This window comes from Silene latifolia, chromosome 1 (genome assembly GCF_048544455.1).
Source record: "Silene latifolia isolate original U9 population chromosome 1, ASM4854445v1, whole genome shotgun sequence".
Classification (NCBI taxonomy): Eukaryota; Viridiplantae; Streptophyta; class Magnoliopsida; order Caryophyllales; family Caryophyllaceae; genus Silene; species Silene latifolia.
In genome coordinates this window covers 197,389,894-197,461,982 of record NC_133526.1, presented here as the reverse complement: position 1 = coordinate 197,461,982, position 72,089 = coordinate 197,389,894, and the positions used below count along the sequence as shown (strand labels likewise).

The following is a 72,089-nucleotide window of genomic DNA, read 5'->3' as shown; positions in this document are numbered from 1 at the left end:
TGGATTATCGGGTTTTCGAGCCTGAACTGATCAATGAGGTCATTAGGCGCAAATGGACGACTAATGGTGCAATTACAGTTTTTCGAATGGGGGAGGTGTATGTGTTTCATTGCGTGGCTGGGGAGGATATGGAAGCTCTACTGCAGAGGACTTCAGCAACTATCGATGGGGCAGTCATGGTGTTTTCCAAATGGTTCCCTGACACTATCCCACGCACTGTCAGATTCCCCTATGCGGAGGTGGGAGTACGGGTTTGTGGTCTCCCATTTGAGTATCTGACTATGGATGTTGCAAACATTGCGGGTAAGCTCCTTAGTCACCATTATCAAGTAGAACCTTTTCATATTGTTCCTGACAATGACTACCTGAGGTTGAGAGTTTACCTAAGGTTGAGTGAGCCTTTAATGCCTGGCTTTTTCTTAGCCATGGAGGGGGGGTATCTTCTATGGGTACAGTTTAAATACGAGGAAGTTTTCAAATATTGTATAAGGTGTGTTAAGATTGGACACAAAGGGGCTCAATGTAGAGAGTCACTGATGACAGTAGTTTCAAGTATCAATGGGATGTTGGATAAATCAATGGCAAAAGGCTTCCCGGTGTATCAAGCTAATAGCAATCACACGATGTTTAATCTGGATCTGAGAGCAACACCATCCACTACCAAGTTCTTGTCTTCCAGGGTCAAATTGAGCTCTGACACGGGTAGGAACAGAAGGAGGCGAAGGTGGGAATCACCTGAAAGAGGGGTTGAATTTGATCTAGGAATTACCCCAGGGGGTAGGGTACTCCCTGGAATGACTTTTGCCATTACTGCACAGCCCTTTGCAGGGCCTGTGGTTTTCCAGGGGGGTGCAGGTGAGGGAGGCCATAGGGAGAGAGGTATGGGGTCAGGAGGGGATGGTTTGGGTAGTCAGGCTAGAAATGCTGACCACAATGGGGCATCTAATAATAATGGGGATGCTGTTATGGTTGAGGCACAGGAAAATTTTGTACAGGGGGAGGCAGGTTTGGGAGGAGTACAGGGCCCTGGTGGAGGAGGTGTTCCAGGTGCAGGGGGTTGGCTTGATGAAGATGCTATGAATGTTGAGATCTTTCACAGTGCAGGGGAAGAGTTAGAGGTGCAGGAGACTCCAAATCTGCTTCAACAAGGGGTCCTTAGTCAAATTCAGACTGAGGATCCCTATGTCATTTACTCAAATCACGATTGCCTGAGTGGCTTGGTTGACAGAGATCAAAGGAGGCAGGAAGCCGTTATGTGCAGAATTGAAGGGGATGTGGATTGGGCTAGAATGGAGGATGAACAAAGGGGTTATAACCAGACCTTTGAACCACTAGTGGGGGGTATTCCTAACTGGTATCACTATCCTGAGGGGCATCATGCCAGAGAGGTGGGGCAGGGATCAAGACCAGCAAATGAAACCAGGGGAGGAGTGGACATAAGGGAGGAGAGGAGAGCTGGGACTGAGGTTGTAGAGGAGGAGGGGGTCAATTTGGTTAACCCTGAGGATGAAAATATGGCTGATGCTGATGATGAAGCTTCTGCAGATACAGGGGGGCCTGTTCAACAAGAAACAGATGAGTTTGAGGATGTCTCTTCACAGGATTCACTGAGTTTCAGGGAGGAGGAGGTCATCATTATTTCGTCAGATGATTCAGCTGAGGTCCAGGATGCAGTGCAAGCAGGGGGAGAGGTTTTTTCTGATAACGAAGCAGAGTCAGATTACCAAGGCTCTAATGGTGATCTGCTGATGATAGGTGATGCAAGGGAGCCATCACAAATGGCTTCTCTTGCATCAGATGCTATTCATAGGAAGGGTAAGGAGCTTTATGAGGGGACGTCTAATCTTGTCCCACTTGACAAACTGATCCAGGAGGCATATGAGGAGGAGGTGAGCCATAACAATGAGAGAAAGCTGGCTAGAAACAAAGGATTCAAGTTATTTGATATTCCTGAAGTTGGGGCCAAAGCAAAGCAAATTGCGTCTATTCCAGTGGGCAGTAATTCAGATGGACTCCTTGGCTTGGCTGATGTGTACCACTGCTCTGATATGAGGGATACACACAGGGAGGAGATATGTGCTGCAAGGAAGCGAAAATGTTGCACAGAGGCAGGTGACTATATCATCCCTGAGGATGCACGCCAGTCTCTGGAAAATGCGAAGGCTTATCTTCATCAGCTGGCCAAGAAAAGGCGTTGGGAGAAAGGAGGTGAAGGGGATGAATTCCCTCAACAGAAATGGGGTTTCAAAATCAATGTGGCTGATATAATTATGGTTGATTCAAGTGATTCTTCGAACCCGTCCGTCAATGGTAGGGCGAATGATTGGAATGGCTTTGCGGAGGTTGGGCCTTCACAACCTCCTCACTCACCATGATGGGCCTTGTATGGAATTGTAGGGGCCTTAATAATACGCTCTCCCCTACAATTCCGAAGCTAAGAGCGTTATTAGGTAGTAAGTGTTATGATTTTGTTTTTTTAATCGAAACTAAATGTAGTACAAGCCGAATTTTCCCTATGTTTAGAAGTCTAGGTTTTGTGAGGGCTTTTGGGGTTGATGCCGTTGGGGCAGCGGGTGGGCTATGGGTAGGTTGGAAGAAGGAGTCTTATATGTCCCTTGTTAAGGCTTGTAATAATTATATGATCCTATTAGTTGAAAAATATAATGGACGGTTATGGTATCTTGTTCTTTTTTATGGTGCCCCGAGTGTTAGTTTGAGGGCATCGGTTTTTGAGGATTTGGAGCAATGGTTGATGAATTGTCAATACCCTTTCTTAATAGTTGGGGATTTCAATCAAGTTGGGTATGCATGTGATAAATTAAGTTCTAGTCAAAGACCGATTGCAGGGGCGGAGGAGTTTAATTTATGGACAATACGGAATGAACTGGTGGATATTCCGTTTAAGGGTCCGAGGTTTACATGGTGTAATAATAGAAAGGGGGATAAGAGAGTGTATGAAAGGCTGGATAAAGCCTTGGGATCCAAGGATTGGCTGTCTTTTTTTCCGGATACGGGTATTAAACATTACCCTATCCAAATTTCGGATCACGCTCCCATTGAGGTGGACTTAAATTTAATCAACAACAAAGGTAGCAGGCCTTTTAAACTTGATGCCTGGGCTTTGGGGTATGAGGACTGTTTGGAGCGGATTCGCGGTGCTTGGACAGCTGTGGTTTCTGGATCGCCGGCTTTTCGGGTGGTTAAGAAACTGGCGAGAGTGAGGAGCAGTGTTAAAAAATGGACTCTGGATAAAAAGGCTGAGTGGCAGGATAAGTGGGATGAGTTTGATCGGAAGTTAGAAAATGGGATCAACACTGCTTGTAGGGGGGGGAGAGGAAGAGTATACTCGTGTGCACGAGGAACTTCAAGCTTTTTTTTGGCTGCAGTTTATTGGAAACAGCGAGCAAAGGTCAAATGGACGGTGGAAGGGGATACGTGTACAAAATTCTTTTTTAATTGGGTCAAAGGTAGGGCGGGCCGAAATCTCATTCATGGGTTAAAAGGGGAAGATGGGCAATGGAATTATGATGATGAGCTCGTGGGTAGTGAATTTCAGCGTTTCTACATGGAGCTGTATCAGGCTTCCAGAAATGGGGGGACCCCTAGAGATACCACTGGAATTGAGTATGCATTGAGTCATGTGCAGAGTCGGGTGGCTCATGATGAAGCGGACCGGTTGTGTAGACCTTTTACAGCCAAAGAGGTACGTACCGCTGTCTTTCAAATGGGGGCTCTCAAAGCCCCAGGACCAGATGGTATTCCGGCGTGCTTCTATAAAAAATGTTGGTCTCTGGTAAAGCATGATTTTACTTCTGGAGTTCTTTCCATTCTTAATTCGGGGAGGGTGCTGAAAGAGCTTAATAGAACCTTTATTACGCTTATACCAAAGACTGAGGCTCCGGAGGGTGTTTCAGACTACCGACCCATTAGTCTTTGTAATGTGATGATGCGTGTCGTGACTAAATGTATTGCAAACAGGCTGGCAAAGGTGATGGGTTCACTCGTCAGTGAGTCACAAAATGCCTTCCTTCCGGGTCGAAGTATTAGTGATAATATTCTCTTGGCACATGAGGCAATACATCATATCACGCGACACAGGAAGGGAGCTCATGGAAGATGTGCTTTTAAAGCGGATATGAGCAAAGCGTATGACCGAATAAAATGGGATTTCCTGGAAATGACCTTGGTAAAATTCGGTTTTCCATTTAAGCTGGTCCAACTAATTATGAACTGTGTCAACTCTGTAAGCTACGAAATCCTTTACAATGGGAAGCCATTACCGCAGTTCCGACCACAGTGCGGTCTGAGGCAGGGGGATCCTCTATCTCCGTATCTCTTTTTACTTTGTATGGAGGTCCTTTCGGCAAATATTGATCGGGCTCGGGACTCAGGTCGGTTGGAGGGTTTTAAGTTATGCAGAGGGGTTCGACCAATGACACATCTGTTTTTTGCTGATGATGCGGTCTTCTTCTTTAAGGACAAAGGCGAAACGGCCGATCATCTCAAGAGCATCATTGATGGATACTGTGCGGCTTCAGGCCAAGTTTTAAACCCGACAAAATCCGGTCTCATCTTCAGCCCGAACACTACCCTTGCAAAAGCACAACAAATCCTTAGGGTGTTCAATGTGAGGTCTAATAGAGGTATTGGGAAATATCTTGGAATACCAGCAGAGTTTCAGGAGTCGAAAAAGGGTATTTTTCAATCCTTACTGGATCAAATTGCGAAGCGGATCTCTTCATGGAACGGCATCTTCCTATCTCCAGCGGGGCGGTTAACTCTAATTTCTTCTGTCCTATCCAATCTCTCCAATTACTTTCTATCGGTTTTCAAAATTCCGGTAAGTGTGGCAAAAAAGATTAATTCTCTTTTGACACAATTTTGGTGGACGGGATGTAAACTGGGATCGACTGTTCACTGGTGTAGTAAGAATTTTTTAAGTCTTCCAAAAGGGAAGGGAGGACTTGGGATTCGCAATATTGAATGCCTTAATCAAGCACTGTTAGCAAAGCATGGGTGGCGGTTGGTTTCGGGAGAAAACTCCTTTTTTAGTAGGGTCTTTAGGCAGAAAGTGTTCGGGGACGATATAGTTGACCCGAATAGTTTTGAAAAAAGTGTAACCAACTGCTCGTGGGGAGTCCGTAGCATTATCCATGGTTTTCAGGCAATAAAGGACTACTTGGGTTGGAAACCAGGTCGAGACTCAAGACTGAATATATGGGTGACACGATGGGTGGGAGGTGCATGCCCGGAACCAAGGGACCAGCGGTTGGGGGTTAGGGACATGCACTTGGCGAACTTGCAAGTGAGGGATCTTTTGCTTCCTAATGGTGAGTGGAATGAGAGGTTCATCAGGGCGCTGATCAGAGAGGAGTACGCGGCAAGGATTCTGGCAACCAGGGGACGGGAGATGAACGTAACTGATGTTATCTTCTGGCCGTTTACAAAGGATGGGGTTTATACGGTTAAGAGTGGCTACGGTTTGATTTTTGATGAGTATATGAGTAGGAAGGGTTCAGGTAGAGATAAAACTAGGATCGGTGAGAGGGAAAGGATATTCTGTCGGAAACGACTATGGACACTTCCGGTCCCCAACTCGTGGAAAATTTTGGTCTGGAGGATCATTACGAACACACTCTCAGTTGGAAAAGAGTTTCAGTGCAGACAACTGGCAGGTGATGTTCTGTGTGGTTTGTGTGGAGAGAGTCAAGTTTGTATGGAAACTCTTGAGCACCTGTTTAGGGATTGTGAGGTCTCAGCTAGGATCTGGGCGGGATCTTCGCTTGGTATTAGAGTTGGTGGTGCGGAATCGGTCGGGATGGCGGCTTGGCTAACTGATTGGGTTCAGTATCTTTGGAAACAGGATGAGGGACAGGTACGTGTCATAAACTTCGTCGCAATCTTATGGGGATTATGGACTGTCCGTAATAAAGTCAAGTTCGAAGGAATGACTAAGAACCCTCATGTGATTGCTGATTTACTGTTTGGTTCGATTAAGGATAAAGTAGGGATCTTTAAGGATCAACTTGAGGGAAAATGTAGGATAAAGGTAATAGGAGGGGGTGTCGAAGAGCTTATGGATCAACGTAGGATGGAGATACGGTCCGGGTATCCTGTTCAACTGATTGGATGTCCGGATCGGTGTAATGTCATCAGGGTAAAAGTTGATGCCGGATGGGAACGAAATTATGTAGCTGCGTTCGGATGGGTGGCCTATGATGGGCAGGGGCAAGAACGTATGCGACGTCAGGTGAAAACTAAAGCTGAAACAGCTTTGCAGGCTGAGGCGCTGGGCGTCAGGGATGTGTTATTGTGGGCTAGTGCTGAGGACTGGTTACATATGGACATATCGTCAGATTGTCTACAACTTATTAATGAGCTGGCAGGAATCGATAAGGTTGATCATCTGATTGCAGGCATCTTGGAGGACATACATAAGATCGCAAGCTCTTTTCATTGTTTATGTTTCAATTTTATTCCTAGATCTCTTAATAGTATTGCGCATGGCTTGGCTAGACAAGCCATAAAAATGTAAAACCTTTCTTTACGGCTGCCAAAAAAAAAAAAAAAAAAAAAAGTATTATTTACAGAATTTGTATTCTATCCTATTTTTATTAGTATTTTTGATGGTTATTTGAGGGTTAAGCATGTTCGGGACTTGTGAATGTGCATGAAATAGAGACAGAAATAAATTAAAACAATTGGTCTCCCTTGTGACGGGTTACCATTTGTGGCGGATATTTTGTGAGTTAAAATGGTAACAAAATGGGTTAGTGGAGAAAGGGGACCACATAAATAGTGTTGCAGAGAGAGAAAAAGTGGGTACTTTGTGAGATAAAATGGTATCCGTCACTCAAGAGTGACGGATATGTGCCGTCACAAACAAGAATTTGTGAAATTGAAAACTGTATAATCGACAATTCCTAACTCTAATTGAAAACTGGGTCTCAAATCTCAATCCTGTAACTATGATCTGACCTGTATGATTCTATATTTTAGTCGACTAGCGACCAAGGCCTTTCAAGATTGATTAATATACAAAATAATTGATTACGATTTTCTTTACTCATTGATGTTTGTGATTTATGTACGCTCTACTGCCATCTTCATTGGTTTTCAGCACGAGAAATCGGTCTAATCAACATTTCTTGTTGTTAGTACTTTTCTACCTTTTAGCTTGGATTCAGAATTATTTTTTTTTCCAAAATGGGTTTATTTATCAAATTAATTACCAAAATAGGTTGGGTTTCAAAATATTAACCAACAATGGGTTCACGTAGGATCGGTTTTTGCGAAGCTAGGTGAGGAAGTCAAATTGCCCACTTTGTTGGCTACTTTAAGTCAAAACGCCAACCGGCATGGCGACTTGACAGTGAGAGATTTCAACCTAAACCGCCAGCCCCATGATGACCTGAGAGATGGATCCAAATTTGCAAAAAATTAAGTTAAATTCTGACTTTAGATCGAGTCGCCAAGCGGGACGGCGTTTTGAAGTCAAGTCGCCATTCCCCATTGAGATTTGCTTTGAAATACAAAAAATGAGGTTTGGTTGGGCATTAAGTGACACTTTCGGTATGGTCGCCGACCAGCTTGGCGACTAGAATACGAGTCTAGCTTTGGTGATGACGTGGACCTATTTTGGGTAAATATTTTAAAACTCTACCTATTTCGATAATTAATTTGTGTTTGATGGGGTAGTAGCAGTGGCAGTTTATGTAAAATTTTGTTTCAATTAGGAGCATCAAATGTTTAGTGGTCTAGTGGTTGGATACTTAATTTTCAATCTGATGATCTTTAGTTTGATCCCTAAGGCAATCATTTTTTTTACAGGATTATTTAGAGTTTCGACTGAATTTCACAATCGCTGGAGCCTGTCATCCTTGGGCAAGGGTAAATGTTAAACTAGAAGAAGGGTACAATGAATTTCTGATGCCCTGCTCTTACATATTTTATTTGCTTTTATACTATAAAAGTAACTATAACTAGATTGTTCTATTCCAACCATCATCGCCAAGATTTAGGATCGTCAATTGGTGATTTTGGTTTGATATGCTCACTATCAGTGATTCTAGGCTCCCTTAATTCAAGCTAATTGTTATATTCCTTGATTCTTGCTAATCATACTCAAAGTCTGGATCCTTAGTTGATTTGCGGAGTCTTAACGAGCGCTTCGGGCATGTCCCTTGTTGTAGCAGTTCGTTGGTTGGAGTTATAGGTAATTATTACTTGGTATATTGGTTTTTTGAGGACTTGATGTCATCGTTTTATTGGTGTATAAAGACCGAGTCCTAGTTACGAGTTAGGTTATAATAAGCTAAGTTGATTTAATTAGTTACTAGAGTGAATGATATAATTCGTTTGATGGGTGTATCGATTTGTAAATCCTCTATTTATTCAAGCGTATCGGCCAAGTAAAATGAGTAAGTACTCGAGTTATATATTATTTTTGGAGTAATTATACCATTTTCTTCATAATAAGACAACTCAAGTTTGTTTCGGAATTTTACAACTTATTTACCATATCCGCTAAAATTATAGTTTGGCTCATAACCCGCAGTGGCGAGCCGGGCATAGACAAATGCCTATAGAAGATTAGAGTTTGGAGTTTGGCTCATATAACCCGCCGTGGCGAGCCGGGCATACACAAATGCCTAGAGAGGATGGTGTCTTGTGACATAAAAAGATTTACATTACTGAGCACTTGAGCATGATTCACAATAAGCCATAGTCGTCGCTTATACTCGACATCATATATACTATGTGGCCTGGTCTTCCTTTTAGAAGATTTTGCTCTAAGGTAATGATATTAATCGACATCATCACGATAAAAAGATTTTGCATTGCAATTGTTGGTTTCTGTTAAAGGAGGGGATCAAAAGCCTGATATTAATCGCATAAGGTCATAATCTGGAGCATTCGTCCGTCCTCATAAATGGGAACGAAATATACAAAATAAGATTTCAAATGATCATATATTTTTTATTTATATATTACGAATAAAATAAGGAATAAAATAATAAAATATAAATGCAATCGATTTCACCATATTAATAAAAATTTCCTTTCATTTACTTCTACAAATATATCATGATCATCATCATATATATAAACTAAACTACCTCTATGAGATTAAAGTTTAACCTAAAAAAAGTTGACAAAAACCCCTAACCAAAAGCATAGCCATGTCGACTAGTAGATTTGTAGGCATCTTTTTTTTGCATGTTCCTTGTTCTCTCCCTCCTCACCTTCGTTAATGGTAGATTTCTATTTTCTTTTGTTTTTTAAGTAGTTCCACTTTTACCCTACACAAATTCTTACTTAAAGACACAATTGATTTAAATAATTTTAAAAATGAAAGAGATTGGGAGAGGTTTTAACTTAAGACCGTCTTAACATATTGATGGTTTTAAGTTGATGATTTACGTTAATTGATTGACTGAAACAATTTTTTATCATTTTTTACTTGTGTATATTTTCGTTTTTGTTTTGAGATAAACTATTCACGTATTCTTATCAAAGTTAATTATGCAATAATATACTACTAGCAAAATTATGCAATGATCCAAAGTTTTTTTAGGATAATAAGTTTGTAATTGCTATTGTTAAGTAATTTATTTATCACTCGTAAGTATTACGCTCTTTTTACATAATTTTCTCCGGTGGTGTTACTTGCAGGCGAGCGCGATCCAATATGCGAACCTTCTGTGGTGGAAAATAAAAATCATAAGTTAGGAAGCAGGAAATTGATAAATTTAAATAATTGCAACTACTATAGTAGAGATAGATGTTCCACTGGGTATGATTGTTGGTGTTGCATGCAATGGCCAGGCAGTTTAGCTATATGTTATGCAACTCCAGATTTATGTCAGTATTGTTGTGTCCCACCCTAAATTGTTAGTCTGTATCACTTTAGGATTTATATAATAAAAACTTAGTATTATTTACAGAATTCGCATTCTATCCTATTTTTATTAGTATTTCTGATGGTTATTTTAGGTTAAGCATGTTCGGGAGTTGTGAATGTGCATGAGATAAAGACGAAAATAAATTGAAAATTGTATTGGTTTCGATTTTGGAAGACTATTTCTTTACTCTATTAAATCCGATTAAGCCTACTTGTAACATTTTATTCCAGGAAAATTACCCAATAAAGACTGTCGCGTTGAAGCCTTGTCGAGGTTGGTTGTTCGTCCGTATTCAAGACTGTAAAGATGCAAACTTCCATTAATAAGTTCCCTCCCTCTGAATTTTAATGAAATAATATCAATGGTGGTTGAACAAGCAACACAGAAAAAACAAAAAAAAAAATACTAGAGTAGCAAATAGTCTATTAAACTGCAAAAATATCTAATAATCAGAGGAAAGCTGATAAAATTCTGGATAATAGATGTAATTCAATTGAAACTAAGCTGATAAAATTCTGCAAGAATATTACAAAAATGGGATGCATTTCAAACTAACTAATTCGAACTAATCTCGCGTTTATTCAAAGATTGTGAAATTATATTTTGGCATGTTTTCATTTGGTAGTTCAAGCTAAGAATCCATATAAAGACGAGGATTTAGAAGCGATTCAAGTATCTCCGCTGTACAATGTTCACTTAACGGCCCGACCAAGGCCTTACTATTATTGTTTGTGGTTGCAGTATGTACTTGTGTCGAAAATTGATCAAGAAGTCCCAAGAAAACATTCATGGTGTCCAATGTTCTCACCCGTGTTGGCTGCGTCACTTACAAGATTTTCAGGTTGATTGCCCTTCCAATATTCCCGATGTAAAGGAGAATTTGGCAGCGTTGCCGGAGCAGTGTCAAACTATTAACAACAATAGTGTTTGTTTTAAATTTCTGTGGTAAAGCTAATCTTTGATGTAGTGTTCACTAACATTCCTGTAACATCGGAAACGATAGGAAGTGCTAACAGACCTTTTTATTCAAGTAACCTAATTAAAGATAAATACCCTAATAAATACAAATGAATGTAGTAATATGGGTCGAACACAGAGAGACGGGAGTTGCCAAACAAGTTGTCATGGAGTGAATTCTATCAAGATCGGTTATCGTATGAATGTTTGATCGAGTTTGTAAAACAATGATAAAGAAAGAGTCTGGGAGGTCGGGTCACACATGTAAATATGTTAATGGTTATGTCAAACTAGAAATGCTTAATAAAGATAATTGTATAGGTCTTATGACAACCAACTCTCGGCCTTATTGTCGACCATAGAACGGCTCCTAACGAGCTCTCGCTATGGCTAGGTCGGTCTACTAAAACATGCGTAGTCTAATTTATTTTAGCGTCTCTCGACTTATAAAAGTGAATTAACAAATTTAATCAAGAATTATGGCCAATAATCAAAAACTAACAAAACAATGCAAGCATGTTAAAGAAACAATAAATTGACAATTGGAAATGAACTTGGAAATAAAGAACAAGATAGAGCAAATGGAAATAACTTGAAATGTAATTATATATAACTTGAATGAAATTGTTTATAACATAAAAGAAATGCTAAAAGGAAAGCTAATCTAAACTATACTAAGAACTTCAAATAGTGTATGAAAAACATGTAAAAGTGGTGTAGGAGTTGTCCCAAATGACGGATTCAACACCCCTTATATAGGAATAAGAGGATGAAACGTAAATGACATAAAGAGAGGCAACCCCTATCGGAGTCACCCAACCCCTATCAGGGTCGTGGGTATTTCAGCTTTTTCTCTTAATTCCGTCTTAATTGGCATAGGGAATCCAATGTCCCTTCTTAATGCCTCTTAATTCCTCCGTCTAAATGCACAATTGAGAATCCTAAGCTTCAACTTCCACTTGATTATTTGGACTTTATTTGGGCTTATATTTTATTTCTTTACTTGTGCATCAACCCAAGATAATTTCGTGCTCGGGATTTTCCAATTCTTCCCAAAATGCCCCTATACTTCCCGGAATGCCCTTGCATGGTCAAGACTTGCTCTCATTAGCCTCGTGAACTTGGGCGAATGCTAATTTGACGGGAAATAGCTACCAAAGGCTTCATTTCCAACAAAATGCAATGAATACGAGCAAAATCACCTAGAACATGGAATTAGCTCACAAATACACTAATAGAAGTGCAATAATCAAATAAACCGAGCTAAAATAGGGGGTTAAAGTATATATAAAATGGACCTATCACCGTCTATTGTTATAGACGAGCCAAATATCTACCCACTTTAAGCATAAAACATGCAACAAGTTGCATGTTGGGGTCCAAAAATATCACCACTTTAAGCATATTTGACCCGTTTTCACTTAGACGGATATATTCGTCTATAGTGAGACTAATTGCTCTTAATGCTCTTTATCTCAAATATTGGACCCAATTTTATTTATGTGTACATTAAAAAAAATTGTAAAATAAATTTATCCTCTCACAATTTTACTTTTGAGGGTAAAAACAAAAAAAAAGAAACTCCTCCCAAGAGCACCAAGAGAGTTTCTCTCAATTTTTTTTTCATGGAGAGTACATAAAAAGTACTTGGAGAGCTCATATTGTAGGAGAAAAACACATGTTTTGTGATTTCAATTGTGGGGACCAGTTGGAGAACACGTTGGAGAGCACTTGGAGAAACTCTAATATACATGCTCTTATGCATTTTTTGAACCCAAATTCTTATTTGTGACGGAGGGTATCCGTCACAAATAAGAGACGGGTACCATATTCTCTCACAAAAAACTCATAGGGGGTGAGAGAAGGAGCATATGGGGTGGGTGCCCACCTTGTCCCCTCTACCCATTTTCACTCATAAAATACCCGTCGCAAGATCCTACCCGTCACAAGCAAGACTTATTGTTTTTTGAAACATTAGATTTTGTGTTAAATAATTGGATTTTGGATATTAAGTTTTACTTGTGTTTATTCATTAGCTTAATTCTGGAATTGTGTACGATTAACAAGCTTTTAAGTTTGTGGTTTCACCTTCGATTATAGTAGAGGTGGAAATAAAAAAAGGAAGGTTGATAGAGGTTCTTAGTTAAGACAGTTTTAAACAAGACAATTGTTTAATATATCTGAAATAAGAAGCTTTCCGACTAACAAAAAATTCAACCCACCTTAAAAAATTCAAACTTTTTGTCAAAATCACTTATTTTCATACAAATGAGAAGGTAAGTGAATAATGAGTCGTGTAGGCCAATGTAGAGGTTTGGAATTTCCGGGTTGTCTATTATCGGGTTTGAGAGGATGACTTTTCTAGACAGTAAAACGAATGGTGTGATTGAGAACTTGGATCGCATTTTGGAATTGTCGGCACCTATCACCCTCCACATATTATCTTGTTCTCCACATTTCTTGTTGTTAATAGTTTACTACTCCGTACCTTTTAGCCTGGATTAGATTATAGTAATGGGTAGTAGAGGTCGAAACAAAAGAGACTGGAGTCAAGCAGGGTGGTGAAAACCCAGTACCCTCTATAAGTCTATAGTCCATATGGGGTAAGCACAGGGGCGGATCCAGGATTTAGAAGTAGATTGGGCTAGCTAAGTTAACATCCGCGGTGATTAAACTTGTAAAACCGGTAAACCGTATAATCGGAGTCGCACATAGTGTATTGCATAACTAGGCAAAGCTATATGTTTTTGGGCAGAATTACCATATACGGAATAAATATTATCTTGTAAAAATATATGATTAAATATTGCAAATTTTATACTCCCTCCTAGTCTCTATTTTATTCCCTTGTTTGTGGGCACGAGTATTAAGGCGAGGAACAAAATAAGAGTAAAAGAGTTGGGTGGGGTTTGATGATATATGAGAGAGATATGAATAATTATGAGTTAAATAAGGAATTGTGAGCCAAAATATTAAAGAAAGTAATAAAATATGGGTAAAAAAATTGGGTGGAGTTTGGTGATAGGAGAGATGAATTAATAAAATAAGAGTACAAGTTTTCAAAATAAGAAAGAGGAAGAAAACCTGAATAATCCTTTTAAGGAAATAGGGAAGAAAATAGTGAATAGGAGGGGGTACTTGTTTACAAATTATTTTTAAAGTTCCGTTAAATTTATCATTTTTTATGAAAAAAACAAAGACGTCCTATTATCTTCGTCTTTTTGAGATATGATACTATTTTATTCTCGAATAGACGGGTGTGTACGAATTTTTTTAAAATTAATTTTAACAACAATCAAATTATTATGTGCACTGTATTAATAATTTATCATAAACATTATTGAGATTTCTGCACCAAAAAAATTTATCATAAACATTATTGAGATTTTTGCACCAAAAAAGAAACATTATTAAGATTTATGATGAAATGTCAACGAAAGGATATTTATGAGGAAAATAAAGTGCTTGTTATGGGGTTTGAACCTTCGCTGTCTATGATGTGAATCGCAAGCGGAAGTCTTAACTTGTACTAGCAAATAGACGAAGAATCCGAATGCACTAGGTGCAACCCGATCAATCCGTATATTCGTAGCGAGATTTGAATGAAAAGGAAGGGATATTTGTCGTAGCTAGACCTATAGCTACGCCAATGGGTGAATTGTTTGAGACTCGTCAAACAATCCGACTTAAACATAGGATCACGTCCCTGGTTCAAGCAAGGTGCGAAATCGCGTTTCGACCTCTTAAGCCAAACTACTCGTGTAACAACACAAGAAGACAAGACAAGTTTTAGAGAATACTCTCAAGTTTTTACTTCAAATTGGATGATAAACAAATGAGGACTACAAGCCTTATATAGGCCGAAATCCTTGATGCCCAAGGCTACTCTTTAATGCCTTGTTGTGAATTCTAGGCTATGTGGAAGAACTAGGCAAGACTAAACCAAAAACTAGGTAAGACCTTTGTAAAAACTAGGCTATGACAAAAACTAGGTGAGCTTATTCCATGCATTTGGTCTTGCCCATTTTCGAGGTCCATCCCTGGCTCCACACGGATTTACCCGTCCCATTGGCGGGTGATCATGCACTTTTCTTGACTCTTATTCGAACCGATCCATGCTTGGTGACTCGGGTTGTCTTGGTTGCTTGTTTCGAGAATTATTTCATCAAGGTGATTCGTATTCACATCAATTCCTCCCCCTTTGAAAGGAATTGTCCTCAATTCTGCAATCCCATTATCCTCGATGTAAGGAGAGAGGTCACCCACATTGAAAGTGGCGTGGACACCGTAGTCTCCTGGGAGTTCGACCTTGTAGGCATTGTCTCCATACTTCGAAATCACCTTGTAAGGACCTTCTGCGCGTGGCATGAGTTTGTTCTTTCGTTTGCCCGGGAATCGTTCTTTCCTTAGATGCACCCAAACCAAATCTCCTTCCTTGAAAACTCTTGGTGGGCGGGTTTTGTTGGCTCTTTGTTTGTATACCTCATTGACGGACTCAATTCTGGAGCGAACTTGCTCATGTAGTTTAATCATGGATTTTACCTTTTCTTCCGCGCTTTTGTGGACTAGCTCGCCCTCGGGTAAGGGAATGAGATCGAGTGGTAGGTAGGGATTTATGCCATACACGATCTCAAAAAGAGAATGCTTCGTTGCGTATGATGGAGACCTGTTGTAGGCAAACTCGGCATGAGCGAGTTTTAGATCCCAATCCTTATGTGTCTTGTTCACGAGGCCACGTAGTAATACCCCAAGAGTGCGGTTTGTCACTTCCGTTTGACCATCGGTTTGAGGATGGTGAGAGGTACTAAATAACAGTTTGGTACCCACCTTCTTCCACAGAGTGTTCCAAAAATAGCTCAAGAACCTTGAGTCACGATCGGAGACTATCGTCCTTGGGACTCCATGAAGGCGGAGTATTTCTCGAAAGTACAAGTCGGCCACGTTGTTAGCGTCATCTGTCTTGTGACATGCAATAAAATGGGCCATCTTGGAAAATCGATCCACTACGACCATGATCGCATCCTTACCCCTTTGGGTTCGTGGTAGAGCAACAATAAAGTCCATGGACACGTCTTCCCATGGTCGGTTAGGCATAAGTAAGGGCGTGTACTCCCCTGGCTTGAAGGTACTCTTTGCAACGTGACAAGTGACACACTTACGAATCACATCTTGCACGTCCTTCAGCATTTGAGGCCAATAGACATGCTCTTTAAGGACCTTCATAGTCTTAGTGACACCAAAATGTCCACCAAGTCCTCCCCCATGAGCTTCTCGTACCAATAACTCCCGGACTTGATGCTTGGGTACACATAGCTGATTTCTTTTGAAAAGAAATCCATCTTGAGTTATGAACTCACCTCGGGGTCCTGTTTGGCATATCCTAAACATTTTACCAAAGTCGGGATCAGTTTCGTAGTAATCTTTCAAGGTCTCGAATCCAAGTAGGCGAACATCAAGCACGTTCAGTAAAGAGTAGCGTCGGGAAAGAGCGTCGGCCACCACATTGCTTTTGCCATCCTTATATTTCGAAGAGAAATGAAAGGATTGAAGAAATTCAACCCATTTGGCATGTCTTAAGCTCAACTTCTGCGGTCCATTAATGTATGTTAAGGATTCATGGTCCGAATGTAGAATGAAGTGATTTGGGCGAAGATAGTGGATCCAATGGTTGACTGCTCTCACTATGGCGTAGAACTCCTTATCATATGTGCAATACTTGAGCCGAGCTCCACTTAGCTTCTCGGAAAAATAAGCAATTGGTCGCTTTCCTTGGACCAACACAGCTCCAATTCCAACACCGCTCGCATCACACTCTACCTCGAAGGGTTGAGTAAAATCGGGAAGTGCTAGTATCGGTGCTTCACAAAGCCGTTGGATAATCGTCTCGAAAGCCTTTTGAGCAGCCTCAGTCCATACAAATGTTCCCTTTTTTAAACACTCGGTGATGGGACTTGTGATGGTGCTGAAATCTTTTATGAATCTTCGATAGAACGAAGCAAGTCCTTGGAAAGACCGAACCTCTGTGACGGACTTAGGCGTAGGCCATGACTTAATGGCCTCGATCTTTGCTTGGTCCACTGAAACTCTATCTTTAGAAACCACATAGCCGAGAAATATGACACTCTCGACCAAGAATGAACATTTCTCCTTCTTTCCATATAGCTTTTGTCCTCGGAGGGTTTCGAACACTTTGCGAAGGTGTTCGAAGTGATCTTCTTTGCTTTGACTGTAAACCAAGATATCATCTAAATAAACAACCACAAATTTTCCCAAGAATGGTTTGAGTACCTCGTTCATGAGCCGCATGAAAGTACTCGGAGCGTTGGTTAACCCGAATGGCATGACAGTCCATTCGTACAACCCATGTCTAGTCTCGAACACGGTTTTCCACTTATCCCTTTCTCTTATTCGCATTCGGTGATAACCACTCCTCAAGTCGATCTTAGAAAAGGCTTCGGATCCATGTAACTCATCAAGCATGTCGTCAAACCTTGTGGTAGGAAAACGATATTTGATAGTTATGTTGGTCATGGCTTGACTATCAATGCACATTCGCCACGTCCCATCCTTCTTTGGGACAAGTAGAGTAGGGACGTCACATGGAATCAGGTTTTCACGAACATAGCTTCGATCTATTAGCTCCTCCATTTTTCATTGCAACTCTTTTGTTTCCAATGGGTTGCATCGATAGGCCGCTTTGTTCGGTAACGAGGCTTCGGGAATGAGATCAATTTGGCGTTCGATCCCTCTAATAGTTGGTAAACCAGCGGGTAGGTTCTTGGGAAAGACATCCCCGAATTCCTCATCCGAGTTTGGCACAAGATTAGGATTGTCTTGAGTTGCATCGTCATAACTTGTATGATCACTTTCTTCCATGTGAGTTTCGTCATAAACTTCTTCCAATTTTTCATCAAAAACAATTGGTAGATTTGGATCAAATAAAGAAGTACCTCTTGTATGAGGTTCATACAAGTTGGAAAATATGTCATCTTCGATCACATCTTTAATTTGATCATCATCACTCAATGGCTCCATAATCTCGCCTTTTTCTCTTTCTTCGAGTTTGAACACATCACCCAATCGTTCCTCCTCATCAATCAATCGTTTATTTGGACACTTGCTTTGATAATGCCCAAACCCCGGATACTTTAAACATCGTGCTTTGGAGAGACTTGTTTCCTTAGAATCGGGCATTCTTGCCGTGGAATTAGGGGTGGCAGCCGACTTGGGTTCGCCAACACTACTCGCCGGACTCCCTTGGTGGAGATTGGCGATCTTACGATAAGTCGCAAGCGTATAAGTTGTTGGAACATATTTCTTGCGCAATTTGCGTTTAAGAGAATCCCAAGATGATAATTTCTCTTTTCTAGCGCGAGCACGCCTTGCTTTCAAACTCTCGTACCATAGTGAAGCCTCTCCACTAAGTCTTCGAATAGCGTACTTGCAGCATTTTGCGTCATCTAGACCTTTGAAATCAAACATTCGTTCGATTTGTCTCTCCCAATCGAGATAATCCTCGGGGTCCGTGCCTCCCGTGAACTCGGGTAGTTCACTGACCTTGAACTCTTCAGCGGCTCGTTCTCATCTCGGCATCCACTTGGGATCGTTTTCTTGTAAATTATGTAAAGCCCTTTGAAGATTCTTGAGAAAGTTGGGATCGTCGAAATTCATTTTTGATGTTGATTGCTTGAAATTTCGAAACTCTTTTTTTTTGTGTGTGTGTGTGTGTGTGTGTGAAGAAATCAAGACCCCTGGATCGTCTCGATTAATGGAAATCAAGAGCCGAAGCTCTGATACCACAATTGATGTGAATCGCAAGCGGAAGTCTTAACTTGTACTAGCAAATAGACGAAGAATCCAAATGCACTAGGTGCAACCCGATCAATCCGTATATTCGTAGCGATATTTGAATAAAAAGGAAGGGATATTTGTCGTAGCTAGACCTATAGCTACGCCAATGGGTGAATTGTTTGAGACTCGCCAAACAATCCGACTTAAACTTAGGATCACGTCCCTCGTTCAAGCAAGGTGCGAAATCGCGTTTCGACCTCTTAAACCAAATTACTCGTGTAACAACACAAGAAGACAAGACAAGTTTTAGAGAATACTCTCAAGTTTTTACTTCAAATTGGATGATAAACAAATGAGGACTACAAGCCTTATATAGGCCGAAATCCTTGATGCCCAAGGCTAGTCTTTAATGCCTTGTTGTGAATTCTAGGCTATGTGGAAGAACTAGGCAAGACTAAACCAAAAACTAGGTAAGACCTTTGTAAAAACTAGGCTATGACAAAAACTAGGTGAGCTTATTCCATGCATTTGGTCTTGCCCATTTTCGAGGTCCATCCCTGGCTCCACACGGTTTTACCCGTCCCATTGGCGGGTGATCATGCACTTTTCTCGACTCTTATTTGAACCGATCCATGCTTGGTGACTCGGGTTGTCTTGGTTGCTTGTTTCGAGAATTATTTCATCAAGGTGATTCGTATTCACATCAATCTAAACAGAGGCAAGTTCTTCATGTTAGCACACAAACCAACAGAGGTACATTGAATCAATGAACTTTTGGTAACAGAAATTAATTTTATTCTTAGAAATTGGTTGGGCTCAAGCCCACAAAGCCCTTTACCTAGATCCGCCCTTGGGTAAGCATTACCCTCCTCGATCCACAACCTTCTCTTTTCCTTTGCCTTTCCTTCTCCCCCTAGCCTTTCCCCTAATATTTAACCCTTAATCGGCTGTGTTGTATTGCACCTTTGTCTTAACCTTTGAACCATGTAATGTTAAAGCCCTATACTGTAGAGGCTTAGCTTCCAAACATTTGGATTTCGTAACTAAGCTCCTAAAGACTTCGAGATTACTTTGAAAATTGAACCGAGCAATAAGGGTGTCAAGCGTGAGCTCTACTCTTTAGTTGACCAATTAGCCGTCAATCTTAATGGAAAGCGGGTCACTTTACAATTCGACCCTTTGGCCACAAACAAGCGAGGCAAGAGTCATGTTTCTAGTCCTGAAGTTGTAGACGAAAGTGTTATTCCTCTTGAGGCGGGGGAATATTCATGCAGGTCAAATAAGTCGTTTACCGCTGATCTCGGTGGTGATCAAGTCGGGTTTGTCACTAGCTCCGAAGTGATGCACTGCTTGACTGATTACTTCCCGTCATCGCCAATTGAAGATGAATGTAGTATAAATACTACTCATTCCTCTGCTTCTATCTCGGAACATCCTCAGTTTGTCTTCATCACCAACAAAAAGCATGCCCATAAGAGGCTACATCTTCGGCTCATGACTATAATAACTTGATGCTCGGAAAAAATATCGAGTTTTTTTACCCCAGATATGTGGCTGTCTTGAGGGTCCGACCCCTTACTCACAAAACTTCTACCCCTCACTCACAAAACTTCTACTCAGCCGGGGACTCTCCATAATGATATGTCATGGGAAGCAGCAGTTCCGACTTCTCTTCCTTTCCCGGAAATATGCTTGTCAAATGAAGCAACGGTTCCCATATTTTGTCCTCTGCTATAGGATTGTCATCTGAAAACTGACTCTAGTTCTGCGGAAGAAGCGTTGGCTAATGGGAATGCTTTGTCCAAACAGATAAGAAGAAACGCCTTTCTTCAGACAATTCTTATGCTAGTAAAATCTCCATTGTCCAGTTTAAATTTGAAGTAGTTAGGATGCATTCGAGTGAGCAAGTCCGCTGTAAAAACAACCGTTCTATTGCTCGTGGTCAAGTGGCTCCAGCGACTATTAATTTAAAGAAAAGAGCTTCGGTTTCTGTCACCTGTTTATCTTCTTGTTGCAGGTACACCAAGACTAATACTGCCGTAAGGAAGACTAAAAGGTGCAAAGATTACCCTATTCAGTTCGACGACTACTACCCACCATTCAAGAAATGTCGTCTTGTTGTTTCTGTTTGGTCTACATCGCAATTTAGTTTGACTAATTGGATGTCAAGTAGTTTAGGGCTTTTTCATGCCCGCCCATTTGAAAATGGTTAATATGTAACTGAATGGTATGTAGAATTTCTTTTATTTATATCAGTTTATCGTCATCAAAAAAAAAAAAAAAAAAACTTAGCAAGGTCATCCCCTACTACTAAGAGAATAAAAATTCTCTTAGTTTTCCCGCTTAAAAGACTTCTTTTTAGTTGGGCCTATTTTTCTGGATACTGCTAACATTACAAGATTTGATGGATTGTAAATTGTGGATCTTATACGTAGTCCACTTTTTTCTATCTCATATATCAAAATAAAAGCTATTAATAGCCCACAATTTTGGACTCTACATGTCATCATATTACAAGCTAGATGAGTGAACTTATTTTCTTATAAATTTAAATTTATATTATATTTATATGTTACCTCTTTTGTAAGAAATCATCATTTATTTATTATGTAAATTTTTGTTTTAGCAATATGGACTATTTTTTTTAAGGATGTAAAACCAATTATGTATTTTTTTATTAGAAATAAAAAAGTGAAAACATTATTTTAATAATTCGTAAATCGTCTTTTTAGAAGCGCGGAATATTGTTTTTACCGCTTTTTATTTTAAGGTTAATACACGTTTTAAAAAGATTATACAACTAACTTAATAATTGTACTATTAATGTCATAAATTAGTTGTATGCAACGGTATAAAATTATTGTGTTATTTTTAATTGTAATAAAATAACTTAACTTAAAATGTCTTCTTATGGTAGTAAACTTTTTTTTTCTACCTCTTATTAATATTATATTTAATAAATTATAATATTAAATTAAAAGTACACTTCATTTATGCAAATAATTTAATTGACAATGCCTCTTTATAAAAGAAATCTAAAAAATACCGTGCTATAGCACGGGAACTACACTAGTTAGAAATAATAGAACAAGAGTGTAGTAGGCTTAGGTCATTTCGGGTTCGCTTCATTTTCGATTTAGTTATTTTCAAATTTTTTTAAGGATACTGGTTCATATGTTGTAATAAACATTCGGTCCGTTCGTATTAGTTCGGGTTACGAGCCAAACATAGGTCTCCGGTTAGCGTGTCGAGTCGGTCTAGTTCGGGTTAAGAATTTTGTGTCGTTTTTCAACCAACTTGGCACCGATTATGTGTTTTTTACCAATGCGACACTAAAATGATACTTCCTCTGTTCTTTTTTTTTTTCCTTATCATTTCTCCATTTTATGTGAGGTGTATTTTATTGAAGTGGGAAGAAATTAGAAGAACGGAGGAAATACTTTTTTCTTTTTACCAATCTAACGCATGTGATAACTTTTTTTTACTGATTCGTCACTTAGATGCCACTTTTTTTTTTAACCCAAAACGGAAATAAATAATAGTTGACTGGGACGAAAGAAGTAAAAATTAGTGTTTATAAAATACACATACTAAAACAATTGAAACAGTAAAAAGAGATATATCCCACAATGTGACAAATATTTTGCTAATTTCAATGTATGAGATTTCAATTTTTTATCATAAAAAATAATACACATTGAAATTAGCAAAATATTTGTCACATTATGCAAATAGGATGTTATTGCACCCATTTTATTCTACCTACTAATCAAAATTAAGACAATAGTGATTTTGACCTTTTTACCCTCGTAACACTCCCTTGTTATTCTTCTCTCTACCCTTGGCCTTACCCGTTACCCAACACTTCAACACTACGCTTATGGTATCCCGTGATTAATTATGTTTTATGTTACTCCTACATTTCTGGTACTTAGTGTTAATTCTCCCTTTTATGGTAAATGTTTCAAATTACGGAGTATGATTCATTTAGCCGACCCCTTCTCATTTGGGACTAAGATTATTTTGGCGGTTACTCTTATTGATGTTTGTCATAATATAATCGGGTACAGTCGATATTTTATAGACTTACTTTTTTCCTTTTGTCCACTTATTATGAGGATAGACATGATGACATCTTGCGACATTATAAATATACTTTAATGGTTGGGAGCTTGAATTGCTTTTCAGAGTTTCCCAGTCTATCATTTTTCACATCTTATCTTATCTTCCTTTAAATGATTCTACTAGAGCATTCATCTTATCGAAAAATTTGAAAAGCGTTTGCAACTTAAACCCCAATCTTAATTTTGACCATAGCTTATTTGCATTGCAATTACTAGCTTATAGTCAAGAAGGCGACATAGGACATGGTTTCAATGAAATAAGAGATTTGTTCATGGACTATGTGGATAATCGTTTGACTATAGCTAGCCAATCAGATTCACCTATACGAAGATTATTGTTGTATGTGATTATTAATGCTTTCTAGTACTCCTTTCGTCTTGATACATGGTTGTAGTTGATAAAACGAAAGATGAACGTTGAGAACTTGTGTATTATTGTTGATTACTTCTAGCCGAAATAGGTCGGCGCTGAATTATATGAGTTTCCAGTTTTATTTTTTTTGCTTCAAAAGGCTTACCTTCTATTCATGTTGGAGGGTCCATGTTGGGCCATTAGACATTTGATGATGATGATGTCTCATTTTCGTTTCTACAATGGTTGAAAATTTTAGTAAACCGTATCACCATGTTTTTATTTTTTTTCAAAAAAAAAAGAGAAAATGTTTAAAGAACTTCTAACATTAAAAACAATCATTATAATTTGGTTTTTCATTTTAAAACTAAATTAAACATTCATTAAACATCAAAACAAGTACTACGTACTAAATAAATTTTACGGATAAAATCATCATTTATTTCTTCAACATTTATAGTTCACACTATATTCTTTCAAAACAATGCTAAACATTTAATCTACCTAGAATTATAAATCGCAAATAAAAATATACAAATTTCTATTGAAAAATTTGTTTTATGTTGAATTAATTACGGAGTTAAGCTGCTTTTAATGAAAAAACAATAAAAGATATACAAATGACCGTCACGAAGGAAGTATAATAAAAAAAGAAGAAAAAAAACCAAAGATAATAACAACAATAATAACAATAATCGTGACAAAATACTAATAATCCGTGGCAAAGTTTAGTAAATTGTGGTCATATATACATTACACCACACCAACATGACAACATAGTTATCCTTGTAAATTTCACACAAATACTATCCTACAACAAGTTGTATGATAACATTATACAATCGCCTCAGTTATTGGCCTCTTATACAAAGTTGTTGAGCTATTTTACAAGTTATTGAGCTATTTTGCGAAGTTATTGAGCTTAATAATTATTCTGTTATGCTCAATAACTTTGTACCATAGCTCGATAATTTTGTTAATATGACTTGAAAACTTTATAACAACGCTCAATTACATTAACTAAGTTGTATATACAACCAGTTGTATAATACATTAGCTGTAAATTTCATTGGTAATATAAAAGTTACCTGAATTAAAATGGTTGAAGGAATGCATTTATATAGAAAGGGGAGTAGCTTTTTGTCGAGCTTCAGTACAGTGTGGGCCCCTTTTCTATTCTATTTCTTTCTTCAAATATTCTTTCTAGCTAATTAATACTTCTTTTTAATATTTAAGTAATGGGTAATGATAAATACAGTCCTAGCTCTAAGGGTTGTGTTTAAGCATTAAATATCTTCCAAATTTGGTATTAATTTTCGAATGTTGTGTATATCGTTGACGTTATAGCTCATTATTGCAATTTCCCTTTACTATGTATATAAGTTTTCAATTTATTATTGAAATAGTTATTACCCCGAGGTTCTCAGGATCAGCAGACGGAATAGACGGGTCGAGTTCTTTTGTCACCGTCATGTTACAGCCAAGACAATAAAACTGCGGAATGATTTTTGTGAAATAAGTTTATAAATATTAAGCACATACTATGTGTATGGGTTCTCAATTTATTTCCGGATTCGTTAATATCGACGACGTTTTAGTAAACGTCGACGACGTTTTTCATAAAAAAGACGCTCACTGCCCCTCATCTCTCACCAGCCATTCTTCCTATTCTCTCTATTCTCTCTACTCAACCTCCAACTTCCACCAACACTCAACACCACCACCACACTGCCACCACAACCACACCGCCACCACAACCACCGCCACCACACTGCTTCCATCACCACGCCGACCTTGCCGCCTCCACCGCCACCACACTGCTGCCTCCCACGTTGCCAAGTAAGTGTGGTTTTTTTTTTTTTTTTTTTTTTTTTTTTGTTAAATTAGTTTAGAAATTGAAACTAATTGAATTAAACTATGAAATTAAATAGTTTTATTTCCTTTTTGTTATTGTTGATTGATTAAATTGATTGGATTTTGTTTTAGAATTGAATTAGTTAGTAAATTAGGTTATGTGTTAGCTTTTTATTTAAATTAATTGAATTAGTGTAGAATTTGTTAGTTTTTCGATTAAAATTCATGTTAATTAGTTGTTATTATGTAAATTTTGGTATTGTTATATGTTGTTTGCGAAATATAGTTGATTGGGATTGATTTTTGAGTCGAAATTTGTTGTTGTTAATTGGATTGGGAGTGAATTTGTACGGTTTTTAGGGCGAAACCGCGGCCAAACGTTGGAAATGGTTGTTGGCCGTGGGTGTAACGTTGGAATGCAACGTTCATCCGTGGCTGAACGTGGGAATTGGTTGTTTGGCCACGGAGAATTTTTTTTTTTTTTTTAATTTTTTTTTTTTTAAAAAAAAAAAAAAAAAAAAAAAAAAAAATCTCCGTGGCCAAACGTGGGATTCCAACGTTTGGACCATGGCCAACGTTGGTTTCCCACGTTTGGACCACGGCAAACGTTGATTTCCAACGTTTGGTCCATGGTTCAATCTTGGGGGTAAAAATTTCAGATTTACGCAAACAATTAACAATATGTTATTTACAAAATTAAGGTCATGAACTAATTAGGCTGACATATTGTTAATTGTTGTTGTTGTTTTTTGTTTTTAATTTAGTTGAGTTTGAGAGAAATTTTTTTAGAGAGAGAAAGTCAAAAGGGCAGTCATCGTCTTTTTTATGAAAAACGTCGTCGATATTTACTAAAACGTCGTCGATATAAATCAGCCCCCATTTATTTGTAGGGCTAACTGTTAAATATTTTTGGTATAAATCTAAGCTAATAAAAGTAGAAAATGTTGAGTATATTTTGATTATTACAACTAATGTTTTAGCAAAAAGAATTACTAGTTTATTTGTGGATGAAATCCTAAAGTTATAAGGAATATAAATAACAAGTTATGTCCCTAAAATCCGTATAAATAAATTACAAAATTGGAAATAATGCAATTGATTCATCGATCATCCCTTAATATCAGTCTAAGTCGTCCCAACCGTTCATCAGAAAAACATCCGTAATGGTACCGACTGTGACTGTTCCCATCGTTACCTGGCTAAGATTGAATTGCTGCAATCTTTTCTTGGTCAACTGAGATGCCTCTCCCTGACACAATGTATCACAAAAATGTCACTTCCTCAAGCATGGAAGTACATTTCAGCTTCAAGGTGTTCAAGGTGCTCAAGGTGCTCAAGGTGCTCAAGGTGTTCAAGTTGCCAAATAATTATTGTTCTTTGAGAATCCTGAATTCAGCTTCAAGGTGTTCAAGGTGCTCAGTTTGAGTGCTGTTGTAAACCAGAATATCATCAAAATAAACCACAGCAAATTGCCCAACCATGGCCTTAGTACTTCAGTCATCAATCTCATGAATGTGCTAGGTGCATTTGACAGACCAAATGGCATGACAAGCCATTCATACTGCCCATGCTTTGTTTTAAATGCAGTCTTCCATTCATCACCCTCCTTGATTCTTACTTGGTGGTATCTCTGTCTGAGATCTATTTTGGAAAAGATCATGGCACCACTCAGCTCATCAAGCATGTCATCCAATCTGGGAATTGTAAACCTATATTTGACAGTTATGTTATTGATGGCACTGCTGCCAGTGCACATTCTTCATGTGTCATCCTTCCTTAGCACCAGTAAAGCAGGTACATCACAAGGCCTCAGAGATTCCCTCACAAATCCCTTGTTCATAAGCTCTTTAATCTGTTGCTAAAATTCTTTAATAGTTGTTGGATCACTCTTGTAAGCAGGCCTGTTAGGGAGTACAGAGTCTGACACAAGATAAATGTGGTGTTCAATCCCCCTTAGTGGTGGTAGTCCACTAGGCAGCTTCCTTGGAAACACATCTTTGTACCTCAGAATTAAAGGTTCAACTTCTGCAGGCACTTCAGAGCTTTTCTTTTCCACTACTTCCTTTGATAGTAAGATCAATACAGGTTGCTCCTGCTTTAATTCCTTGACCATGGCTGCCTCAGATAAGAACAACACACCATTGACCTCTTCTGGCATGTTTGAACTCCCATAGTTTCTCTGATTTGGTGGCAGGAGGGGTCAAAGTGACATTTTTGCCTTCATGTTTGAAACTGTAAACATTCTTCTTCCCTTGGTGAGTTGTATTTCTGTCAAATTTCCATGGCCTCCCTAACAGCAGGTGGCAAGCATCCATGGGTACAACATCATACATCACTTCATCCTTGTACACCTTTCCAATAGAAAATAGAACCACACATTGCCTATCAACTTTAACCTCTTCTCCATTGTTTAGCCATCTTAGCTTGCAGGGATTTGGGTGCTCCTGAGTCACCAGATTTAGCTTGTTGACCATGGTGATGGAAGCTACATTGGTACAGCTCCCTCCATCTATGATCAAGTTATAGACCCTTCCCTGAACCATGCATCTACTTATGAAGATCATAGATCTCTTGTCAGCTTCTAATGGTGCTTGTTTTGAGTGCACGACCATCCATAAAACCAAACCGTGCCCTGTGTCAGGGTGAGCTATAATTTTATCTTGGCCAGACCCCTCCTCAGCTCCTATTTCTTCCAACACACGGTTCTCTTACTCCTCATATTCAAGCAATCCCTTTCTTTCCCATTCTTCTACCTTCATGGCTGTCAGGGTTCTTTTAGAAGGACAATCCTTCCTAAAATGGTCATAACCCCGACACTGGAAGCACTTAATCTTCCCCTTAGTCATAGGTGGGATGATTCTATGATTCATGGGTGCCTTCCCTTTATCCAAGGTAGGTTGGTTAACTGGTTTAGGTGTATCCTCAATCCTAACACCACTAAAGGGTTTGTAAGCAGGCCTAACAGCAGGCTTGGATGGGTTGACCTTGGCTTTCCCCATTTTTTCAATTCTCAAAGCTAGGTTCACAGCCTCATCAAAGGACTATACTTGTTGCATTCTGAGTCTGCTAGCAATCTTAGGTTCTAAACCCTCAACAAACCTACCAATCTTTTGCTCAGACTTTTCAAAAATCTCACATTGGAGGGTTAAATGCTCAAAGTTTCTAAGATAGGTCTTAACAGAATGTTGGTCCTGCTTTAATTGGGCCAGTTAAAGAAAAATATCCTGAGTGTAGTCTTTAGTTATAAACTTTTCGTTTAATTTCTTTTTTAGTTTAAGCCAGGACTTGATCGGTTCCTTGCCAGCTCTAATCCTCTAGTGTTTCATGTTCTCATACCAGAGAGAAGCATATCACTTGAGTTTTAAGATGGAGACCTTAAAGGCCTTCCTGCCAGAGTATCTTTAAACTCAAAGACCCTTTCTATAGATCTAAGCCAATCTAATAAGTCCTCAGGGTTTACACTACATGAAAGTCAGGAACTTCTACCTTAACATATTTGTCCCTTTCCATGTAGATGACCTCCTCCATTATGGACTCATCTATTTCTGAGTTGAGCTCTTCTTCCCAGTTTAGTTGATGTTGTTGTTGTCCTCTCCCTGCTCCAATGAAGCCCCTACCCTTGCCTCTTCCTCTATTGGGTGGTGGCCTTTCTCTTCCTGGAGTTAGAATATTTGTCATCATAGTGTTCAAGGCATCCACCATGGTGTTAACATTTCCAGCAAGATCCTCCATCCTTTATTCTATTCCAGCTAGCCTTTCCTCACTCATTGTGTTGTTTTTTGTGTTTTTGTTGTAGTTAGGGGATACTGGACTCACAAAAGACTCTATCTAAGACTAAGACAAGATAAAATTGTATTATAACCTGGCTCTCAGATACCAAACTGCAGTGTATAACCCAATGACTTGACAGAAATGAAGTTACTCTTGTAAGAACTCAGACACAGCTTCCTTAATATGATAAAGTTTGTAAATTTGAATAAAATACCAAATGACCTCCTAATTTATGAAACTTGGTAACAAATTACGTCAATTAGTAAACTGACTCTGAGTAAAATTTCAGGATTTTAGGGGCATTTAAGTATTTTTAATAAAATGTTGAAGACTGACTGACAGGTGAACTCTGACAACTTGAACACAGGACTGATGTTTGAGACTGAACAATGACCAAATGATATAATTATCAACTCAAATCCCACAGAACATTCACAGGGAAGCAAGTTAACAATTTGGACGACTCAAATTGAAAATTATCACAGGCAAGCACAGATAAAATCTAACTTAAAATCAACAGCAAAGATAAACAATCTAGAGTCTGAGCACATGATTGAATATGCTTCACTAACAGACTTTGTTCAAAATCTACAGTCTAAGCACAAGGTGTTAACAGGTCCGACTCTTAACTATAGACTAAGCACAAGTTAAATGGATTCAAATTTGAGAGAATTTTCAGGTATTTAATTCATCAAAAGCTGCCTCAATGCAGATGAGGTGGAGGTCCTTATATAGGCCTCTCCTTGTAGTTATGTTACAAAATAACCCTAGAAATCTCGTCTAAGGGCTAGGATTAGTTCTTAGGATACAAACAAAGTACTGGAAATATATTATAAATGATCATAAAATTATTTAAAGGCAGACTGAAACAAAACAAAAGAAATTGCAGGTGATAGTGACAGGTTGCTTCCTTGGCTAGTGTGCTTCTTTGTCTGGGAGTATAAGGACGAGTTGGTTTAGTTGAGGCATTGGCCTTGGCTTTAGGTGATATCTGAATTATGGAAAGACAAGCCAAAAGGACCTTGCCAACAACTTTCCCATTGTTTAGCTAGAAATGACAATCTGCTTTATGCTTTCCGTCCCTTTCTGCAACTTGTTTTCAGCTTGAATTTTATGTGGATTGCAATATGAATTAGGCCTGGTGATGCGTGTCTTTTATATGATATTTTACACCCTATTTTACACGCATTTCAGAGCTCATTTATGTAGTTTATGCTACTATTCTCCCCATTTCCGTCTACTTTCGTGTTTTTGTACATTATTGCAGAAATGTGAAGAATCCAGCGAAAATCAAGCTAAATCCGTCCCCGAGTACCTTGCATTGCATTTGACGTGAAGTTTTTACTCAAGGAACGAACTTGGTGCGCATATCGAGGCCCGAAAGACTAATTCACGAAGTTTTTGAAGCCAAGTACCAGCTACTCCAGTCGATCGACTGACCTCCATGGTCGATCGACCAGAGCACGAAGATCAGAGGCCACTGTTCAACACAGACCAGTCGATCGACTGCCTGGCATGGTCGATCGACCGTAATACGAGCTGATGCGCAAATTAAAGAAATAGAACGAGAATTCCAAAGCCCATTGTATATTAGGTTTAGGAATAAGTGTTACGTGATATTTCTATATAACGTAACCTGCTCATTCTGATACAGGGATCCAGTTTTAATTCAGTTTTAGCTTATCGTCAATAATTAGAGTTCTTAAGATTATTGTTCTTTCATCAATAAAGTTTCCGTTTTGCATTCGGTTTTGATCTTTCCTTTACAATTCCTTTACACGGTATTCTTCTGTTCTTATTCAGTTTTATTGCTTTCATTCGTAGTATAGAATTGCTAGGTTAGATCTCCCGAAACTAAATTATTGTTTTATGTTAATTGTTCATTTAATTAATTTAAGTATGAATTCGAATGTTTTAATTGTTAAGTTTATTGCTGTCATTATTTCTAGTATGAGTAGCTAAATACCCTGTGCTAGGATGTAGGGAATCTGTAGAAGTAGGCGGCATTAGAATAGTAGACCAGAAATCGCGCCATGGTCGATCGACTGGGTTTCCTGGTCGATCGACTGGCCACGTGAGTTTTACCTTCGTTTTAATTAATTTAATTGCTATGTTTGACGAATCGAGTGCACGCGACTAGTTGAATGTTTAGGAATTGACCGACCCAATAAAGATCGAAAGATAGGGAAGGGAGATAGCCTAGCTAATTAAGACGACTAAATTAATAAGATCGAGAGATGAGTTAATTTAGCCTTTTTAGTCACTTTTCAGGACGAAAGTTAGTATTAGTGATATTAGGGACCTGTAGCGAGATCGAAAGATGCTACCTGTTAAGAATGGACCGAGAGGACTTCTTATTTTCCCGTCTCACGTGTTTGTTTTAGACCTACCTAGTATACTGCCGCCGAAACTATAGTGAATCGAACATCTTAGCACCCTTTTAATTCTTGATTTCATCCGTTTATTTAGTTTACTGTCTTTTATTGCCTTTAGCTATAGACCAAATCAAATCAAACCCCCACTCACTTGTTACTTTAAAGACTAAAATCAGACAACTATTAATTGCATCGACTCCTTGTGGTTCGACCCTGACTGCCACTAGCTATAGTAGTAGTTTGGACTATAAATATTATTTTTGGTGCATACAACGACAGGCATCACCTGGCTCCCTAGGACTTTTTTGGGCTCAGTTGAACAAAGATTCAGCTGGCCAAGGTGACAGCTGATGGTTTGGCCAGTACTGGTACTTGTTGCCTTCTAAAACAGGCCTGGTAATGGGTGTTATCAGAGCATTGTGGCCCAGACTGTGGCCTGGCTGGCTTAGGCTATGGCCTTACTCCTGATCAGAGCTGGCTTGGTCCTTGGCACCTGCTAATTAATTTCTGAATAAGAGAACTAATTTTTTGTTTTTAATTTTAGCACAATGGTATGTTATGAAAAAAAGTAGATGAAAGAGTTTGACATATACTCCGTATTATATACATAAAAAATTAAGTACGTCTTTTTTACACTATTTGGAAATATATACAGTTAAATAATTTGGCAAAATTAAATACTTTAAAAAAAGATCGACATATATTGGATTATAATTGGGCTCATATCGAGCTTCCGTTGTTCATATCGACTCAACTACACCCCTAATTAACCCTAGATATACCCGTATTATCGGTCTCATATCGAGCTTTCGTAGTTTATGTCGACTCAACTACACCCCCAATTAACCCTAGGTAAACTCTCTGTATTATCGGTCAAATTTTTTTGGATAATTGGGGTTATTTAGCAAATTAATTAGGAATTTAGGGTCCGTTTCAAACTATTTTGGCCCAATAGATCCACGTCATCACTTTTTTTTTCCAGTTTTTATATAAAACCGCTAAACTCTCTAGCGGCTTATATGTACACTTTCCAACAACTAATATAAGTTTTAGAAAAAAAATGAAACCGCCCAAGTTCTTAGCGGCTTTCCAAGTTTTGCATACTTGACTTCAATTCAACATGCATGCTGAGCTATTAGAAAAAAAAAAGTGGATAAGCCGTCTAGTTTCCTAGCGGCTTTACTACATCCCTAATTAACCCTAGCTAGGTAAACCCTTTGCTTTGCTTTCCTTTCTTTTAACTCTGTATTATCGGTCTCATATCGAGCTTTCGTTGTCTTATTTTTCTTTATATTTTCGGTCTGTTATACTCTAATGCTGTCTAGTGACTGTACATTGACGTACTTTTTCTACTAGTAGGTTGTTATCAAGTTAGAGAGGATGGTTTCCGGTGACAGTAAAAAGATTTACAGAAATAAGAACATGGACAGGATTTCAGAATTGCCAGAGTCGCTCATACCCGACATACTATCTCGTCTTCCTTTAGAAGATTTTGCTCGAGCATCCCTCTTATCCAAGACATGGAAAAGCTTTTGTAGCTTATATCCTATACTTCATTTTGATCATAACTTATTTGCATTGAAACTAAGCTGATAAAATTCTGCAAAAATATTACAAAAATGGGATGCATTTCAAACTAACTAATTCGAACTAATCTCGCGTTTATTCAAAGATTGTGAAATTATATTTTGGCATGTTTTCATTTGGTAGTTCAAGCTAAGAATCCATATAAAGACGAGGATTTAGAAGCGATTCAAGTATCTCCGCTGTACAATGTTCACTTAACGGCCCGTCTTTTAAAAAAGATGAGAACTATAGCTGCTATTGTCGATGGCCTACTCGATCTGGAGCATTCGTACGTCGGTCCTCCTGGACAGTTGATTGTGAATGTTACAATCTCTTGAAGGTCGACATACTGAACTTTTGTTCTGATTTTAATGACGATTCAATTTCTAAATTTTAGTCGACTAGCGACCAAGGCCTTACTATTATTGTTTGTGTTTGCGGTATGTACTTGTGTCGAAAATTGATCAACAAGTCCCAAGAAAACATTCATGGTGTCCAATGTTCTCACTCGTGTTGGCTGCGTCACTTGGCGAATGATGCTTGTTTTCCGCTGCTGGTGCTTTTGGAAATTTGTTGTCAAATGCCGAGTTACGAAAGATTATTGTGAGTTAGTATGCTCTCATGACTGATTTCTCATTGCTTCATTGACCAAAGTCACCAAACAACCGAAGTTTACCACCGTTCAAATATTATAAGACGGTCTTATAAGAGAGTTGCTGAGTAGAACATAGGACAGATTCCACAAAATTCAAGGGAATAATTTCAATAATATTAGAGATATTAGATAATATAAGATATTAGGGAAGATATTATTATGTGTATCATAACAATATCCTATAGAATATTAGGGATATTCTTGAATTATCTTCTAAGACGGTCTATTATATAATATAACCGACTCATTAATAATAATCATATCATTTAGTTATAATATCTCCGTCTTATAATCTTTCAATCCTCAATTGGTTGGGCTTAACATATCAAAGCAAAGACTGCATGAGTGTGCTCCAGCGCAAAAGGCACTGGAAAACTAGTTGGCTACGAAGTTGTATAGCTGTTGTATGCTACTAAATCTGGAATGAAAGGAATGCAATGATATTTAGAGGCGCTAAAAAAACAATGGAACAGCTGCTGCACATACATAATCAAGTTTATGATCAGTGTTCGACTCCTGCACAACATAAAGTAGTGCACTGTAATAGAGCTGTCCAAAGCCTAAACAGAGTTGTCCTTTCAATTTGCTTTAGGGGATATTCTTTTGTAAGAAATCTTGTCCTAATATTATTCCCTTTGTGAATGAATAAAATGGGCTATAATTTCTTGAAAAAAAAGATAGGATTTACCTATTTTAAATCATTTTCAAATTCTACGACTCAAATGTACATGTTACAGGTAGGGGTGTTAACGAGCCGAGCCGAGCCTGAGCTTGGCCTTGCTCGACTTGTGCTCAAGAACCAAAACCCGAGCTCAAGCCGATCTCGAGCTTACCCGAGCTTGAAAAAAAATGTGCTCGTTATAAAGCTTGCGAGTTTTAACGCGAGCTCGAGCCAAACTCGAGCCTATGTAAAACTATTAATTTTTTAATTTTTTTTCCAATATTTTCAATAACAAGGCTCGAAATTTATAGGTAAAAATATTTGGCAAATCGGCGAGACATTTGCTATGTGTGATACAAAAATATAATCATGATAAAATATTTTTATAAAATATGAGTAATATTTATGTAATCACACAAGTTCGAGCCACTCGCGAGCTTTTCGAGTCGAGCCAACCTTTGCTCGGCTTGACTCTTGAAGATCTCGAGTCGAGCTCGTACGAGCCGAGCTTTGACCGAGCCAATCTCGAGTAGCTCACGAGCTGTCTCATCTCATTAATACCCCTAGTTACAGGGGTGATTAGCTATTTTTAAGGACCCAAAGTTGTATCGTACAACTAACAGACTTGCAGTAGTGAAAATCTCGCATTAAGCCATCTTTTTTTTTGGGAGCAAATAGGTGGCTTAGATACAAATCTATAAAAATCGGAAAAAAATTCTCATTCAAACAACAATTTCTAAGTTTAATTTGCTCCGTTCTAATATAGTATTCGATAAACATGTGAATATATCTTAGCATGGAAGTAAACTTAGAACGAATTCATACAAAATACAATAATAATTAACTTTAAATGAAGAGGTCCTAATTTAGCAACTAAAACCGAAAGTGTGTAGACGCTAAGTACTGCGATCCGTAGCAAGTTGGAATCACCATTATCATTCTAATGCATGCCTGTATTGGCCCATTGTTGGTGATTTAAGAGTAATTACCGGTTTTCATTTTGCGTAATTAAGGTTGGTTCGTTAGTGGGTAATTTCTGAATAATAAATTGCAAGTTCGGGAAAATACGGAGAGTATACTTGCATAATTATTTACGGAATTACGGTTTAGCATTCGGACGAATGACTATGACGGGGGTCTCGCAACTCTTCACAATAACTTCCCCTCCCTTCCCTGTTTTCACTCTATATAAACAAAGAGGAAGAGAAGAAGAAAAATATATAGAAAATTCTTCTGACATCAACAACGTTTAACAAACTGCACACAATATTTCTATATTACGTCTCTGATCTTTGAGTGCCAAAGACAGAGGGGACCGTCTTATCTCAGTAGAAAAATTCGGTACAACCCAGGCACAAGAATAAGGGTCGAATTATTCTATTAGGAAAGCAAGAGTCGATTCGGTCCGTATTTGTTTTGTCAAATTTATTGTTCGTCAAAATCAATCCCTTACACCCATTTCGTGATTTCTCCTGCAACATACGAAGTATAAATGAATCTATATATAACTATAAAACAATAACCATTACACGTCATATTTGCCACGTGTCCTAAGCTCCTTGATTATTTTCCCGCCCAAGTTTTCAACAAGTCACCAAAGAGTCTAACCTAAAATATTCTCCCTAATCCTACTGCCGACTTTAGAAATCATTCCTATTCTCGCTAATTTATTCAGGTCTCTGAGAATTCATTGTGCGCATAGATTCATGAAAGACCTTCGATCAGATTGCAGATGCCTTCTTTTCCCCCATTAAACTCATCTCAACATTTTCCTGTAAGTCATTATTCCCGGTTTGTTTCGCGTTTTTGTGACTAATATTCACAATTTTTCCGAATCTTTAACATGCTACGGTTCCAGATTTACTATTTTTCGCCGAGGATTTGTAGAATCAAATAAAGAAATGTTTGTCAAATGAGTATTGTTTGATTGAATTATCTTGCGATTCCTTCATCTTGGTGTTGTTTCGATTTTGGAATGCAGGTGTTTGTTTAGTTTTTTACATGTTGATCATGAATCCGTAAGTTGGAAAGTTTTCCAGTTTCATTTTGTTTTTCTAATTGGTCATGTTGTTCAAATTTAGAATTTTATTAACTTGAACAGCTTCTTAATAGAAACTACTCAATTTCTATTCTTTGTGAGTTGTGAGAGGTATTTTAATCAAAGGCAAACAAATGATTGAGACGAGGGAGTATTATTCAAATTGCCTTTTTTTAGTGTGTTTTTTAAATTAGAACTAATATTTTTAGGATGCAAACATACTATAAGTCGATGCAATAACGTTTGAAACAATACGTGAGATCTTAAGATGGTTTAATGTTTCCATGAATGAGTGATGTTCATGTATATATGCTCTATGGCTAGAATCTCAGTACAAATGAAGTTTGTCATTGTTGTTAATGCTTTATATTTATTTTGAATTAGAAGCGTAGTTGGTAACAAAATGTTCATATAATAATACTCCCATGTCCCAGTCATTTGTTTGCGTTTGATTAAAATACCTCTTTCAAAGAATAAAAAGGCAAACAAATAAGTGAGACAAAGAGAACAATTTGTTTAATCTCAGTACAAACGAAGTTTGTCATTGTGGCTGATCATGGTTGTATGTGGTTCATACTGCTTCAAAATTTGACTTTGATGTAATATGGGCTATGTGGCAGAAATTTAAATTTCATGTTCAAACACATCTTTTGGTGTAAGTTGTGTATGTTAGTAACTTAGCATATTGGGTTATTGTGTATGAGTTGTAGATTATTCACAAGTTGTTGGTAGTACTCCTTATTTCCTTGATAATTCAACTACACCAAGTACCATTGTACTTAGAACATATTGGCCGTAAATAATTCTTCTTAACGATCTGGGATTTGAATTAATTTAATTTTCTATCTTGAGTTTTCAGTAACTGTAATTGGTTATCTCAACTTTAGAGTACTTCTCGGTTAATTCAAACGAAACGTAAATAGCACATACTCATTTATGGAGCTGAAGAGGTTCATTTGTGGCTACATTAGTTGACACCCGTTTACTCTGTGTGATGCAAAAATGTAATAATCCCAATCACAATGGACCTTTGGCTACAACAAACTCATAATCTTCCCGATTTGTTATCTATGGAGTGTGGATTACCATAGTCCGCGTCTTCTCATTTGCCTGTATAACATGAAATATTGATGTATCTTAAGCTTCTCTTCTTTGGTAAGTAGGTAACATAACAAGTTTCTTCTGGACTTTTGGTCTATGATTTCGATGTCATCCTCACATGGATCCTTTTCAGATATGTAATTATTTGTAATTTCAAAGGTCGTAACACCAAGTGTAAACGAAAGGGAAACACTATTGCTCAAACTGTGCTCAACTGAAGGTTTAACTCTAATTGCATCAAATTAAGATTGAGCATAACAACGTCAAATCCAAATCATCTTCATACATTGAACAACAAAGTTACTTCCTGTTCAAGCAAATTCATTTTAACGTTCTCTGTTGGCCGCTTATTCTCAGCATCTTGGTAATTGTTGACGTATCTTCTAATTTTAGAGTTCTTGCTGGCTTTGCACAACATAAATTTGTATCAACTTATATTTGATGTGGATGTATTTTTTTCTTGATATGGATAATGTAAGTATGGTTTATAACTCCAACCTTGGCAGTTCTATTCAACTTCGCCTTTTTCTAGGGAATGAATATTGCTAAACACAAATTCTCATTATAGACGGACATATCCGTCTATAGTAAGAGACGGGTCAGATCCCTCTCACAAAGAGGCAAGTGGGAGGGCAAGTGGAAAACCAAGTGGGTTACCATTTAGCCTCCCACTTACCTCTTTGTGAGAGGGATCCGACCCGTCTCATTATAGACGGATATCTCCGTTTATAATGAGACTTGCTGAATGTTGATTACTTAAATAGTAGGGAGCATCATTGAAAACAAATTTACGTGGGCAAAAGCCAAAAGCTATATAATCCAAATATATGTACAATAGGTCTTGGTATCCGTCTATACGTATAGATGGATAGTGTCCGTCTATAATGAGAATTTGTGATATATGTATATGTACGGGGCAGAGTTTATGATAAGAAATATAGTAGAAAGGTCTAATTAGTCACAACACTGCAATTGACTTTTCGAGAATAATAGTGGTTATATTATATGATTGAGAATTTGCTCACATTTGTAATTTATTTAGGGGATTGATATTGCCACAACCCTTTTTGTTAATGCCACACCAATAGAAGGCAAATTTAAGAGAATGTTACTATTCATCGTCTCACAAAAACGAGTGGCATTAGTAATTTTGTTGTGGCATTATGTCTTCCCTTTATTTATTCTAATAGTGAGTAATCCCTCATTACGGGAGCTCTGATGAAAGGATAAACAACTGGTCACAAAGTTTGCTTTATTTTATGGACACGGATTGAATCTCCGACCTTTGAATCAAGGGATGAAGTAGGCCACTAACACACCAAAACCACTGTGTTTCAAATTTATTAATTATCTACATGTCATAACACACAGTGGGCTTTTATACTTGATCAAAACAGACGTGTTTTCATGGCCAACAGTGATGTACAATAACTAAAAAGACAAAATAGTGTAATCATTTACTGTATATATTTTATTTATCATAGTTATTAAGAAAATGATTTGTTCTATATTATTAAGTTATTATTAAGTTATTATTACAATATTTTATTACATAAGTATTATGAATGTTCTCTTGCAATTGTCCACCACAATTTGTTTGGATCATTCGAGTACGTTTTATCCATTTTTCATGCCTAAATTATTTATAACAAGATATTGTACATTCAGGCAATATATTATTTTCTTTATGAAAATTAAACACTTATTTATATCTACTATTTATACATGCCCGTGCAACTTTGCACGGGTCCTAAACTAGTATTTGTATTACATAAAATCCCAATCTAAATTAGTATTTAGCATTAATAAATCATCGATGACCTCTGTTCAACACCCATTGCTCCGTCAGTCCAGTTGCCAGACAACATCGCTCCCGTTGACCCCTTACTCCGTCTGTGTTAGCAATACATTTAACCTTGTATAAATGGAAATTAAACGAGGAGATGTAATGATAAACGAAGGTGAAGTGTTTGATTTAGCAACAAATTTAAGAAAAACAAAGTCAACTGCGTATTAACTTGTTGCCTTCAAGTTTATAGAGCAATTATATTCAATTTTAGGAAAAAAGTATATGTAAAAGTTAATTTGATTAGGTTTAGGAACAAAGGTATGATATGGAAAGTTTATGTAAAAGTGTATGTGAAAAAGGTAATTCCGTTTTTATATCATTCATCCACGATAATGTATGGTGGGTCGGAATTGAACGCTTATACATGAAGTACAATATGTAATGGAGACAGATATATATATATACTCCATAATCAATGCCCTCAAATATAATACTCGGTACATATCACAAATTATCAAGATTGTTATTTACTTGAGATCTTCCAGCTTCCAGCTCACAAATTAGAAGAAGTAATCATCATATATAACCTTAAATTATTGACAAACAGTCACAGATTCTCAGAAACCATTCCAAGTATGTCTTTTACTCTTTTATATCTCTTTCTAATTCTCTTATTTATTTATTTATTTATTTATTTATGTTTGCTTCTATAAATTAGATCTATTCGGAATTTATTTATCAGATTTGTTTTGATTATTGGATTAATGAGTTCTTATATTTATTTTAATCAGTTATATTTGATTATACTAGGTCTCTTGAAGTTCGAAGGGAACTAGTAATTAGTTTATAGGGAATTTTATAATTTTTGAAAGTTTGCATCTTTACTAGTTAGTTCAAATAAAGCCATGTTGTAATTTTTGAAAGTTTGCTTTTTTACCATTATATTAGTTCAAAGCGATGTTGTCATGTAATTAGTTCAATGCGATTTTGTAATTTTTGAAAGCTTGCATCTTTATAATCTTAGGTAATTAGTTCAAATGGAAATTCAAAGTTTTTGAAAGTTTGCATCTTTACTAGTTAGTTCAAAGCTCTATTGTGATTTTTGAAAGTTTGCATATTTACCATCTTATGTAATTAGTTCAAAGCGATGTTGTAATGTAACTAGTTCAATGCGATTTTGTAATTTTTGAAAGTTTTCATCTTTACCATCTTATGCTATTTCTTGTAGGGGTTTTGAATTTCTGTGTTGTCTATTACGTCATTTAGCCTCTTGGCATTTGTTTCTCATGGCTACATGCTATCATGTTATCAGGTTTGAGAAGATGACTTCTGTAGACAGTAAAACGAGTGGCGTGATTCAAAACTTGGATCGTATTTCAGAATTGCCGGAGCCTATGATCCTTAACATATTATCTTGTCTTCCTTTAGAAGATTCTGCTCGAGCATCCATCTTATCTAAGACCTGGAAAAGCTTTTGCAGCTTAAACCCCATTCTTTATTATGACCATAACTTATTTGCATTACAATCCATGGTTGGTGGTGACGAGCCTGATATAAATCAAATAAGAGATATGTTTTTGGATGATGTGCATCATCACTTGTCTAGAGCCAGGCAACTAGATTCACCTATTCGCAAATTAGCATTGAAAGTAGCGATTAATGATTCCAATTGTTTCTCCCGTCTTGATAAATGCTTGGAGTTGTTGAGACATATTAATGTTCAGGACTTGTGTGTTATTGTGCAAACTGTTGGCTACTTCTGGAAAGATTTGTTCTGTGATGAAGATGATATATATGAGTTTCCGATTTCAGTGTTGGCTTCAAAAGGCTTGCGCTCTGTATCTATTCGAGGGTGCATGTTTGCCAAGGAGGCGTTTGTTGGTGACCCCATCAACAAAAGGCCGGGTGTCTCATTTTCTTCTCTTCAGCGATTGTGCTTGTCACATGTTTACATAAAAGATCACGCGTTTGACAACCTGGTAACATATTGTCCCGGTGTTGAAATCCTAGTCATTGATTCTTGTTCCGTCCTCATGGATTCATTAGAGCTCTCGAGGTTTCCTAAGCTCAAAAATGCTCTCATTGAATTTCAGTTAGGCAGAATTAATCACATTGGCATTGCAGACACTAACCTCGAATGCTTCAAATGTACTATTAATATCGGAACTGAATGTCATATCAGCCCTGCTGCTTGCGCTAGCATTAGAGAGCTCACTTTACTGGGTTGTACCCTAAACCAGCCTAGCCTGTTTGCAGACTTTGCTGCTACATTTCCACTAGTTGAAGAAGCGGACATTTTTATACATGATACGGAAACATTTAAAGCAGTTAGTAATGTTCTCAGGAAGTTAAAGTTTTCTAGATATGGTTCAGTTCCTCTGAAGGAGGTTCATGTTGATTGCCCGAGATTGACGTCCCTTGATTGTTTTAGTTATGGTCTAGTAAAGGTGTATGTTGATTGTCCAAAATTGAGGGTTTTCCATTTTCGCGGGAGTACAGTTCCCAAGCGGCTTTTCTTTAGTCCAGTGGCTGATCTAGAGGAGAGCCGCTTTAAAATTTCTGTGAATTATGCTTACGACACATTGTGGTTCATTAACTTGAGGGCGTTCCTCGTTCTTGCTATGGCAAGTCCAACCTATGTTTTTTTGACCTTTGCTTTGCCAATGGTGGGTACCCTCTGTCCTTAAGGCTTTTCATTTTTTTTTTTTTTTAAAAAAAAAAATTAATGTTGTTCATTTGGTTTTGCAAGGCTACATTTGAACCTGAGCAAGTAGAAGCATTTCACGCCTCCCCGCAATACAATATTCATTTAACCGTCTGGGTTACCCCTGAGGTCGGGGAAAATGTAACCGCTCTTGTGGATGCCATGCTGTGGGTCATTCGTCCGACCACTTTAGTTGTTGGTTGCGGTTTTTATCATCTCCTAAAGGTACCGTACCGTACCGTCCATGGGTTTTGTATGTTTTTAAAATTTTGTTTAAGACTATTAAAACTCATTTATTTACGTTTGTGTTTGCAGTACTTGTGTGAAAATTTGATGAAGAAAGCGGAGGTCAACATTTGCGATGAACAAGTGCCGGAGTCTTATCCATGTTGGATGCACCACCTTAAAGATTTCCAAGCCGAGAGCGATTTCAAAATCGAGAGCTCGTTGGATATTCCAGACATAAAGGAGAACTTGGTGGATTTGGCTGATCAGTGCCGGACATTTTCAAATCATATTTATTTCACGTTTCGCTGGTCTAATTAATACGAAAAAAATAAGAGAAAAGATAAATACAATTCACTAGGTTGTATTTAAACATTTAATACCTTTATATATTTGGTATTAATTTAGAAATTGGAGAGTAAATTACACATAAATCAATGTAATTAATGCATATATTAACTAATTAAGTTTAATGTATTGTATGAATTTGTTTTAATGTTGTTGTTGTTGTTGTTTGATGTTATGTCAATTAGTAGACTATACAACTAACTGACAATGCTTTATTGAAAAGAATATGAGCGTCTTAAAAAATTAAAATGTAACTCAAAATTTTTAAAAGCTCGAAAAGATTCTATATAAGCTCAATTAGATTTGTATTGAATGTACCAAATGCTCATATACATCTTGAGGTATAGTTTTATTTGTGGATGTGATGTCCTCTTGACATTTTGTTAGAAATTTTGAGCAAATAAACATTTACAAATCATTTTCCTTGTCAGTTGCTCGTGGTGTATATTATTTACTCCCTCCATTCAACTCCACTTTACAACTTTCTTTTATCACGTTTGCCAACACAGCTTTTACACGATAAATATCATTAGTTGCGTATTTGCAAAAATTATAAAAGTTAAATATTTTTAATGTACTCTTAAAGACGAATCAAATAAGATCCCACATGAATATATTTTCACTTATGTATCGAAAGAAAATTGAAGTTGAATGTCCGCTTGTGAATTGTGCGCAAAATAGAAAGTTGTAAAGTGGAGTTGAATGGAGGGAGTATAGATTATAAAATGACTTTTATTTTTTAAGGTTTTTTATCATTGTATTTTGATTTGATAAAATAAATTAAAACAATAAAATACTTGCTCAACATATAAAAGATGTTTTAGGAAATTCCAGCAGAAATCTCCAAGTTACCTTTGGCTTCTTGACAATAAGAGAAAGAGACTCATCCTTAAAAATAAATACTTGCTAAAAAAATATAGCAAATTTTCGAGGAGATAACATCCAAGATTAAAATTACCAAAGATTGGAACAGTAATTTTATCCAATTTTCTCCGTTCTTGTTCATGAAAATGTCCCTAGTAAATGTTGGACATTGCTCAGGCAAATCCAACAAATTCTCCTTTATGCCGGGAATATCCGAGGAGCTCTTGACGACATGGAAATCTTCTAACTGATGCAGCCAACATGGATTTATCACTTGCTCAACACAAATGTTGTCTTGCGATTTCTTGATCAAATTTTCACACAAGTACTACAAAGAAAACCAAACAAGTAGTGCAATTATGTTAGAACTAAACATAAAATACACGACTAACCTAGCTTTAACGATTTAAATAAACTAAGTGAATGCGTTAAAAACCAATAGAAGATTACCTTTAGGGGATAAAAAGCGCTACCAACATATAAGGTTGTCAGACGAATGATCCATAAAACGGCATCCACAAGAGAGCAGCAACATTTTGTCCAATGTCATGGGTAACCGAAAGGTTTAAGTGAACATTGTATTGCGGGGAAGTTAGAATCGCTACGAAATGCTCAACTTTTGCAGCGTAAATAGTAGATAGAGAGTAGGAATGCTCGATTTATACCTGAATGTTAAAGATTTCAGGCTAGTTGCCTTAGATTACAGCCTGGGAGTATAAATTGTTCTGTACTGAGAAAGTGAATAAGATTACAAGCACTGCCTTACTACTTTCTTTAAGTTTCAACCTCTGCGGAAGCAAGCGTATTTTGTGCTTGCTACAACAATGTCTTTCTTTCTTAGTAATGATGCAATAACAAGTGTGTGCATACCTTTTGGTCTCCCCTGTCCTTATAATAATTGAAGTTGAAAAAACTGAGCAGAGACAGGACAAATTTTGGTGTTTCTGTAGTACTACTCCTTATGTTATAACTTGTTAATTTGGTGTTTGACTCCATATCTTTCATCACCTTATCTGCATTATTATGTTATTAATCAACACTAAAATGTTATTCATGGGTAAAAGAAGTAGTTTATACTTTTTGTCTCTACCTCTCGGGGCTGCATTGCTTATCTACCAACAATCTTACGCTTGCTATTTGTGAATTGAATCTTGATGATGTTTTTTTTTCCTTTGTCTGAAGTCTGAACGATATTGAACTATTACATTTAGGACAGGGGCGTACTTGAGTCCAATGGTCCTGTCTACTGTGTAATGGAAACTCTTAAATTGTCTTCTATGTTGTTAGTTAATTTCCCAAATGTTGGTTTGCAAAGCTTCTTCCAACGCATTTTAAATTCAGATAAATATGACCTAGTACTGAAGTGCGGTCATGGGCTGATTATTTTGTTTCCATCACTTACAATGTCCGGGTCTAGACCATTTAATGGGTCACAATGAGTTTACTCTTCAGATGTGCGCCATCTCTTGTTCGTTCAATCTCCATAAATTTTTACTCTGAGAAATGGTCGTGTTTCTTGGGTAGTCGTATTAGCCGTTCATTCCTTGCAAAGATAATGATAGTTAGTAATGCCGATGTAATTATATTAATCTATATATAATATAAAAATGCAAGCCTAAACATTAGCTTTTAACATTCCCCTTTTAAGACTATTAGAGCATGCCACATCATCATTATTATTTTAAAAAAAAATTGAAAAATCATAACATTAAACACTAATTAAAGCATAATAAATATTAATATTTGCTTTTTATTTGGTAAAAAACTTAAACAAAAATTAAACTTAAAACTAAAGCCAATATATCTAATATTAAACACAAATTATAATTCTCGGCATAATCTTTCAAAATAATGCTAACCATTCAATCTACCTTAAATTATTGTTCACAAATAAAAATATAAAAAAAAAATTAGGTTGAATTAATTACATAACTAAATAAAATGGAAGACAATAATAATAATAACAATAATCGTGACAAAACACTAATAAACGTAACAATATTCGCGGCACAATATTAATAATCCATGGCAAACATTTAGTAAATTGTGGAAAATATATTTTGACGATAGATTATGGTTGTATAGGTATAGATTGATAAAAAAAATTCCCACGAATCCTTTTTGTCAATTGTGCTCAGTTCGACCGCAAATCTGGGGTTGCGTAACACCACCAACGTGACAATAAAGCTAACCCCGTGAATTTCATGGGTAATAGAACTAGTTAAACAATCAAAAGGTTTGTTTAGTAGTTAGAAAGAGTTTCTAGTAAGATTCAAATTAAGGACTAGGAAACGATGCAGCCGTGTGTAAATAGTCAAAAGTGGAAGAAATTAATGATTTGCTGGTCAGTAATTTGTTTGCTTATTTGTTAACATTGTTCGAAACTATGTAAGAAATGACCTAATATTTCTTACTTAAGGCAAATAACATTCAAATGGCTCTTTTTATGTAACCATTATTTATCCCTGTAGTATGTGTATAACTTCATAGTCTAGCTTGATTGAACGGTGAAAATGCTTAAATGATTAACCTGGTATTAGGGATGGACTACAGAATTGTTTAGAATAGTTTAGGAAATCCATGTACATTACAACATGAATATCAAAATTTAGCTGAGTCGTTCTGAATTATATGGCCTTTTTTGGTTTCTTTAACCTCTTTTGGCAAGTTTTACTGAAAGTTTTCTTGTTAATTAGATAATTTCAACTTTCTCTCATTTTTATTTTGTCTTTACTTAATACGACTATACCGCTCTCTGATCCTGCCAACACCGGTTTCTTGTCCCATCTTCACTACAGTGCAGTTGCCGTATTTTGTTTTTTTATATATATTGAAGTATTGACGAATTATTCAAAATTTAATTATTTTTTTTGCTCTTATAGTGCCCGGGTGAACATTGTGCCAACAATTGGGGTTCAATCATTGTGGATCATACGCACGCTCCCCATGTGTTTCAGATGGCAGACTTCGAGACTCTTAGGGTGTCCGTTTACGATCTTACAGTTTATGGACGCGGACTTTGCGTTCGTTAGTGGCCAGATCTCCTTAACACATGGGAGATTCGCATGCTTCAAGGCGAGGTATTTTTATTTTATCTGACAAGTCATGGGTTGAATTAATAAGGATGTGTGTATATGTATATTACCTGGTGTTGTTGTATGGTAGATGATTCATGGAGCCAGGTTTTCAGACAACCTTGGTCGCACGGTGGCGGCTACAATCACGCGACACGTGAATTAGGTTTGCGATTTTTTATTATTTATTTATTGCATGTGTTTGGACTTTGTGTTGTTTGTGTTGCTTGATATTTATTTATAGCATGTGTCCGAACTCTATGTGTTTAAGGGTACTGTAGTGTGTCCAACGGTAATTTGTCGGGTATGTGTCTAGGGGTTGTGTAGTGTGTCGGGTATGTGTCTAAGGGTAGTATAGAGTGTTTATGGGTAATGTGTCGGGTATGTGTCTAGGGGTAGTGTAGTGTAGTGCGTCGGGTATGTGTCTAAGGGTAGTGTAGTGTGTCTAGCGGTAAGTTGTCGGGTATGTGTCTAGGGGTTGTGTATTGTGTCGGGTAGGGTAGTGTCTACGGGTAATATGTCGGGTATGTGTCTAGGGGTAGTGTAGTGTGTCGGGTATGTGTCTAGGGGTTGTGTAGTGTGTCGGGTAGGGTAGTGTCTACGGGTAATATGTCGGGTATGTGTCTAGGAGTAGTGTAGTGTGTCGGGTATGTGTCTAAGGGTAAGGGTAGTGTAGTGTGTGTAGTGTGTCAAGGGGTAATGTGTCGAGTATGTGTCTAGGGTAGTGTAGTGTCTTGGGGTAGTTTAGTGTGTGGGGTTTGTGTCAAGGGTTTTATATGGGGTTGCGTGGCATTTCATTTTCTTTCTAGATAGGGGTAGTGTGTCGAGTCGGGGGGAGCTCTGTCAATGAGTTTCAACTCATTGCCGGTCTCAAGCCCGGAGAAAAGAGGAGAGACCCCCACACTATTTTGTCGATTTCTCATGCATTTGGTTAAATATAAAAATATTGTGTTAGGATTTTAGTTATGTAATGTGTGTGTTTTTTGTATAGCAGTCTTGTTAGTACCCGGATTTGTTTTTGTGCTACTTTGCTTCTTGCGATAGCTTGCTTCTTTGTTTATTACTAACATCCTTGTCCCAGTCCTAGGGATAATAACACATTGCGGTTCATTAACATTGCTCACCATCGGACTAATGCCTAAAACTCTTAGTGCTCTCATGAAACTCCAGAGTAATCTTGACATTGGCAAAACTGAGTTCGTGTTAGTCTTGAAGCCTGTGCTGGTTATTTTGAGCTTACCTCAAAGTGGTGCACCAGTAACCAGCTTTTTAGTCTTGGTCTCGATTGAGTCTTGGTCTGGATTGTATGGAGCAGCTGATATTGGTTGTTCTGGTTTCCTCTTTTTAACTTGTTTTGGTACTTTGGTCTGATGGAGCTATACTTTGTTTATGCCAAATTACGGGTACTCCAATATTGCAGGAGTGCAGTTCCTGATTGGCTTTTCGATCCAAGCTCCCAATCCTTTAAATCCTTTTACTGTCAGAGCTCAAGTCATGTGATTAAATCCTTCATTTTTTTCATTACTTACTTAAGAGCTAAGACCAAAGAAACATGAAACAAATGTCCTCAATCTTTGGATGGTGCTTCAGCAATCCACCAAATTCTCCTTTAGACTACCCATCGAGCTCTCAACTCGAAAATCTTTCAACTGATGCAGCCAATATTGAGATCACATTTGAAGCATTCAAGATTTGTCTGCAAAGTCTGCAAACAGGCTAGGCTGGTTAATGGTGCAACACAAAGTGAGCTCTCTGATGCTGGCGCAAGCAGCACGGCTGACATGACATTCAGTCGCAATATTGAGATCACATTTGAAGCATTCAATATTTGTCTCTACAATGCCAACATGATCGACCCGACCCTGTACAAATTGAATGAGAGCCGTTTTAAGCTTAGGAAACCTCGAGAGCTCTAGAGGACCCATCATGACAGTGCAGTAATCAAGGACTAGGATTTCAATTGCAGGACAATAGTTTACCATGTTCTCAAAAACGTGACGTTTTATGTAAACTTGTGTCAAGCACAATCGCTGAAGAGAAGAAAATGAGACCTCTCTTTTGTTCATGCGGTCACCAACAAATGTCTCCACAGCAAACTTGCACCCTCGAATATGCACAGAGCGCAAGCCTTTTGAAGCCAACACTGAAAACGGAAACTCATATATAATATCATCATCAAAGAAGATGTCTTCCCACGAGTAGCCAATAATTTGCACAGTAACACACAAGTCCTGAACATTAATATCTCTCAACATCTCCAAGCATGTATCAAGAACGGAGAAACATTTGGAATCATTAATGACAACGCTCAATGCTAATTTGCGAACAGGTGTATCTAGCTGCCTGGCTCTAGACAATTGATCACGCACATCATTCAAAAACATATCCCTTACTTGATTAATATCAGGCTCGCCACCACTAACCAGGGACTTCAGTGCAAATAAGTTATGATCATAGTAAAAAATGGGATGTGCGGCACAATAGCTTTTCCATGTTTTGGATAAAATGGATGCTCGAGCAGAATCTTCTAAAGGAAGACAGGATAATATTTGAAGGATAATAGGCTCCGGCAGTTCTGAAATGCAGTCCAAGTTCTCCATATTTTACTCAGTGACTTTGCTATAAGACCAATCGTCTTATAACATCTGAACAGTGGTGATCTTCAGTTGTTTGGTCATCGATGTTAATTTGTCTTGCCAACTCCAAAAATGTATTAACAAACAAAATGGATGCTCGAACAGAATATTCTAAAGGAAAACGGGACAACATTTTAAGGAAGACAGGCTCCAGCAATTGTGAAATTCGGTCGAAACTCTCAATCGTGTAAATCTTTTACTGTCAGAACTGAAACTCATCATCCTCTGTAACCTGATATAGAGCAGCAGTAGGGAAAGTAAAAATGTCGATAAAATAACCTGATATCAAGCAGCCGTAACTGAAATCCCATGGATCCTATAACTTGAGAGACGGTGAGTGAGTCTCCTGTTGGATTTGGACTTCCATTATTCGGTTTTCTTATTTATGAAAACGGGTTGAATGTGACCGGTAAAGCCCACTAAAGTTATATGATCCATTGGGCCTAGGTCTGTCTCAGTCAGTACGGTTAAATACATAGTGTGATGGTACTGATAAGTGTAGGACTGTTTATTATACGAAGGGCGGCGATGGGGGCCCAAATACGATTCTTCTATTATGGCTAGGTCTCTCTTCCTGTCTAGAATACCTCTAACCTATATAAATAGGTTATAGGGTTGACATGCCCCATTGATTGTCAACATAAGGAAAACCTAGAAGAGGGAGGAGAAGATCCTAGTATACTAATTCTTATTATTATTTATTATTATCATTATTATTATATGCTCCAGACGATCTGACTGTTGCTTCCGCTAAAGGTATGTACCCTATACAATGATTCTTATAATTTATCTTACATGTGGTATCAGAGCATGATTGCACTAGGGTTTATTATTATTTCGGTTAATCGGTACAAGAAATATTAATTGTCATCTCATACCATCCAATTATTATGGGGTTTAAGTTTGTATATAAACCTATTGCTATTGACAAAAGATTACTAACGTTTTCAGCTCATGTTTCCACCTAAGAAAAGTAGAATCTAACTACCTACGGATTGTCGGCTGAATTGTCATGGTTTGAAATTGCCTTTAATTCGTGTGGAACAATTTGATCTAATTGGGTTCGTGTTTTGTGTTTTTTGTTTTTTGTCTTTTCATGATTGATTAGATTAAATTCTATTTGTGTTCATGCTGTTGGCACTCTAACTATCGTTGCTCTTTTTCTTCTTCGGCCCAGTTTATCATATAAATGATGTAATCAGTAAGGAAAAAAATATAGCATATGCAATGAAGTTAGTCGTGATATTTTCTACATTTACACTTTGTTATTAGATTTTGATGGGTGTTGTACTTATTTGACCCGCGATAAGTTTAACATGAAAACGAATGCTTAATGACAAATAACATGTTGCTCATCTAATATTGACAAAGTTCAAAACTGGAAATAGCATGTATGTAAATATATGGGTATTGTTTCGGTGATTTATTTTAATGGCGGTGGGTAGCTTGGCCAAAGCGGGCTATCTATCAATATTTAAAATAATTCATAAGGATTCCGGAATGTATGTTTGTCTTCTTAAATTAGTTTGTATAATTTCTGTCAAAGGGGAAGTTGTATAAGTTAATTTAAGTAAGTGGTTGAGTAAATACAAGTGTAATAATTTAATTTCTTGGAAATTTATCTGCCCAAAGGTGATTTATTTTTGAGAAATTTCCTTGTCTATTTACTTGGAGGTAGTTACTATGTCTTGTGTATTCTGCCCAAAGGGGAATGCATAAGGTATAATATGATTCCTGTTGGAGGTAGTTATTGTATTTTGTGTATTCTGCCCAAAGGTGAATGCATAAAATATAATATGAATTCCTGTGAGAATATTGCGACTCCCCTAGCATATTCTTGTGTAAAGTTATAAAGAATATACTCATATCATGCTAATAGTGGCCTTGATCTATTGTTTTAGTCACTTTCTTTGAGCAATAAAATTTGTGCTATTAAGAGTATAAATGGAGAATACTTTTGTTAAGTGGAAAGTGATGTTAAGTTGGCCATTGGTTTATTTGATTAATATATGTATATATCGACTTAACTGGGCACAAACCTCTTGTACTCGTACATGAGAGTACTCAAGCTTAAAATGACTATCACCTTTATAGGTGGGAAATGGTACATGAATTGTGTATGTTGATATTGAAAAATTCGATGTCTGGGAATTTCAAGTTTTTCTAATGGGGCTCAATCTGTTTTTACGCTAAAGAATTTAAAAAAATCTGAAAATTGGGGAATTGATGGACTGTCTCATTAATTTAAATCATGTATGATGTGATTAGTAGTATTGAAGTGCATATCATCTTACTAAAGACAAAGTACCCGTTGTTGAGTTTATTCCTTGTCGGTTAAATTCTTAATTCTCTTCGCGGAAAGGAGTCACTTCAAAATAGCTTACAGCTCCAAACTGATACATGGACCGACAAGGACTTATTTTATATGGGTGAGTATTGAAAAGAAAATAGGGGAATGAGATAAAGTAAAAAGTAGTGAACTTATTCATTAAGCAACTTTTTTTCGAAGGGGAAGTCAGGTAACATTTATACAAGAATATTTGTAAAGGGTCTTGAGGTTAAGATTTAAGAGTAATAAAGAATCTAGTATTACTACTGGACTTACTTGTTGGTTTTGCGACCAGACTGACCATAAATTGAAAAAGTGTTTAAAATACAAAATATGGTTAGCAAGGATAATAAAGACATGTAATTTATTGGCCTTAGTTTATTTTTAATCATGTTTAGTAGATATGTCACCTCATTCTTGATGGTTAGATAGTGGTTCATTTGTTTATGAAAAGTATTTTCCTTAAAGGGTTCCAAAATAAATAAACATCAAGTGAGGTTATAGTCACCGTGTCCGCAATGAATAACGGGAAACTTGATGTGGATTTCATCAGAAAAGTTACCTTAAAGCTTAGTTCAGGATTTTATTTGACTCTAGAAAATTTTCTTTATGTGTCGTATATGAGACGAAATTTGATTTCTATTTCGCATTTTGACATGTGTGAATTTTGTTTGGTCACTTATAATTAAAAGGTTGAATTATTTTATAACTCTCATATGATTGAAAATGTTTTCCTTTGTGGTGATTTGTATTAATTGATTGGATTTGATTTCCCATGATATTTTCTTAAATGTTGAGAGTGTTGGAACTAAAAGAAGATTGACCAAATAATTTTTTATTTTTATTTTCTTTTATTTTATGGCATAAGATTCTTAGCCATGTTTCTAAAGAGAAAATTCATGGACTTGTCAAATGTGAAATTGGACTTAATTTTAAGGAACTCTTAAAGGATATTCACACTAACATTAGTGAACCACTACTAGTTGTGAAAAGACGTCGTATATCATGTTCATTGATGGTGATTCTGGATGTGGTTATGTTTACTTTATAAATAGTAAGTCTAAGACTCTTGTTGTGTTCACAGTATTTATTGTCAAGGTTTAAATAAAGTTTGTTAAATACAGTATGACTAATAAGAATGCGAGATAAAACCGAGTTGGAAAGTTGTTATGTCAAATTAAACATGGTGATTCGTGGTTGTATATGAGTTTTTTTTGTTTTATACTTATTGTTGCATAATATACGATGCCAAGTCTTCTTGAACAAAACGCTGTGACTGAGCGTTGTAATTGTACTTATAAGGATAGGGTGAGGAGTTTGATTCGAGATACAAATTAACAATTTATAGCTAAAGTAAAGCTTTTAAATCTGCCTTATATATCTTGGGCCCAATACCTGAAAACATTTTTTTTTAAGTGTGTTATGAACTATGGATGGATGAAAGCCAAGTTTGAACTTTTTTAGGGTGTGTGGCTTGCAGTTAAGTTGAGAATTTATATTTATAATCTTTCTGGAAAATTTTGATCCCAGAACCACTCCTAAATTCTTTATTACTTATCCTGTAGATTTTTAAAGCTTATGATTTGTAGAGTATACATCAGTTAAATTTTCTAGAGAATGGTTTAGAGACTTGTTGTTGTAACAGAAGACCCGTTTGTCTCATCATGTGTTTGTTAGTCTTCTACTTATGCATTATAAAAATATTTCTTCTTCTTTTTCTAATGGGGGAAGTATGATGACCAATAATACTATTTCACAATCCTTGAATAATTTGTCAGATGTTGTTGCAACTCTAAGCTGTTTTTAAAGAGAAATCATGCATTTGCGTATGGTGATTTTGTTGTCTATATCGGGAAAGTTGATTATGTCTTGAGTGAAATAGTTTAGATTATAACCTATAAACAAGGTATTTATTTTGTGCAAGCAGATAAATCATAAGGAGGTTATATATGTATGATGAGATGCAATCGATAAGATACCTAATAAAGTTTAGGAGTTAATTGTTACTCCAGTGGGTTTTGTTTTTTAATCCAGTCGGGTGTAAAGTGAATCTCTAAAATAAAGTTGGATTTTGAAGGTGTTGTTAAGAAACCTAAGGAGAGATTTGTGACAAAGGGTTATACTAAAAGAGAAGGTGTGAATTTCAATGAAACAGTTTCACCTATTACTTCAAAGGATTCTTAGGTCTTTCATTGTTCATGATTTAAAGTTATATTAAAATGGATATTCTCATTTTTCTTTTTTGAATGATTTTGTTGAGAAAGTTAAAGAACATATGGTATGTAAATTGAAGAAATCAATTTATGAATTGAAACAAGTTTCTTGTTAGTGGTATATGAAGGTTTATAAGTTTGTGAAGTCTAATGGACTTGTTGAAATGTTAATGATATTTGCATATATTACAAGATCAGTGGGAGGATATTGAATTGATATTCCTTGTTCTTTATGTTGATGATATTTTACTTGGTAGTAATGATCTTGGTTTGTTGCTTGACACAAAAGCAAATCATTTCATTATCTTTGACATGAACGATTTGGGGGAAGAATGTTTTGTGCTTGGTATTAAGATTGTGTGTGACATGTCTAACAAAATGTTAGCCATGATTATCTTAAGGGAGAAATAATACTGTATAACCTGGTGTAACTCTCATATCTAAAAGTGACAATTTAAGTAAGAATGAATGCTGTCCTTAAAGTAGACTTGATGAGAACACTATGTAGGATATTCCTTATGATAGTGTTGTTGGTAATTTGATGAATGCTGAAGTTTACTAGACCTTGGAGGTTATGTTTGATGATATGAAATCCGGTATAGGATTCGGTTTTATGTTAGCTGTTGGTGCTATATCTTGAAAGTGTGTCAAACATAATGTACTGTCCAGCTGTCCACCTATATTAAGGAAACAAAGTTTATAGTTTGTTATATATATATAACTGCTCATCATGCTAAGGATATGAGATATTGTGAAATGTGTCAAATCTAAGGTTTTTAATTTGAAAATTCACAATGTTAAAGAATGGATAGAACTTGAAAATGTCGAGTTTGTGTCTCTTTTAAACTAAGGAGATGATTGCGGATCCATTGACTAAAGCACTCATGGTTATTGAGTTTTGAAAAGTATGTTAAAGATATGAGTTTTATGATGCATTGAATTAGTGGGAGTTGTATTTGAGATATTTTGGTACTTGAGGTACTGTATATATGTTTTCAGTAATAAAGCTGATGTTCTAATTCTCACTAAGTGTATGCATGTTAAATATAAGCTTAATGCATGTATGATTATTGTTATGGTTCAATTTGTGTCTCGTTAAGAGATGTTGTGCATTAAAGCTTTTGCCCTTTAGTGGGTGGATTTTGTCCTGTAATGGATGTTGGCTTTTGAGCCATTGCCAGTTGTGGTGTATTTGCCCTTTAAGGGTGGAGTTATCCTTTAATGGATGTTGGTTGTTTAGCCAGTGCCTGTTTTGGTGTATTTACCTTTTAATGGGTGGTTTAATCTCTAATGAGTATAAATATACATTAAGTGGTATTTACCTTTCAAGGTAATTAAGGGGAATACTTCTTCAGAAGTAGGTCTTGTTTGAGACTGTGATCGAATGTGGTTAAGCATGCTCATCTTAAAGTTTGGATCTATTATGCTAAAACCACACTACACTTTGTCACACTTGGGACTCATGTCGGTAAGCTTTTGGTGTTGTGATCATGGAAGGTCTTGTATGACTTTAATTGTACTATGTCCGCTATGATTCACATTAAATTGCTTATTGGACCGAGTTCTGTTGATTGAGATGTTTTTAATGGCGATGTTGTTCAACCCGAGAGTCGTTTTACAAAATAAAAGTTTTCGAAATATTTCTTGAAACAAAACATTTTAATAAAACCAACAATGTCGCCCAAGTGGGAGAATGTTGGATTTGGACTTCCATTATTCGGTTTTCTTATTTATGAAAATGGGTTGAATGTGACCGGTAAAGCCCACTAAAGTTATATGATCCATTGGGCCTAGGTCTGTCTCAGTCAGTACGGTTAAGTACATAGTGTGATGGTACTGATAAGTGTAGGGCTTGTTTATTATACAGTGGGCAGCCTGATGGGGGGGGCCCAAATACAGTTCTATTATGGCTAGGTCTCTCTTCCTGTCTAGAATACCTCTAACCTATATAAATAGGTTATAGGGTTGACATGCCCCATTGATTGTCAACATAAGGAAAACCTAGAAGAGGGAGGAGAAGATCCTAGTATACTAATTCTTATTATTATTTATTATTATCATTATTATTATATGCTCCAGACGATCTGACTGTTGCTTCCGCTAAAGGTATGTACCCTATACAATGATCCTTATAATTTATCTTACATCTCCTACCGATTTTAAGCAATCCTCACATCTAAGACTTCAGAGATCAACTGCTTCTTGGCCACACATTTAACTCACATTTCTCCCACCCACCAAAGTGAGCTTTTTAATGCCAGCACAACCGTCAGTGCTGGTACAACATTCAAGTTTAGCATCACGTAGTAGGAAGCATTCATACCAACATGATCGATTCAGTCACCCTCAGAACATACTCATCTTCCATGTAATCGTCCCACTTGTACTCTCGTAGGCACCGCTTTGCAGAAAAAAAAACACAGGTCATCGATGTTACATTCAAACCCAAAGAAGATACCTTTAGGATATAAAAAGTGCTACCAACAATCACAGTGGTCCGACGGATGACCATAGCACAGCATCCACAAGAGCAGCTACATAACGAAGTAAATAACCTTGATCAGGGATATCTAAAAATACGAAGAATTATAAGTATTAGTGTGAATATGATTATAGGTAAATTAGTTAAGTAAATATTCTTCCTGGATACTTGTAACACCCCGTAAATTTGAAGACCTTTATTATATTTTAAAAGTAATATTTTAACCTATTTTAATTTTATATTAATTTATTTGAAATAAAATTTATTTGATAAAATATAATCTTATTTTATTTTGAAGAAATGTAATTATTTTTGATAGTTTAGAAATGTTTAAAAGTGATTTAAACTATATTTAAACCTTTTCCTTTGATAAAATAGATTTCGGATAAAAGTCGTAAAATTGGGACTTTCCCATTTCTTACGGTCGTTGGGTAAACGAGTTTGGATATTGGGCATATGAGTACTTAATCTTTTAGTAAAATCGTGTTTAAGAACTTTAATATTCTCGGAAATCGCGTTCGACGAATATTTCTAATTACCGTCGAAGCAAACCCCAAAACGTAAACAATTGACCACTTTCCCATACCTATTGGGCCGGCCACCCTCCTCCTTTTGCCTCCTCTTTCAATTTTCATTCCTCCATAATTCACTCTCTCTCTTCCTTTCATCAAACACCAAATTCCTCTCAAAATAACCTCCTTACAATCCCTAAAACCACCATAAATCCTTCATTTCTCCACCAATTTGCATAAAACTTATATAATGGGAATCTTCTCTTCAATCCTCATCTACTAGTAAGCTTTATTTTCATTTTCCCCAATTTTTGTTTAAGGCTTATCTTTTTAGGGTTTCGAATTTAGGACTAATTTATGTGTTTTTGTTGTTCTTATAGGTGAAGAATATGAAGATGAGTTAGGTGATTCATATGTGGTAGAAGATGAAGAGTAATTTTGGGTTTTATAAGCTTTCTCAAGTTATTACTTGTCTCTTTGCTAGCTTAAGGTAACTATTCCGAGTTACTCGACGATTTAATGTCACATAGATGTTGTGTTTGTTGTTTGTTAAGTGTTTAGGTGATTGATAATGTGTTAGTTTCGTTTTTCATATGACTTATGTTGTTAAAGTTTACTAATTTGTGGTTATTTCATATACTTGAGTATTGAATCGAAATGGGTATTGTTGATTGTTGCTTGAGACGGTATTAAATTGAGCTTGAAACTAATTACAGCATAACACCACACATCATGTAAATAATACTGAGTAGGGGAAACCCTACCTGGAAAGCACAATAGTCAGACGATCTCACAGCTGAAGTCAAAAAGCTTCCTCTACGAACCCTCCTCCTAATTATACAAGCACATAATTACTACCATGCACATGACACAACAAAATCCCCCAATTCCCAAAATTAGGGTTTAACTAACTTTGACGAAATATAATAAAAACGGTATAAAGGTCTTACCCTCGACGCAAGGATTACAACGATGTAAAGAAAGGTGAAATCCGATCTTCCAAGCTCCGGGATTTGTTAACAATGCGATTAAGGTGATGAACGTAGTTTGCTTTCTCTTCTCACAGTGATTAGGTTTTGGGAAAAGTGATTAGAATGAATGACGAAAAGATTATAAACCTTAATCGCATAATTAACAAAACCCGAGAAAACAACCCCCGTAAACCGGCTACTCGATCGAGTAGCCCAGGTACTCGATCGAGTACCCCCCTACTCGATCGAGTATCTTAGTTACTCGATCGAGTACCCAACAGGTCAGAAACTATTTATAAGCGCAACTCACCCTTACTCGACAGAGTAAGGCCTACTCGATAGAGTACCCCAAGACTCATAAATACGGAGTATTACAAAAACAGCCCGTGATGGCTCACGGTAGGCCCGGTGGGTCCGGCCCGGACTTTGACCCGTCACTTTGGGTCGGGTCTTGGGTCTATTGTTTGATGTTTTGGGTCTTTTGTTTGCGTATTTATGTATTTTGGTATTTTTAGCATTCGGGTAATCATTATTATGCGAGAATTTAATTGAATTGGACACTTTGTAAGTTGGAATATATTTTCTTATGTTGATAGTCTTTCACATGATAGAAATTGGAAATGGCATGAGAATGATATTGTGAGGAATTTTGTGATTTGGGCTGAGCTGGGCCAGATTGACCGAACGAGTTTGGTCAAACTAGGTTTAAACCGGTCAGCCTCGATTTGACCGATGACCCGTCGCGGGACTCGGGTCGAGGGTTTGTCTTTGAGGTGAGATTGGTTGTTATTGGATGTTATATGTTATGCCTTGATATTTGTAATTATCATTTCACATGTTGGTTGTTGGATGCTTTGGATGCCTTATGCTTGAGTCTTGTTGTCTCTTTGCCATTTTAGCTTGTTCTCATGGATTATGGTACTGTTGGTTAGCTGGAATTTGGATTATTATTGATATTGGAGATATTGTTGGATTGTCAGCTGAATATGCTCTTGCGTAGCCTTTCATATGCTAGGGTGTGTATGATCATTTGTGTGTGCAAGTTTGGACTCTTTGCCCCTCTTATGGTTAATTGGGTGTCCTACTTGTCTTGTGTGGCGTGGGCTAAGGTATTCAAGCTGGGACTAGGTCCTAGGTGAGTATTTCGGCCTTCGTCATAGATAGGCCATTATAGTCTTTGACGAGTGTATGTTTGCGGCTTAATAGCCTTTGTGTCTTAGCTTGGTGGATTTATATCCAAGTTAGGGCATGACCTCCTGACGTACTCTTAGAAGTATGTGGTCAGTTTAAGTACTAGCCAACCCTTTGGTGGACTCCTTAGGGGTACTCATGTGTTGATATCATGGGTCTTGGATGCGGTAGTTTTCCGCATGTCGCTAGGTCTGCGCAGGTTTAGGACTAGGGTGTTTACCTTACCTCGTGGTATAGACTCGAGTTACAGAGTGACTATTGACCGTCCTAAGAACTTATGCCTGTCTCTAGATATATTGTCCTTTCTTGTTTGATGATTCTATGAATCATAGAAGGTGAGATGCAAGCCGGCTATGGTTGATAGAGTTTGGATTCCTGGATATTATGTGATTCACATGGTAGTGTAGTATGAGTCGGTCTAGTATTCACATGCTAGGACTATGTGTTGTTATATTGTTGTTCACATGATAAGCACGATTGTCTAGCATATATATGCTAAGGCTATGTGTTATTCATATTCATATTCTTATGTTTACATGTTATATTAATTATGACATTTCGTGGCTGGGAGAACTCGGAGTTACTCCCCACTGACTGTGGCTTTCGTATTTGTATAAAATGCGATTGACAGGTAGGTGATGTATATATGGGGTACATGGACGAGCTAGCGAGCAAAGTAACCTTGGGACCTAGATTGGCTTTATTTTATTGTGACCCTTAAACACTTTTTATGTCATATACTTTTTAGGGACATATGTCTCCCTTTTTCATATTTGGGTTGTATAACTTTGTTTCGCGACTTTAACGATGTTTTATTTATGAGATTTATTTAGACCTTGCATGTTTGACACCTTCCCATTTGGATATTTTTATAACAGGTTCAGGTTTCGTTTTCGGTTTTAAAAATTACAGGTTTTTACCCAAATGAACCTATTACAAATATATCCATGCAGTTTTTATCTAGAATTATGTGTTTACTTTTCCGCAATGAATGAGGGTGTCACAGTTGGTGTCAGAGCATATTTGCTCCCGACGCACGTTTGTGCACCCCCAATATAAATAACTTGACCCTAAAATAATAAACTTGAGAGATGGGTAGGATGGGTAGACTTAGGACCTTATGTTGTAGTCTCCTTGTGATTGCTATTTGTTAGGTGCTAACCAATATTCTCTTTTGCAATATGGCTCCTACAAGAAACGTTGATAATGCAATCTTGCAAGCTCTTACTCAGATTCTTCAGAATCATCAAAACCAACCAGCTCCTCCTCCCCCTCCTCAGTTTCCAGAAGGCGATAGACCCGGTTCTTACACTTGGGTGGCAAGTCAATTGACTCGAAACAAGACTCAAACTTATGGTGGTGAGGTAGACCCGGTGGCACTCACCGAATGGTTTCGGGAATTGGAGAAGAGCTTTGCCTTGTATGATGTTCGTGAAGAGGACAAGGTGAAATTGGCTTCTCACTTCCTTGTGAAAGAAGCTGATAGATGGTGGACCATGACTAGTCCTACTTCCACTCTTGAGCCTGGTTTTGGTTGGGATCGCTTTAAGGATCTAGTTGAGACTAGGTTCTATCCAAAAGAGCTGAAACAACAAAGGCTTAAAGAGTTTTTGAATTTGAAGCAAGGAAGTCTTTCTGTCCAAGCCTTTACCGACAAGTTCAACGAACTTGCTCACTATGCTTCTAGACTTGTCAAAAATGAAGAAGAAAAGGCTTTCTTTTACCTTGACAAGCTTACTCCAAAGCTTAAGAGCTTGATCCGTAGGGATTCTACTTCCTTTGTCTCAATCTATGATGATGCATTATGGGCCGAGAGCTCAATTCGGGCTATTGATGAAGAGGCTCGTGCTTCTCGTACTTCCCTTGGCAAGAGGCCACTCTACTCCACTTCTAGGCCTTATGTTGCTCCTTCTAGACCCTTTGTGCCTACTTCTTCCCCCTCTTATCCTAACAAGAAGAGGTTTGTTCCGAGTGGACAAGCAAATCAAGGTGCTCATGTTCTATCTCCTAGCAACGACAAAAATCCTAAGGGTCGTATGTGCTATTATTGTAAGAAGCCTTTGCATCCCGGAATTGGTTGCTTTGATAAGCAAATTATGTGTTTCTCCTGCAACAAGCCTGGACACAAGGCTAATGAGTGTCCTGAGAAGAAGACTACTACTACTCCTGCTGTTCCTGAGAGGCCGAGAGGTCGCATCTTTGTGATGAGCCGTGCTGAGGCTGAGGCACACCCAGACATAGTCACTGGTACGTTCTTAATATTTGATGTCCCTTGTTTGGTTTTATTTGATACCGGTGCTTCTTTGTCATTTATATTGATGAAATTCTCCGACAAGTTACCTCTTGAACCTTCACTTGGAGATAGTACATCAATATCTTTACCCTCCGGCGACATCTTCTCTTGTTCTTATTTTTATTCGGATGTCCCTATATCGATAGCGGAATCTATTTTTCCCGGCTAATCTCCTTCAATTTCCACTTGAGAAGTTTGATGTTATTTTGGGCATGGATTGGTTATCTACCTATCATGCTCGATTTGAATGTCGAGATCAAAAGATTGTTCTTAAAAGCCCTTTGGGTACTCGCGTATCTTACCAAGGGGTTAGAAAGCAAACAGGTGTGAAGTTGATCTCAGCTATGAAGATGGTGAATGCTTTGAAGAAGGGTCATCAAGCATTCCTATGTGTAGTGACTACTTCTAATTCTCCTTCTCTTCCTCCCTTGAAGGATGTTCCCGTTGTTTGTGAATTTCCGGATGTATTTCCCGATGAATTACCCGGGATTCCTCCTGAAAGAGATGTTGAATTTTCTATTGACCTAGTTCCCGGAACCGGTCCTATTGCTAAAGCTCCTTATCGTATGGCACCTTCCGAATTGAAGGAGTTGAGAGTTCAACTTGATGACTTGATTGAGAAAGGCTTTATTAGGCCTAGTGCTTCTCCTTGGGGTTCCCCCGTCCTCTTTGTGAAGAAAAAGGATGGATCTATGCGACTTTGCATTGATTATCGTGAACTCAATCGTGTGACAATCAAGAACAAGTATCCTCTTCCACGAATTGATGATATCTTTGACCAATTACGTGGTGCTTATACTTTTTCCAAGATTGACCTCCGATCGGGTTATCATCAAATTCCGGTGCGTGAGTCCGATATTCCTAAGACTGCTTTCAGCACGAGATATGGTCATTTCGAATTTAAAGTGATGCCTTTTGGATTGACTAATGCCCCGGCTATCTTCATGGATCAAATGAATCGTACCTTTAGTGAATACCTCGATAAGTGTGTGGTGGTGTTCATTGATGATATCTTGATTTTCTCAAAGAATGATGAAGAACATGCCCTACACCTCCGTATCATCTTAGACATTCTACGTCGTCAAAAGTGGTATGCTAAGTTCTCGAAATGTGAATTTTGGTTGCATCAAGTAACTTTTCTTGGACATGTCATATCCAAAGATGGTGTTATGGTAGATCCTTCTAAGATTGAGGCCGTTGTTGATTGGAAGAGTCCGAAAAATGTGACTGAGATTCGAAGCTTTCTCGGTTTGGCGGGTTATTACCGTCGATTCGTGAAAGATTTCTCTAAGTTAGCTAGACCGATGACTCAATTGTTGAAGAAGGAGTCTAAGTATGTGTGGACCGATGAGTGTGAGAATGCCTTCTTAGAGTTGAAGACTAGGTTGACTACCGCTCCGGTGTTGACCTTACCTGAGGATGGTGTGGACTACGATGTTTATTGTGATGCTTCAAATCATGGCCTAGGTTGTGTCTTGATGCAAAACCGAAGGGTTATTGCTTATGCTTCCCGACAACTGAGGGTTCACGAGGTGAACTATCCGACTCATGATCTTGAATTAGCCGCCGTGGTACATGCCTTGAAGACATGGAGGCATTACCTTATTGGAGTTCATTGCCGCATTTACACCGATCATAAGAGTTTGAGGTGTATCTTTACCCAGAAAGAATTGAATATGAGGCAAATAAGATGGCTAGAGTTGGTGAATGATTATGATGCCGATTTGATTTATCATGAAGGGAAAGCAAATGTGGTGGCCGATGCTTTGAGTAGGAAGACTAGTCACTCTTTGAGCACTATCCGTGTGTTACCTAATGAACTTACCACGGAATTTCAAAAGTTAGGGATAAGCCTTGTTTGGAAGGGCTTTGACTATCTTAGTGCCTTGAGTGCAGAACCTGACTTTTACCGTGAGATCCGTACGTGCCTACCTGAGGATGCTACTTTCAAGTCCATTCAAGCAAAAATCCAACTTGGGCAAGCTAAGGATTGTGTGGTGGATAGTGATGGATACCTTCGTTACCAAGGTAGGATGTATGTTTCGAGAGTAGCCGAGTTGAGGAAGAAGATCCTTGATGAAGCTCACCTTTCTCCTTACTCTATTCATCCTGGTGGTGACAAGATGTATAAAGACTTGAGATTACAGTTTTGGTGGCCTAGGATGAAGATGGATGTCCTAGAGTATGTTAGCAAGTGTCTTACCTGTCAGAAAGTGAAGATTGAGCATCAGAAACCCGAGGGTTTGCTACAATCTTTGGATGTTCCCCTTTGGAAATGGGAATCCATCTCCATGGACTTTGTGATGGCTCTACCTAAGACTGCTAGCGGAAAAGATGCGGTTTGGGTGGTTGTGGATCGATTGACCAAGTGTGCTAGATTTATACCTATCAAGGAGACATGGAACTTAGTTGTCCTAGCTGAGGTCTATGTGAGGGAGATAGTACGCTACCATGGAGTGCCTAAGGATATAGTTTCAGATCGTGACCCGAGATTCTGTTCCCGTTTCTGGACTGCTTTGTAAGAAGCCATGGGTAGTAAGCTACTGATGAGTACCGCTTTTCATGCCGCTACAGATGGACAGACTGAGAGGACTATCCAGACTTTAGAGGACCTCCTCCGTGCTTGTGCTTTAGACTTCCACACTTCTTGGGAGAAGTGCTTACCTCTTGTCGAATTCTCCTACAACAATAGCTATCATACTTCTATCAAGATGTCACCTTATGAAGCTTTGTATGGTAGGAAGTGCCGTAGTCCGCTCTGTTGGGATCAAGTCCAAGATGCTCATGTGTTGGGACCCGATTTGGTGACTGAGACCATCAGTCAGGTTCAGATCATTCGAGAGCGTATGAAAGCCGCTCAAGACCGACAAAAATCGTATGCTGATGCCCGTCGTCAACCACTTGCCTTTGAAGTTGATGATCGAGTATTCCTTAAGGTGTCACCTATGAAAGGGATGAAACATTTTGGTGTGAAAGGAAAGTTGAGTCCCAAATACATTGGACTTTTCCGTGTGCTTGAGAAGATTGGTCCCGTTGCTTACCGTTTGGAGTTGCCCCCGAATTTGAGCAAGGTTCATAATGTCTTCCATGTATCTCAGTTGAGGAAGTACATTAGTGATCCGAGCCATGTTATTCAAGAAGAAATCCCAGATTTGGAGCCTAACTTGACTTTGGAAGAAAGGCCAATCCGAATCCTCGAAAGAGCAAACAAGCAACTTAGAAACAAAGTTGTGCCCCTAGTTCGTATCCTTTGGCGTGGTGGAAATGTCGAAGAAGAAACTTGGGAGCCTGAATCTTCTATGTTAGCTAAATATCCCGAACTTTTCTCGTGAGGTAATTCTCTTTCCTTTATCTAATTCTTGTGAGTTTAGCTATCCTTTCGAGTGTTCCTCTCCTTCTCTTAAATACTCTCCGCGTTAGTAGTCCTTGCTTAGTTGTTTAAAAGTCGTAATTAGAGTTTGGTCATAGCTAGTGGAGTTATTATCCTTATTATAGAGTTTCGAACTAAAGATTTTTGAAAATGTTTTAATGTTTTCCCCTGGTTTTAACGTCAATGAGTGGTAAAGCTCGTTATTGGAGACGTCCAATAATTGGTTTTCTCATTTGTTGGTGTAAAAATATATATTTTTATGTCTTTGATTTGGAATGTTGATGTTCTTGAACGGCCGACGAGGATATTCCATTCCATTGAAAAGACACTTATATTTCATACGTTCATATTTTGAAGATTTTGATTACTTGATTTTAAAGAGATAGACCTACATATATACAATATTCCTTCTTCTAAGTTTCGGGGACGAAACTTCTTAAAAGGAGGGATGATTGTAACACCCCATAAATTTGAAAACCTTTATTATATTTTAAAAGTAATATTTTAATCTATTTTAATTTTATATTAATTTATTTGAAATAAAATTTATTTGATAAAATATAATCTTATTTTATTTTGAAGAAATGTAATTATTTTTGATAGTTTAGAAATGTTTAAAAGTGATTTAAACTATATTTAAACCTTTTCCTTTGATAAAATAGATTTCTGATAAAAGTCGTAAAATTGGGACTTTCCCATTTCTTACGGTCGTTGGGTAAACGAGTTTGGATATTTGGCATATGAGTACTTAATCTTTTAGTAAAATCGTGTTTAAGAACTTTAATATTCTCGGAAATCGCGTTCGACGAATATTTCTAATTACCGTCGAAGCAAACCCCAAAACGTAAACAATTGACCACTTCCCCATACCTATTGGGCCGGCCACCCTCCTCCTTTTGCCTCCTCTTTCAATTTTCATTCCTCCATAATTCACTCTTTCTCTTCCTTTCATCAAACACCAAATTCCTCTCAAAATAACCTCCTTACAATCCCTAAAACCACCATAAATCCTTCATTTCTCCACCAATTTGCATAAAACTTATATAATTGGAATCCTCTCTTCAATCCTCATCTACTAGTAAGCTTTATTTTCATTTCCCCCAATTTTTGTTTAAGGCTTATCTTTTTAGGGTTTCGAATTTAGGATTAATTTATGTGTTTTTGTTGTTCTTATAGGTGAAGAATATGAAGATGAGTTAGGTGATTCATATGTGGTAGAAGATGAAGAGTAATTTTGGGTTTTAGAAGCTTTCTCAAGTTATTACTTGTCTCTTTGCTAGCTTAAGGTAACTATTCCGAGCTACTCGACGATTTAATGTCACATAGATGTTGTGTTTGTTGTTTGTTAAGTGTTTAGGTGATTGATAATGTGTTAGTTTCGTTTTTCATATGACTTGTGTTGTTAAAGTTTACTAATTTGTGGTTATTTCATATACTTGAGTATTGAATCGAAATGGGTATTGTTGATTGTTGCTTGAGACGGTATTAAATTGAGCTTGAAACGGATTTTGGTAGGAAAAAGGGAAAAAGGGCGGAAAAACCGCCAAAACAGCCCGTGATGGCTCACGGCAGGCCCGGTAGGTCCGGCCCGGACTTTGACCCGTCACTTTGGGTCGGGTCTTGGGTCTATTGTTTGATGTTTTGGGTCTTTTGTTTGCGTATTTATGTATTTTGGTATTTTTAGCATGCGGGTAATCATTATTATGCGAGAATTTAATTGAATTGGACACTTTGTAAGTTGGAATATATTTTCTTATGTTGATAGTCTTTCACATGATAGAAATTGGAAATGACATGAGAATGATATTGTGAGGAATTTTGTGATTTGGGCCAAAGTAGGCCAAGACTCTGAGCTGGGCCAGATTGACCGAACGAGTTTGGTCATACTAGGTTTAAACCGGTCAGCCTCGATTTGACCGATGACCCGTCGCGGGACTCGGGTAGAGGGTTTGTCTTTGAGGTGAGATTGGTTGTTATTGGATGTTATATGTTATGCCTTGATATTTGTAATTATCATTTCACATGTTGGTTGTTGGATGCTTTGGATGCCTTATGCTTGAGTCTTGTTGTCTCTTTGCCATTTTAGCTTGTTCTCATGGATTATGGTACTGTTGGTTAGCTGGAATTTGGATTATTATTGATATTGGAGATATTGTTGGATTGTCAGCTGAATATGCTCTTGCGTAGCCTTTTATATGCTAGGGTGTGTATGATCATTTGTGTGTGCAAGTTTGGACTCTTTGCCCCTCTTATGGTTAATTGGGTGTCCTACTTGTCTTGTGTGGCGTGGGCTAAGGTATTCAAGCTGGGACTAGGTCCTAGGTGAGTATTTCGGCCTTCGTCATAGATAGGCCATTATAGTCTTTGACGAGTGTATGTTTGCGGCTTAATAGCCTTTGTGTCTTAGCTTGGTGGGTTTATATCCAAGTTAGGGCATGACCTCCTGACGTACTCTTAGAAGTATGTGGTCAGCTTAAGTACTAGCCAACCCTTTGGTGGACTCCTTAGGGGTACTCATGTGTTGATATCATGGGTCTTGGATGCGGTAGTGTTTCGCATGTCGCTAGGTCTGCGCAGGTTTAGGACTAGGGTGTTTACCTTACCTCGTGGTATAGACTCGAGTTACAGAGTGACTATTGACCGTCCTAAGAACTTATGCCTGTCTCTAGATATATTGTCCTTTCTTGTTTGATGATTCTATGAATCATAGAAGGTGAGATGCAAGCCGGCTATGGTTGATAGAGTTTGGATTCCTGGATATTATGTGATTCACATGATAGTGTAGTATGAGTCGGTCTAGTATTCACATGCTAGGACTATGTGTTGTTATATTGTTGTTCACATGATAAGCACGATTGTCTAGCATCTATATGCTAAGGCTATGTGTTATTCATATTCATATTCTTATGTTTACATGTTATATTAATTATGACATTTCGTGGCTGGGAGAACTCGGAGTTACTCCCCACTGACTGTGGCTTTCGTATTTGTATAAAATGCGATTGACAGGTAGGTGATGCATATATAGGGTACATGAACGAGCTAGCGAGCAAAGTAACCTTGGGACCTAGATTGGCTTTATTTTATTGTGACCCTTAAACACTTTTTATGTCATATACTTTTTAGGGACATATGTCTCCCTTTTTCATATTTGGGTTGTATAACTTTGTTTCGCGACTTTAGCGATGTTTTATTTATGAGATTTATTTTAGACCTTGCATGTTTGACACCTTCCCATTTGGATATTTTTATAACAGGTTCAGGTTTCGTTTTCGGTTTTAAAAATTACAGGTTTTTACCCAAATGAACCTATTACAAACATATCCATGCAGTTTTTATCTAGAATTATGTGTTTACTTTTCCGCAATGAATGAGGGTGTCACAATACTAGCCTTAGTTTAGACTTGTATTTAGGGTTGTTATACTTGTGACATATCTTGTATGTTTCTATATATACGTAATACAATCTCATCCCAACTCAGGGTTTTACAAACTAATATGGTATCAGTGTAGGTCTCTAAACCCTAGATCGATCCTCACCTCTTCATTTTTTTTTCTTTCTGCCTTCATCCGTTTCGATACTTAGCAACCCCACCAAAACCATCCTTACATCCCGTCTACACGGTATCCAATATACAGAATAAGGTCCGCGTTCTCGATGGAACAAAGGTTACGTATGCATCATGGGTTCGCCTCTTCACACTACACGCCAAAGGACATAAAGTTCTCTCTCATATCGACGGCACGACACCACCATCCGAGACCGATGCCACTTATGAGGAGTGGTGTGAAATTGATTCACTCGTTCTTCAATGGATTTATGGGACTCTCAGTGATGAATTCCTTCCCCGAGTCCTTGAAGATAACTCCACGGCGTGTGAAGCTTGGAAACGAGTTGAGAACATTTTTCTCAACAACAAAGGCGCACGTTGTGCGGCCCTAGAACACGAGTTTAATACTTTAAAACTCGCGAATATGATGTCCCTTGACGCCTATTGCCAACGCCTCCGGGATCTTGCTGGCCAAATGAAGGATGTTGGGGCGGCTGTCAACGATCAGCGGCTTGTTCTTCAACTTGTCCGTGGTCTCCCTCCATCGTATGACACTGTTACTTCCTTCATAAATCAGACTCTGCCTAATTTTGAAACTGCGCGGAGCATGTTGGAATTGGAACTCCACCGTCAGTCTGCACAGGAGGAGCCATCTGCGGCCTTGGTTGCGTCCAATGCCCCGACCTCTGATTCGTCAGGTTGGAGCGAAAAATCGAAGTCTTCATCTTCGACCAATCAGGCTCGTGTTAATCCCAACCCAAACTACAAAGGTAATAATTATAATCCCAATTACATTCCAAATAATAATCGTCGTCGTGATAATCGTAATATGAATTATAAGCCCCGGTCTGATTTGAACTCTGCCACACCCAATTCGAATCCGTCTCTGGTTCCCTTGCCATTTCCTATGGCTCATTGGCCCTACCCGTGGACCCCACCCCCGTGTCCTTATCCTACCTATCCGGGTTGGACCCAACCATGGCAGCCGTGGATTAACTCTCGGCCCTCATCTCGTCCCTCTGCTTCTCGTGGTCAGGCTCACATTGCTGAAACGGAGCCTACTCAATTGACTGATTTGGGACAAGCTTTTCAGGCCATGAACTTGCAGCCACCTACTGATGGCCCTTGGTTTATGGATACCGGTGCATCCTCGCACCTTACTGCTGATCCAGGTATGCTGATTTCCTCTTCTAATGCACATAATATTCGGTCTATTTTAGTTGGTAATGGCCATAGCATTCCTGTCCGGGGCTCGGGAACTTCTGTCCTAAATGCCAAAAACCGAACTTTATACCTTACCAACGTGCTATACACACCCCGAATAATCAAAAATTTAATTTATGTCCGTCAATTTACAAAAGATAACAATGTCTCCGTTGAATTTGACCCGTTTGGTTTTTCTGTTAAGGACCTTCAGAATGGGACTATGATCCTGAGGAGTGACAGTAATGGCGAACTTTATCCCGTGTCCACCGAGTCTTCAAAGTCCTCTTCTTCCCCTGGTCACGGTCATGGTCTCCTCGTCTCCTCAAATGATGTCTGGCATAGTCGTCTTGGCCACCCCGGGCCAAATATTCTTCAAGTTCTTAAGAGTCAGTGTGTCATTAGCTACAATAAAGAGTCTAGCTCAGGTCTTTGCCATTCGTGTCAAATTAGCAAACATAAACGATTGTCGTTTCATGATTCGTCCTCTGTTACTCTTGCACCTTTTGATATTATTCATGCAGATTTGTGGACTAGCCATATTTTAAGTAAAAATGGATACAAGTATTATCTTATTCTTATTGATAATTTTACACAATTTGTTTGGGTTTATCCACTAACGGCAAAATCCGAAGTTTACACAAAATTCCGACAATTTGCAGCTTATATACGTACTCAATTTCAGTCTTCCATTAAAAATTTTCAATGTGACTTGGGTCGAGAATTTGATAATAGCTCTTTCAAATCTTTTGCAAATCAAACCGGTCTCTAATTTCGTTTCTCATGCCCACAAACATCGTCACAAAACGGTAAAGCCGGGCGTATGATTCGCCAAATAAATGAAATTATTCTTGCTCTCCTTTACCATTCGTCTGTTCCCCCGTCTTTTTGGGTTGATGCTCTTCATGCTGCGGTTCATCTCCACAATATTCTTCCTACTAAAATCCTTCATTATCGTTCACCCACTTCCGCTCTCTTTGCTAAAGAACCGTCTTACGAGCATCTTCGCGTCTTTGGTTGCGCTTGCTATCCAAACCTGTCCGCCAAACGACCTCACAAATTAGCTCCACGTTCCACTATGTGTGTCTTCTTAGGTTACCCACCTGAACATTGTGGGTATAGGTGTCTTGATCTCAACATGGGTAAAATTTACATTTCGCGTCACGTTACCTTTGATGAGTCGAAGTTCCCTTTCGCTGAGTCCTCCTCAATTAAACCTGCCACTTACTCCTTCCTTGACCCCGTTAATCCCCCTCCTACTCGACCATTTCGCCACACCGCACCAATCACCACCCATACCCACACCCGAACCCGAACCCACCACGCCTCCCTCCCCCACACGAACTCCCGACCCTCACACCCCTACCCCCTCTCCTCAGACCGCCCAACCCTCCCCTGCCTCACCCACACATTTTTGGAGCTAGTGTCCTCCACAGTTAGTGTGATAACGTGTATAAATCTCTTATAGGTTCACAGGGTATACTTAGTATTTTATCAGTTGATTAACGTTTACTAATAACGGTTGGCTTGCTAGAAGTTTGACGTTATTATCATACTGATGGCGGTGATCAACTGGTCCCTAAAAGTCACACCTAAAGGATGTGTTTGAGAGATGTGATTATATGAAAATATAATCACATTGATGCCTTATATGACTAAAAGGTTAGTCCATGTATTTGACTAAAAAGTTAGTCAATGTGATGATGAGACGATTATTTAATACAATTAAATAATATCAGCTGAGACGAATTAATTGTCAATTCGTAAATTGAATATAACCTGTTATATTTAATCAATGTATATAATGTTAGCTTAAATGAATTAAGATGTTAATTCGTAATTAAACGTAAACGGTTATATTTAATTAGCAAATTATAAATATGCGATATTTATAGTTAAAGTATATATTATACGACATTGTCATAATAAATGCTAGACAGACCGGTATTAATAAATCGACTATAAACTGTTGTGTGTGGACTTATTAAATACGTGTCGACATAATTGACAATTGATAAATATACACATTATATACAATTTGATAACTACCTAAAATAAGAAGATTTTTCTCCTTATTTTGGTTTGGTTGTTAACCGAAAAAAGGGGAAAAAAATAAGAAAAAAAACTTCCCTATTTTCTCTCCATTTACACGGTTAAAAGAGGAGAGAAAAGGGGATTATTTTTCTCACTTGTTTTTCCTCATTCTCTCATCACAAAAACCCTAAAAATAATTTAGGAATTAGGGTTCCTTTTTCTAGCAAAATTAGGCATTTCTCGGAGCATCTTGGGTGCAACAATTAGGAGAATATCGATCTCGATATTTGTTCTTAGGCCAAATTGCTGGGACTGAAGGTTAATTCTAATCTCTATTCTTTTGTTTATACAATTCGTTTATGACTAGCAATTTCATATTTCATAATTTCGTTATAATCCGAAATTTTTCTTGATGAAATATACCGATATTTCCCACAAGTGGTATCAGAGCATAGGCCACGAAATTATTTTATATGAATTTCATAAATGGATTTAAACAAATTTTTTGAAGAAGAAAAAAAAAGGGTTTCGGCCGAATAAAAAAAATTTTGCCGAGACAATTTTTTTGTTTTTGATGCCTTATTTCCATTTTGATTTATTGATATTGTTGTTTTAATATGTTAAGATGATAATATGATAAATTTGTAGATGTTTTGATTTATTAAGAATTAAATTAAAATGTAAATGGAAATCGTTTTGTTTGATGATCTTCATTTGTTTTGCTATCTAGTTTTGGCATACTTCTTGTTAAAGAATCATGATTAATTAATTTAACAATGTTCAAATCAATTGTGATGAATCAAATATTCAGATAATCGATTTTATCATAATTTAGATATTCATTTTTAAGAGGTTAAATTGAATCATCTAGTTTGAATCTATATTTAAATTAAAAGTTGATGATTATGCCAATCTTGTTCTAGTAGCAACATTAAACAAATTTGTTCATTTTAAAAGGGTTGTTTTCGAAAAGAAAAAAAATTGTTTTTTCGTTTTTAGGGCAAATGCCGAGAGAAAAGAAAAAAAAAACTGTTTTTTCGATTTTATGGGCTAAATGCCGTGTGCAGTAAAAAAAAATCTGTTTTTTTTTTTTTTTTTTTTGGCCAATAATTATTATTCCCTCCTAGTCTGAGTGTTGGTTCCTCTTTCC

The 72,089-nt window shown here is 37.5% G+C and overlaps 2 protein-coding genes across 2 annotated transcripts; one reads left to right on the top strand and one right to left on the bottom strand.

Moving 5' to 3' along the window:
* Nucleotides 1-39,487: 39,487 nt before the first annotated feature.
* On the top strand, nt 39,488-42,302 carry LOC141620950 (putative F-box/LRR-repeat protein At5g02930). Its single transcript, XM_074437705.1, has 4 exons — nt 39,488-39,572; nt 40,252-41,605; nt 41,689-41,868; nt 41,959-42,302. The coding sequence occupies exons 2-4, from the start codon at nt 40,262-40,264 to the stop codon at nt 42,187-42,189; spliced, it is 1,755 nt and encodes a 584-aa protein (XP_074293806.1). The 5' UTR covers nt 39,488-39,572; nt 40,252-40,261; the 3' UTR covers nt 42,190-42,302.
* A 5,537-nt stretch (nt 42,303-47,839) lies between these two features.
* On the bottom strand, nt 47,840-55,733 carry LOC141590618 (putative F-box/LRR-repeat protein At3g49150). The gene is made up of 2 exons (XM_074411194.1): nt 55,487-55,733; nt 47,840-49,106 (listed from the first exon to the last, which is right to left on the bottom strand). The coding sequence occupies exon 2, from the start codon at nt 48,752-48,754 to the stop codon at nt 47,840-47,842; it is 915 nt and encodes a 304-aa protein (XP_074267295.1). The 5' UTR covers nt 48,755-49,106; nt 55,487-55,733.
* Nucleotides 55,734-72,089: the final 16,356 nt, after the last annotated feature.

What these genes read in the sequence shown, in the direction of transcription:
- LOC141620950 (XM_074437705.1), top strand. Translation starts at nt 40,262, where the DNA reads ATGACTTCTGTAGACAGTAAAACGAGTGGCGTGATTCAAAACTTGGAT. An exon ending in TGACCTTTGCTTTGCCAATG is followed by an intron (nt 41,606 to 41,688) that starts GTGGGTACCCTC and finishes TGGTTTTGCAAG; the next exon opens with GCTACATTTGAACCTGAGCA. An exon ending in GTTTTTATCATCTCCTAAAG is followed by an intron (nt 41,869 to 41,958) that starts GTACCGTACCGT and finishes TTGTGTTTGCAG; the next exon opens with TACTTGTGTGAAAATTTGAT.
- LOC141590618 (XM_074411194.1), bottom strand. Translation starts at nt 48,754, where the DNA reads ATGGAGAACTTGGACTGCATTTCAGAACTGCCGGAGCCTATTATCCTT.